Raw genomic sequence first — 69,925 nt, forward strand, 5'->3', positions numbered from 1 at the left:
ACTGGTCTGTCCCAGGCTGGCAGGAGCCCTTCTTGTGCCCACGGGAGCCCCCTGGTGCCAAGGGCACTACCAGAACCAGGCTCCAGATGGCCTCTCAGGCCCTGGGTGAGTACCCCACCCCTTAACCAGCAGGCCCCCCACGAAAGACAGCACTATTTAATTAGCCATCTCTGATTAACCAAACTTGGCATTCGGCTCCTCTTGCCCTCATCTTTCCCAGCTCCGAATCAATGGCTTTGATATGCTAATTAGGGAGTAATTTAATTTCAAAAGGCCGCAATTAACAAGGGTGTTGTGGACATGCTGTAGTTAAGCGGAGTAATCTAATTTGCATTAGTAACAAGCAGGGACTAATTAGAAGCTTAATTAGACACTTAGATGGCTCTTATGTTTACTTTCTTAATGCGATGGAGTGGGCTCTTTGGTTCTCTTTTTCTCTTTTTCTTGCTGTTAATTCTTTCTTTCGGTCATGGTACTCGGAAGAAGTGTTGAGGGAGGCCTGGTGGAAGCATTTTGGGGCTGGAGCCAGTGAAAGGTGCGCTGGGGCAGGGGCATGGTGTGGTGGTGAGGAAAGGTTCAGATTCCTCAGAAATTCCAGTGACCGCCCTCCGGGCTTTGCCACCTTGAGATGGAATTCCAGGGAAGAGCTCTGGTTTGGGAGCTGTAGGGTTTCAGTTTGGTTCAACTTCCTAGCAGCCAAGAAACCTTGAAACATCACTAAACTTCCTCAAAGAGTGGTTCCTTCATCTGTCATAGTGAGTGCCTGTGTGTGACAGGATATGGGAAAGAACTTTCAAGGACTCTGAGTGGAATAGTTGTTACTAAAATATATTCACAAATTGTGTGCCCAGGCTTCACTTACTGAAGACTCAGCTCAGAAGTCACCTCCTCCAGGAAACCTTCCCAGAGCATCCTACTCCCTCGAGGCATCCATGCCTCCCTGGAGGCGTCCATAGCCAGCCCCCTTCTCCAGTATCTGCTGAACATAACACGGGTACAGTTGTGTGTTGTGTAGTCGGTTCTCAACCCTGGTTGTACCGGAAATTTAGAATACTGTTAAAATTATCCATGCCTAGATCTGACTCCCCAGAGAATCCAATTAAATTGATCCCAGGTAGAGCCCAGGTGGGGGCTTCCCAGGTGGCACTAGTGGTTAAAGAACCCACCTGCCAATACAGGAGACGTAAGAGACACGCGGTCCATCCCTGGGTCAGGAAGATTCTTTGGAGGGCATGGCAACCCACTGCAGTATTCTTGTCTGGAGATTCCCATGGACAGTAGAGCCTGGTGGGCTACAGTCCATCGGCTGTCCATTGGGTTGCAAAGAGCTGGACACAACTGAAGCTACTTGGCGCACAGAGGACAGGTATGGATATTTTTTAATGCTTGTGTTTGCCTGTGTCTGTCTCTCTCCGCCCAACTATAACCCCCCTCCCCCCAGCAAGGGCTGTGTTTTATTCACTTCTGTGTGCCCAAATGCCAGTACCCTCTGTGCCCAGCATCATTCAGACAACTCTGTGACAACTAAAAACTGCTGATTAAAATATTTGATGTCATGTGGAAATGGTTATGATAGTAAGTGGTGAGTGGGAAAAAAAATTCAAACCATGTACAGATTATGAACCCAAGCTCACATTTTAGAAATTTATATGCCCAAAGAGAATGAAATGGACAAGACTGAAAGGGGTAGGGCCCCAAAGTTTAGCTCTCCAGCTGATAAACTTACAGGTACTATTCATTTATTTCCTCTTCACATGCTTCTACCAAGATGTCCTACTCTTATGATTAGAAGATAAAGTTATTTGAAACTTCGAGGAGAACCTAGAACAGAGAACCCCAGGATGGCGGCTCACCTTCCAAATCAGAGGCACGTCCTTATCCTGGCATGTGCATCAGCTCCTTGGGCTTGGAGGTTTTGTGCTAAGAAGAGGCCTCAAATGATCCCTGAAGTTGGACACCAGATAGTTCCCAGTGTGTCATTCAGGGAGACTCTTAGGCTGAAGTGAGTTAGCGGGGAGCCCAGGGTGCCAGACTCTGACCCACACAAGAGCATCCCACAGTCCAGGGAGGGCCCTGGAGAGGGACTGAGCTCTTTTTCTGGAGCTCCGATCGCCCCCTCTGCCTGAGGAGAGACACTGCCCAGGCTGATCAAAGCGCCAAGCAGTCATGGGGCTTGCATCACCCTGCCTTGCTTTGAGGACCCGATTGGGAGCTACAGAGACATTCCAACCCTTGGGTTCTGTCTCACTTTCCTCAAGTGCTGAAGAGAGTGAAAATGGACGAGCCTGGAATGGGTGGGGCCCCAGCGTCAGGGCCGGGATGAGGGGATGGCACCTGGACTTGCTGGGTCCCCACAACAGTAGTAAGTAGCCTTCTCTGCACACCTTCAGGCAGCGATACCGAGGCAGCCCTGTAAGGAAGGGTTACTGTATTAGCTTCACGTGACAAATAAAACCAAGGCTCAGATGGTGACCTCACTGCTCATGTTCTAATTACAGAGCTAATAAGAGACCAGAGCAGGGTCAGCAGGTAGGATGTGCAATGAGGGGCTGGGAGGAAAGGCCGAGGCCCCCAGGGCTCCTGCTGGAGCCCTCCTCTCACCTGGTGGCCCGAAGCCAGTGGGCCTTTGGGGCCTGAGCTGGATGGTCAAGGGAATCCCCGGGCCTTGGGATGACAGATTGGGAAGTATCCTTCAGGTGCTTGAAATGCCAGTGCTCATTGTTGTGAAGAGCCCTCTGCTTTACGTCCCTTGACACAAGTGGGATCTGATAGCGGGACAGCTAGAGAAGGAAGAGGAAAAGAAGAGAAGGAGGGAAATAAAAGGCAGCCCCATGCTCTGTTCCATATGATACCTGCTTATGTGTGGCTTTTTTTTTTTCTCTAAATTACACCTTATGAGAACCTATCTTTGAAAGTTTCCCCCCCCCCCCGATGTAGTACTATAAAGTCTTTTATTGAATTTATTAGAACATTGCTTCTGTTTTACGTTCTGATTGCCACGAGGCATGTGGGATCTTAGTTCCTCAACCAAGGATTGAACCCGGTCTCCCTGTTTTGGAAGGTGAAGTCTGAACCACTGGATTGCCAGGGACATCCCATGTCTTTTTATATAATCCAGAAATGCATCCATTTCAACGACTCTTTGCTCTGAAGGAAGTCTTCAAAAACCAGTGACTGCTCTTGTAGAATCAGGCCTTTTGCAGATGCTGTTCCCCTGCATTCAGTGTACACTTTGCCTGACCAATACCTGCTTATTCTTCATTTCTAAGTATAAATGCCAGTTCTTAAAAAGAAGCCTTCTTTGCCCCTCCATATAAATTGATTCTTTTATTTGTTCCCTGTACTCATATTTATAGAATTTATTTTATTTGAGCTTGTCTACATGTGTCTTTATTTATCGTCTGCCTCACCTTGTGGGGACATAGCTCCCGGAGTGCAAAGCCTACTCAGGTCTGCACACACACAGCCTGGCACGTGAGTAGGTGCTTAAATATTTGTTGAACGAATGAATGGATGAAGGGTCATTGCTGGTGAAATATTCTCCTGGGCAGCATCAGAAGAAAGAAAAGAATGAGTTTGTGAAATATTCTCCTGGGCAGCATCAGAAGAAAGAAAAGAATGAGTTTGTTTGTGGCCAAAACTTCACACTACTGGCTAAACTTTCAAAAAAACAAATGCCAGATTTACCCAGGAAAAAAGGGAGGTGAAATTGTACCTCCGTTATTACCAGTTGCCCTCAAAACACCCAGGACACCTACGCTGGCTTGTTTGAGTTTTGTAAGCCAGTTGGAGGCCAGGACCAAGTTTTAGTATCCTGTAGATAGGGCCTCACTCAGTGCTTGGCTTAACTGGCACAAAATCCACGTCGAATGAACGAATGGTCTTGGAGGTAGATCACCTCGTTTTGGCCACCAGGAAGCTCATAACTGCCTAATCAGCATCACCTAGGAACTTTTAAGAAATGAATTCTCAAGGCATTCCAGGCCTAAAATCAGAAGCTCCAGGCCAGGGGCCCAGTAATCTGTATTTTAACAAGCCTCCCAAGGCGATTCTGATGCACTGAAGTTTTGAGATCCTCTGGCTTAAGGTCTTGGCCCATTTATTCTCCCTTGTACTACCCCATGGTATTATATTTTAAGTAGCTTTGTCTGTCTTTTATTGCAGTCTGCTTCCCAGTCTTTCTTGGAAGGTGATAGGGGTATATACATTGTAAACAGATAGCTACATCTAGTCCAATTTCCCCCGTCATCCTACAGAGAAGAAAAGGGAAGAACTTGCCCCAAGTTAAACTGCAAATTGGTGACAGAGGTAGGGCTAGAAGCCAGCTTCGCAACTTCTAGTCTCAGGCTTTCAACTGCCCCCCTGACAAGATTCTAGGTTTCCCAAGGGCTGGACCCCGGTGTCTGCTATTTCAACTCAAATCACCACCACTGCTCTGGGTACAGGTTACCTGTGGTCACGCCCCCACCAGCCGGGCTTCCCCTGAGTGCTGGAGGTGCGCCCCTTCTCCGGCTGCGCGCATGCACGTGTGCGTCCTGCCGGACACGAGGCCCCTAGCGAGAGCGCGCTGGGGGCTGCCCCGGCCCTTGCCTCGCTCCCTCCCTCCCTTGCGGGTAAACTCCGGGCATCCATCAGTCTGTTAATTGCACTAATTAGAGATCGCGGAGGTGTTAATTGGAAAACCCTGGTATTGTGCCTGTTTGGGGAAGAAAACGTCAATAAAAATTAATTGATGAGTTGGCAGGGCGGGCGGTGCGGGTTCGCGGCGAGGCATAGGGTGTCATGGCAATCGCTCAGATTAAGCGATTGTTAATTAAAAAGCTACGGTAATTAATACTCCGTACACCATATGGGCCCGCGGAAAAGGCACAAAAGGTTTCTCCGCGTGTGGGGCTCCCTGTTCCTTTTCCCCTCCCCCCCCAGAAAGCACCCTAACCCTTGGGTCCTTCCTTTGGCCCCAAAGTGGGTGGAACTCGTCACTTCCGGCCAGGGAGGGGACAGAGGCGGACCCGGCGCGTTCCAAGCCGGTCTGTGCTTCGAACCCGCATCCTTCGAAGGGCCAGGAGCCTCGGGGGAGGTGGGAGAGCCCCCGGCGGCCCCGCAGACACCCCCAGAGCGGAAGAGGCGGTTGCGGCTTTGACCCTGCTTCCTTCCTTCCTTCCTTAACTGGCCAGAGGCTCTCAGGTGCCCTGGCGCCCCAGGGGAGCCCTGAGAGACCAGAAACCAGGACCTGCCCAAGGGTAGGACCAGCACCCCACGGAGAAATCCTGGCGCACAGGGGATGACTCCGCGCTGCCTCCAGCTTGCGGCAGGGGAGGGTTCAGGGAAGGCTGAGTTGGCCATGACCGAATCAATTTTAGGGAATCCTAGAAAGATCTTGTTCCCTCTCCTTACGTGTCCATTTGAAGAAAGAAAAAGCAACCAGTGACTGGCTCAAGGTCACCCAGGTGGCCCTTGAAACCAGATGGTCTCCTTCCCAGAGTGCTTCTCGGCTCCTGCAGGTGGTCAGTCAGCAGTTCTTTGCTGAGGACAGGGGTCCCCAGGGCTGGAGCTGGCTTGGCAGAGGGGGGAGTGTGTGGAAAGAGGCAGAGGGGTGGGAGTGAACGGAGGAGGGGGTTCTTGGAGGGGCCCCCTCAGTACCACCGCAGGCAGCCCAGGTCTCCACGGGGAGTTTTGAGGCCTGCATTTCCCCTTGGGAAAGGGACAGCTGTGATTCAAGTGGACCCTCCATGTCTCTCGGCCGCCTCTAGAACTTGGTGGTTTCCTATCCACACACTGACTGGGGAGTTATACTCCTGAAGCTTCCAAGTCCTAAGAGACCTTCAGGACCACCTCACCACGCAGAGACAGGAAAACGGAGGCCCAGGGGAGGAAGGGAAAGGATTCACAGCTGCTTGTGGCTGAGCTCTGGCGCCTTGACACTCAGCCCCCTGTCTCCCCCAGCCAGAGTCCAGGTTCCCACGGACACTGGCTTTCTCCCCTGTCCTTATGGGAACCAGGCACTGATATCAAGGCCTGCCTCCAGCACCCCACCCCAACCTGGCTGGGCCCCAGGCACCCAGAACCTGCTCACCCACAATGCAGGGAACACCCCAGTGTTGTTACATCACCCAGCGGAGAGACAGGCATGAGGCTGCCCTCTGCCCATGTGCTTCCCCTCGGGAGGGCAGGTGTCTCAGGGCAGAGGTGAGGGTGTGGAGATTTCCTGGGAGCACCCACCTGCAGGTTTTGGTGCCTGCTGGTGGGCGGGCAGGACCCTCGAAGGAGTTGAAGGCCCCAGGGAGGGGGCAGAGCAGAGCGCCACGTGGGAATTAATGCCATTCATACACCCTGCGGAAATGACTTTTCAAATGCATATAATCTCAAGCATGCAAATGAGAGGCTTGCTTCACCCTGTTTAATATGAATGATCGGCGCTTGAATAGCTATTATTACACGCCACATTGCAGCAATTATGTTGTTCACTGGGTGTCGCTCTATATCCTGCCCCCCCGATAAAAAAGAAAAGAAAAGGACACTTCTGTTTGCATCCTCCTTCCTTTTTTCTCCTTTTCTCCAAACTTGCTGTCTGATCAACTTTATGCTGTGTGTGGGAAGGGGGGCACTCCCTCTTACCCCAAGGAAGAAACTGCTGGATTCCCTCTCCTTTCTCCCGTGCACACACACACACACACACAGCCCTGAGGCTCTGGTCTTTGTCCCCAGGGGCCCAGGAGTTCTCAGATCTCAGGGCAGCTAGACTTGGAATCAGGGCCAGGGTCAGGCCGAGGGAGAGCAGAGGGGCCCTGCTGTCTTCCCCTCCCCCTCGGGTAGCGGGGAGCCCAGGCCTGAGTGCAGGAAGGTGCTCTGTAGGCTGCTGGGGGGGACTGGAGCCCTGTGCTCTGGTGGGTGGAGGATGGTGTCCATGCCATCCATCATTTGGCAGCCGCCGGCCCCCGGGCTGACACAGCCATTAAGGCCTGAGACCGAGTGCTCAATCTCTTCCAAACCGTCACCCCCAACCTTGCCCTTGCCCCTGGCCCAGCTCCTCTAGGAACCCAGGATTGGGAGCCGCGGCTAGGGGGAGAGGGGTGGTTGTAAAAAGTCCTTGGGAACACGGAGAGAAAAAGGGACACTCCAGCAGCACGGGGTCACCCAGGAGGCCGCACAGGTCATCACAAGAGCAAGTGTGACGTGGCACACGTGGACTCGTGGCCTCCCCATGGGCCCTCAGCAGTGCTCTGTATCCCCAGCTCCCCCCTCACCCTCACTGTCCTCCCCATGCTGCCGACACTGGGGACAAAAATAGCAAAGGGCTCAGTAGGGTGACGGGAGAGAATTCTTCCAGGGTGAAAGAGAATTTGGGAGCTGCCTCCTTGGAGAAGAAAGTAAGGCAATGAGTCTCTTCCAGCTGTTGGTCTACTAAGGCCCACTCGCACCCGTTTATTGGGTCAGGGACTCCATGTGTCTGTGGGGTCTGCAAAGGCCAAAAGGGAATCAAGAAGGGGAGGAGAGATCACCGACTGGCTTCCACCCCTTGATCGCTGTGTGATCTCGGCCAAGTCTTCGACTTCTCCGAGCCCAGGGCCTCCACCCTTACAAACAGAGAGAGAGCAGGTGAAGAAGGGACCGATCATCTGTTGGCCCTTAACTCTGCAGGTGATTTGTGTGTGCTGTTTTATTTACTCCTCACGGGACTCTGAGGCTGGGAGAAATTCCTTCTACAGACAAAGAAACTGAGAGAGATTTAGGGAGGTTAAGACTCCTGTCAGAGATCAGTAGTGGATACCAACTGTGTCTTGTTGGCTGAAATCAGTGTTCCTCTCAAGGGACTGTGGCTCTGGTGATAGCTGGAGACCCCAGCCTTTGAGAACAGCTCTGCCCACTGAAGCCCCCCATCTGCTTCGGTCTGTGTAACAGGTATCTGAGCTAGTGCACCGTCCATGAGATGCAGAAGGAACCGCAGGCCCCCTCCTCGCTGGCCTTGACCATCCCTGTCATACCCTCTTGTCCTGAGCATGTTTTTGCCATTGCTTGAGAGGCAGTTTGGGGACGTGGGGGAAGAAGACACTGGATTCAGGCCTTGGCTCAGCCTTGGGTAAATCTCCTGACCCTCTGGACCCTCGGTTTCCCATCTGTAAAATCAGGACGAAAGGAACGATCTCCCACAATTCTTGTGAGAAGGGGTCTGGGTGCCTGCGGAGACAGTGAACACTGAGAATCAGCTTTGGACCAGACGCTGGGCTGAGGGCCTTAGAAGGGAAGGTCAGGGATGTCGGACCACTGGCTGCCCCCCCTCCCGGAGCACAGCTCCAGGCCCAGCTGAGGGACTGGCATCCAGTAGTGGGTGCTGGGCAGACGGCAGCTGCCTGTGCTGCAGCAGGGAAAAGAGGCCCTGTCCTTGGGGAGCTCCGGGTCTGGGGGGAAATAAACACAACGGCCATCACAGGTGTTGAGGGGAGGCAATATGGTGGCTCCCAGTGAATACCTCAGCTGCTTTTCAGTCCTTGCAGACCCCTGCCCGTCCTGGCTCTGCCTTACACACTAGCCTGGAGGGAGAGGCCTGAACTGGTTTGAGGGCGGGGCATCGCCCCCTCGAGGAAATATGGGGCAATGGGGGCACCTCAGCTACAGTCTGGAGCTGCCCTCGCCTGGGCCTGGGGGGAGGGTGACATTAGGAGGGTCTGCACCCCAACAGGGGTCCCAGGGTCAGCCTCCAGGAAGTTGAGAGGGAGAAGCCGCCCCAGGGCTCGGTGGGGTTATGTAGTCTGGGGACGGGGGTTTTGGGGGGCATCCCTTGCTGGCCCTGCCTGGCAGACCTTCGTGCCTCAGCCCCTCCCCCACGTCTCTCCTCCCTCTCCAGGTCCCGCTAGAGCGACATGATGGTGGAATCCGCCTCGGAGACAATCAGGTCAGCTCCGTCTGGTCAGAACGGCGTGGGCAGCCTCTCTGGGCAGGCCGATGGCGGCGGCGGCGGCAGTAGCGGCGGCGGGGCTGCGGGCCCTGCCGCAGGCGGTGCGGGCAGGGACTCGGCCGTGGGCGCAGACAGCAATGGCGAGATGAGCCCCGCGGAGCTCCTGCACTTCCAGCAGCAACAGGTAGGAGCCGGCACGCCTCCCCAGCCACCTGGGAGGGATGCCGGACCCCTGCTCCTACATCCTGGCTCCCCCAGGGGCCTCCGCTCCCAGCCTAGCTGTCTTACTTTAACCTTCTTGAGAAGGTCCAACCAGCAGGGACAACGCCCCCTCCCTCTAGTGATCACTAAGGCCAAGGGGAGAGCAGCCCTTCAGAAAGGATGGTGTGGCTGGGGGCCCTGAGATCTCTGGGCTTAGGCTCAGAAATGCCCACAAGGGCAGACAGATGGCTGGGCAGCAGGCTCGAGGGGGGTGGATCTTGGGCAGGCAGGCACCTGGGCTCTACTCCTGCATTCTGGCCAAGTTAACAAACAGGGTTGGGGGAGAGAGACCCCGCTGGGTGTCTCCTCTTTGGCCTGGGGGGCTCTGCACACGTTGGGAGCTTTACTTTGTTTGTATTGTAATGCATTCCCCACCTGCACCTCTGCCTCGGGCCCCTGATCCAAGCTGTGAGTCAACTCACAGGCACCGGGGGTCAGCACACCTGGGAGGAGTTCCCGAGCTGCAGGCAGAGGCAGGCCTCTATGTTTAGTGCCTGGACTGGAAACCTCTGTCTGTATCCTCCTCCCTCTTCCCCCTTCATCATTCCCACCCTAAACTGCAGAGTTCAGGAGTCCAAGACCAGCCTCTCTGAGGATCAGGAGGCCTTAGGGTGGGGAGCCTGGTTGGGTTATGACAGAGCAGGGGCCCCAGTTCCCAGCCCCACCCGGGAAAAAGGGAAAATCATGCTTGACAAGTTCAGGAGAACCGGCCCAGCCAGGGCTGGCCTTGGGATGCGCCTTCTCTTATTTGACTTTGGTTCTCAAGTCACTGCTGGTGGCGCTACCCCTGGGGGGCGGTCCTGCACGTGCCTCCCTGCCCTGTGTGCACAGGTGTGTGCCCCCATCACCCTCTTGCTCTCCCCCAGGTTTGCCCTGAGGCTCCTTCTCCCACTTCATAGCCCCTAAGGGGTCCTTTCCCACCGCACTTGAAGCCAGAGGTCAGATTGGAAGCAGCACTGTCAGAAGGCCGACTCTAGAGCTGGTTAGCCAGGACTGACACAGGGAATGAACAAACCCAGGTTCCGTCTCCACCTCTCCTTCCCGGCAGTCCATCTGGGCCAGTCCTGGGTTTCCCTGAGCCTTGGCCTCTTGGCACCCGAAGCACAGGGACTGTTAGGATCAGATGCAATTTGGGTGTGAAATCCTTCCCCCCAGTGACTGATCCATACGGTTGTGAGCAGAATTGAGGACTTTAAAAATCCCTTCCTCTTGCAAACAGTGGGAACTTGAGCAGAAAAGGCCTGTCTCCTTTCTCCAGGGAGATGGTCCTTGGGAGTTCGTTGGCATCTCCCAAGCTTGCCTAAGCAGGTTCCCTGGGGAAGAGACCCACAGAGTCTGTACCATCTATGGGGGACAGAAGGTCAAAGGGCAGAACCCTACCCTTTATCAAAACAATAACAAAACACACCAGGCCAGAGATTTCCAAGGCCACCCATTTTGTGTGGGTGAAGACTTCTCCTATCGCACCTCTAGGCAGACAGAGCTATGAAAATTTGTGAAAGTGGAGGGAAGGCTAGGGGGAAAGTTTCTTTTAAGAAATTATTTAAAGAGAATACTGAGCGCCAGTGAGCAGCAGGATACGCGGGGAGTGGTGTGGGGTGGGGAGAGACGGGACTGTCTGTACTGATCAGGTTTCTGTGTTTCTGTTGCATTCAGGCCGGTGTTTTACCATCTATATTCCACGTTCCAGTTATCCCTGTTTGTTTTGGTGAATATCCCAAAGTCCTGGAAAATCCTATATCTGTTTCACAAATAAACTGGGGTGGAGATTTGGAGGCAGGCAGAGGGAGGGCTGGTTTATCCATTTGCACTCACTACGGGCGTAGTGCCTAGGGCCAAGGAAAATATTTGAGACTTAAAAAAGGTTTTCTTGGCTCCAAACTATGAAAAGAACCCTGCAAAATTAAAATTACAAAATTGTCAATTAAAAGGAAACAGTCTGTGGGCCATCCTTCTGCCTCCAATATATTAGTGAAGCTTTTGGGGGTGGGGCTTCAGGGTAACGATTTCTGGTTACCCCCTCCCCCCCAACAAATGTTTCTGACTCTTTGTTGGGAGAGTGAATGGAGGAAGAGGGCTGGGCCCAGCAAGTGCCTGCTCCCTCTCAACCCCAATCAGGAAGTCCTTGGAGGACAAACAAAAACCATGCCTCTGTTTGATGCTTTGGTTCTTTAATCCCCTTACCTTCTCGGGGAAGTTTGTGTTGTTCTTATTCCCACATCACAGATAAGGGGGCAGCCAGAGGCAGCATTGACTTGTCCAGGTGCCAGGGATGGTAGTTCTCGGTTCTCCTGGCTCCTAGTGTTTCCTCGTGCAGGGCTCAGCTCCTACCACACTTCGCAGTCCCTAAGGCAGCAAGGCCTGGTGCCTACTAGGTGCTAAATAAACCACTGTTGGTGAGTGAATGAGAGCTCTCCACTCTCAGGCTAAAAGCGCTCTTAAACCAACAAAAAGCAGCGCTGGCCGCCGGCTCTAAGTGGCCACTCCAGAGGTTGTGAGTGGGTCTGTGGGTGGCGCCCTGGTCCCTCCTCCTTGTGCCCCCGTGGCGCCTCTTCCTCTGTCCGTCTGTCCATCTGTCGGTTGGTCCCTGCCCCTCTGCTCTGGATAAACAAGCCCTGGAAATGCAGTCTTGGCCTTTGGGAGTAATGAGTTGACAAAGGAGAGAGAGAGATAAACAGGGCGAGTCAGAAGTCAGGCTGGTGACAGGACTTTAGGCTGAAACAAACAGTGCTGAAGAGGGCAGCCACGTCACTCTGGAACAAGAGGCGCCGGTTTCCATGCAACAGCAGGCCGAGAGCTTGTTTAAACAGAGGCGGCCAGGGGGTGGGGGTAGGGGGGCAGGGCTGGGCTGCCCGGCCCTGTCTGACTGGAGAGAGGGTCCCAGTCTGGTCTGGCTGCCTTGCCTCGGTCCAGCAGCCAAGGCCCCAGCTTCCTGCTCCCTCCTCCCAGCCCCTTTTTGGTGAGTGACAGAGCCACACTGCCTCCACTCTGTCCTTGGGGCTTTCACCTGGTCTCCAGTCTCCTGGCGAATCTCCCCTGAGGAGGAGGCAGGGGAGGACTGTGAGCCTTGGAGCGCGCATTCACTCAGCAAACATGCATGGAAGCTCATTTTGCACCCAGCACCCTGCTGGCCCGCTGGGGTTAGTGATCCTGTTAGAGATGCCTTGAACCCAACAGGCGTGCCAGCTGCCCATCAACCCCTGCCTTCCCTCATCAAGCCAAAGTCTTCCTTGGCCCATATTTCCCCTCTAGGGTGGCATTTTTTTCTTTGAAGGTTGCCCTTGCATTTTCTCCTAATCTGACTTCACCTGTATGAACACGTTCCCATTGTGTAGGGCTTTCCCCGGGGTCTCCACAAATATCCCTTGGGCTCTCCAATGAGGGCACAGCCAGGGCTGGGAGAAGTGTGTGGCAGCTCTGGGGAAGTGAGGTGGAGGGCCTGTGGAGGTTTCGGGGGCCAGGCGGGATGCTCGCTGGACTTGGGGCCAGGGGGACTGGGCCAGGCAGGCGGCGGGGTGGGGGGGCGGGCAGCGGGCAGAGCGGCTGGGCTGAAAGGAGTCGGGGCCTCCAGAGCTGCCACTCCTATTGTCCTCTGGTTGCGGGGGTGACAGGTCAGCAAGGGTCATGGGAGGGTTGCCTAGCGTCTGGGAACTCCCACTGCAGTTGCTGTGGCAACCAGGCCAAATCCCACCCTGTTCACATCCTGTGAGGAGATTCAGAATGGTTGGGGGGCTCTGCACATTAATGGGCTTTTACCTCAGCCCCTTCCATAGAGACGGGGCTGGGCAGTGTCAGGGAGTTGGGGGAAGGAAGAATGGAAGAGATTTTCCTTTCCCTCTCCGATCTGGCTCTCGTGGCCCCAGTTCCTGGGGGGATGGGGTGGAAAAGGGGGAGTCTTCGGAGGTGAATTAGCACAGACACCTCACGCGTGCAGTCAGCAGTTGCCTTTCGTCTGCAGGTCTGGGGCCCATTTCTTCAAGTCTTCGCTCCCGCCCCAGATCCCGTGCTTTCATCTCCGGTCCCACACCCTCCAGACTCCCCTTCTCTTTCTGTAGAAAGAATCCTTTCCCAGGAGGTGCTGGGGGCCCCCCCCCCCGAAGGGAGAGTCAGGGCCCACACTCCTCAGAGAGGAGACTTAGAAAATTCACGAGGGGGAGGTCCCAGACTTGCAGACAGCTGCAGGGAGTGTTAGAAACTCCCTGCGTCCCTCCTGCCTGGGAACAGGGGCCAAGTGGGAGGTGGGGCCAGGTAGTAAGGTGATGGGCAGGGTCCTGAGAGGGCCAAACTCCCCTTCTCATACCCCTCCTGGGTAACTAAGCCAAAGGCCCCCCTGTTTTGCATGTCTGCCTCCTGGTCCGACAGGAAAGGAAGTTTCCCTAAGAGGGGAGAGAAAGGTAGAGGAGGGGTGTCCCCAGGCCCCTGCTTCCTCGGGACTAGGAAGGAGACTGCCCACTGTACCCTCAGGTTTCCCTTCTGCTGTGGAATTCTGAGACCCCCTCCTCCCACCCTCCCACCCCCGCCTCTTTCATCTCCCTTTTATACCAGAGTTCTTGTCCTTACTGATAAGGAGTTTGGGGAGAATTGAGGGGGAAGAAGGTGAGTGTTTCCTCTTCTAAGGGTGAAGGACTGAAGCCAGGTGGGCACATCCCAGGACCCCCTCTCAGTGGGTCAGCTAGGTGTTCTCCTGAGGGAGCCCCAGTGGGAGTCGGTGGGAAGGGAACCGTATGCCCCGCGTAGCCCCCACTCCAAACCTCACTCTTAGGGCCCCTGCAGAGTGGCTAGCATGAGGGCAGTGGCTGGGTTCACAGTGGCCCTGAACCCAGACATGGGAGCAGACCCACTTCCAGAGAACTCATTACTGGGACACGTCTCGGAGGGGAAGCGCCACCACCCCGCAACCCTCAGCCCGCAGTGCTTCAGTTCCCTCCGGATGCCACTGTTGGACCTTCCTGGGGAGCTGGTTTTGGCCCCCCCCCCAGAGGCTGCACCCATGCCTCTGGGGCAAGAATGGAGGGGAGGGCCGGCCTCTAGGGAGGGCCTTGCCCTTCTGGGCCGTGGTGGGTTCTTTTGTTAATCATCTTCCTTGGAGGGGTCCCATTCTGAACACACTTGTTGGGGAAGGGGTCCTGAAACTGGGCTGTGTGTCTCCCACCCACGTGGGCCTGCCTGTATCTGCGTTGCTGGTTTTCATTTTAATGGTTCTAATTTGAGAATGTGCCGATGTCATTTTTACGAGGTTGGTGTAAAAAAAATTTACAGCCTTACCCAAAAAGCTTTTTTTTTTTTTTCCAAGGGAAAAAGGTGTAGAATCACTTCGGGGGTTTTATGGTCTCCTCTCCCCCATCCTCCATGCCCCTCCTTCTCTGCGTAATTTCATTTTTATGTCTCTTTGCTGGAGGACAAAGCCTGGCTGGTGGAGAGCCTGGATCTCCCCAGATCAGCACCCTTGGTGGTTGGGACCCCTGACTGCTGACCCTTCTCCCTGTCCCCTTTCCCTCCACACTCTGGTCCCAGAGGACTTGTATTTCAAGGAGTAGACAGAGGTTTCCTGTACCAGTCAACAAGTACTTATTAGGTACCTACTGTTTACTAGCAGTGGGTTAGGTATCTGCTCTCAAAGATTACAGCCGTTCTTGCTTAAAATTCTCCAGCAATTTTTCCTCGAATATAGAATGCAATAAAAAACCAGCATCCCTGTGATCTGGCTGCCACTCATTCCTGAGACTTCCTTGGAAGCTTGGCCACACTGGCCTTTTTGGTTCATAACGCTCCAGCCTTACACCTGCTTCTGGACTCTTGTACCAGCTCCTTCCAGTCGTATATCCGTCCCCTGAAAGAGTAGCCCCCTCCTCCTCAGTGTGTCCTCGGAGGGGTCCTCCCTGGCCGTACAACCTAAGTAACCATCCCACCGTCCTGCACAACATGGCCACCATCACAGCTCGCTTCATTGTGTTACAGCATCTGTCTCATTCTATTAGGATGTGAGCCCAGTTAAAGCAAACACACCATGTCCCCAGTGTCTAGGACAGTGTGGGTGTCCTGCGGGACTTCATAAATACCCCCTGAATTATGGATAAAGGAATCCAAAGTCATGTTCCAGGGGGACAGGTGATCAGGTGATAGGCCTTTCTGGGAGGGCTTTTCAGGTTTGGGGTGGGCTGGCCCCCTAAACACCCTTCTAGGGCCCCTTCCTCTAAATCTAGCCAGCTCTCAGTTGAAACTATCCAGACAGTTGAGATCCCAATTTTGCCAAAATTAGCTAGATCCAAACAAAAGTTTCAGTTTTGTTTATTTTGGCTGCCCTTGGCCACCATTGGAATTAAACCAGAGTTTTAATTCCCGGGGGTCCTCCATCCTGCCTGGCCACCTCCTGGCCGCACTTCCCCTGTTCAGAGCCCATGTCAGGCCCAGGGGATTCAGGTTCTGCTTCAGCTGCTGTGTGACTCTGGGCACTTCACTGCCTGTCTCTGAATTTCCATTTCCTTATCGATAAAGTGAACTACATCAGTGTTTTGCAGATATTTTTGCTGGAATCTGTTGTAAGAAATACCTTTTGTTTGGAGCAGCAGCGCAGTTTTATGAAACAATGCTTATGCTTATGTATTAACTCTGATATTTTCATGTGTGTGTGTATTTTTTCCTTGTTTTTGACCTTCTCAATTGATATTCTATGACCCACCATTAGATCATGGCCAGGCCAGCACTTTGGAAAACACCAGACTAGATAACCCTCTAACCCTCCAGCTCACCAGTTCTGTGATCTGTGTGATTCTGCTCTGCTCTCAAAGTTCAGTCCTTCAAGCTTGTCTTCCTGAGCACCACGTCCTCACACACACATGGACACGCACACGCACACGCACACGCACACAGCAAGGCTGGGACCCCAACGCAGACCTGGAATCCTCTAGCTTGGAGAAAGAACTGGTAAACATCCCTGCACCTGACCTCTGCACAGAGGTCACTAGTCCTTCCCTGAATTCTCCCAGACAGAAATGAGGGTGTGGTCTCATCCCGTAGATGAGAGACCCTTCTGCCCCAGGACTTGTTTTTCTTTTCCTAGCAGCTCCCTGTTGCCCTCCAAGCACTAGCTTCATTCCCCTCCATCCTCATGGCCCTCCCTGGGTGCCATCCGTTATAAACCATTTGTTCCTAATTGTGGAGATCCTGGTAATGACTTCTGAATGGGCAGTGGGGGGAGGAGAGTTTGGCTTCATTAGCGAGACTGAGTTCTTAGGCTTGAGGGGGGAGTGGGGGTGGGTGTAGATGGAAGAGGAGTTGGTTCACAAGTCCTTCTGGTGGCAGTGGGCAAATGATCAGAAGCTGCCTGGGAAGGTAAGAGATTAATAATCACCATCAGAGGAGTTAATGTCCATCCAGGACCTGCTGGGGTCGCACTGTGCTGAGTACTCCATGCACACTGTCTCATGTATTCTTCACAACAAACCTCTGAGCTGACTACAGGGTTATTCCCATTTTACAGAGGAAGAAACTGAGGCTCAGAGCAGGACTTAGCCAAGGTCATTCAGTAGATGGTAGAGCTAGGATTTAGATCCAGATCCCTTTGACCAGGGTTCAGGCACTGAAAGGACCAGTGCTGCCTCCTTGAGAGGAAAACTAGACCTCACTTCCCAAACCACAGAGCTGAGCATTTGGTTTTCAGTCTGAGGGGTGGAGGGAGACGGAAAATAAGCTTGAAAAGGCCAAATGGTTCCCAATTTCCTATTGCTCCCTGAGCCCTCCATGCCTTCTCCCTGGTGGGATTTTTTTTTTTTTTTTGGCTGTACCACGTGTCTTGTGAGATCTTAGTTCCCAGCCCCAGAATCAAACCCTTGCTCCCCTGCAGTGGAAACAGAGTCTTAACCATTGGACCTCCAGGGAATTTCCGACCCTGATGGGATCCTAAACGCCTCTTTCCACCAAAAGCTGTATCTGGGTATCTCTGGCCTGCAGGGAGGGGAAACTGAGCCCACTTTCCTCCTGGGGAGATTGTTTTTTTGGTCTTTTCCCCCCTTTCATCCAGCTGTACCTCCCCTTCACATCTAGACAGCTGCAAGCTCCCAAGACTTCGAGGAAGGCACATTTGTAGGCCTCACCAGACTGTGCATGAGATCACGATGATCTCTCCATGGGGTTGAGGGGGGCTGGGCAGTTGGAGGTGTCTGAACTCCACTTCCTAGCTATGGGACCCTAGGCCTCAATTTCCTTGTCTGTCAAATGAAGCCAGTGACACCTGCCCTGTCTAGCTCAAGGTTGGGAAGCTTCACCCAAATGTAGAAGTGCTTTGAAAACTGCCAGGCCCTGTTCACACGCTGGCTCCTGAGCTCTGTGTCATTCTGGGCCTGCCTTCCCTGTTCAGCCTAGACTCAAGTGCATTTCACAAGGGTGTCTGCCAGGTGCTGGTGACCGGGGCAGGAACCCACAGATCCATTTAACAATGTCTCTGTTTTCAAGGAGGCCAGGACCTGGTTGTCATCAGCGGAGAAGGTGGGGCTGCATTTGTCAAGGTTGGGGGTGGGGAGTGTCATTTCCCACGTGTCTCAGAGGTGGGCAGTCTGCAGTGATGTATCAGGCCCTAGCTGAGGCGGGCAGGATAGACTTACGCCTGTAGTGCCAGGGTGGTGACTGTGAGTCGGATGGGGCTTTAGGAAGTCTCAGACCTACCTGATCCCATGGATGACCACCCTGGGGGAGGACTTCCTGGGCCAAAGGGCCTCTCCTGGCCCGCCCTTCTTCTCCTGGAGCACCACCCCTGGCTAGGGGTCCAGATGGGGGTGAGGATGAAGCAGTATCACAGTGCACTAAGCATAAGTGACCAGGACATCTGGGGAGGGGAGCTTGGGCCTCAAACCCCTGTCCACCCATCATCACCCACTCCTGGGCAGCTGTAGGTGGAACCAGGTCCCTCACTGGGTCAGGTGTTGGGGCTGGGCTGTAAACAAAGTCCATGAAATGAGCATGTGCTGCCCACTGTGGCCTCCCCCATCTCCTCTGTCACCCCTCAATCTTCTCCAAGCCAGTAACGAGGCAAGGGGCCATGAAAGTGAACGAATGAGTAAAGGAGGAATGAATGAAGTGCCTGGAGGAACAAACCCCAAAGGCGCTCCAGCCTCTCTGCCTGCTTACCCCCAACACAGCTTGATTTTCTGTCCCTGGAAGTGGTTTCAAGGTCCTCAGACTTGCTGTCCATTTCTGTTGCCCATTGCGTGGGGGTCGCTATGCTTTCTCCCTTCTCCCTTCACCCTCCTGCTGAGTCCTGGTGAGCCTGCCCTTCCAGACTCCAGTCAGCGCTGCCACCACCCCTGGGCTCTGGCGCCCATCGCCGCTCTGGGACAGTCCATGTTCTGTTTCTCTTGTTTCCCCAGCACCTAGCACAGTCCCAGGCACACCGGAAACCAGAAGAAGGAGTGTGGGGAAAGCTGGGAGGTCAGAGGAGGTGACGCGCTGGCCAGGCCTAGAATCTCACCTGGCCAAACGGGAGGAAAGCTCAGAGTGGTAGGAGTAGGGGAAGTGGAGATGGGGGGGGGGGGGCGGTGTGGTGATGAGGGTCTGCCTCGGAGTTCTCACAGGAATGAGATTGTAAGGCCCTGTCATTTTTTTCCCTGTAAGTCTTGTAATTTCATGCTCCAGGGGCCCACAAAGTAGGAGAGTGGGGAGTGAATTCAACCCCCCCAGGCTACTCCCCCCCACCAGGAGACTGATCAGCGTGCCCCCCACAACTTCCCCTGGAAATCCTTCCCATGCGGCTCCTCTGTTCCTACTAGAGATCTGGGGTGCATCCTCCCCCGACCCTGACCAGCGTCCTCTCTGGGTCACCTGGGCTGCCAGCTCCTGACCCCTGACCTTTCTACCCCATATCTACCTTTGGAGGACATAGAGCATCTGTCTAGCTTGTCTCACTAGACCTGGGGGGTGGTCCCTAGAAATGAGGCACATAGAAGCAGAGACCCTTCCTGATGACAACTCGGCCACTTCCTTTCCTCTCCCCACCCCACACCTCCTCCCACAGCCTCTCGGAGCCCTTGACTCAGGTCAGATTTCTACTTTCTGATGTGTGTCTTGAAGAGAAGCACCCCTGGGCCACTTCTCCAGGCTGAGGTCTGCAGAAAGAAGGGCATGGGGGAGGTCTAGGATCTGAAGCGCTGCTGAGGGCCATGCTAATCTGGATCCCAGTTCTTCCCAGGGACACGTTCCCATAAACACCAGGGTGTGTTTAGATGCTGTCCTAAGGTGAACTAGATTTAAGCCTCCGGGAGGCTCAGCTGTTCAATGAAAGGGCTGCGAAGGGGGTGTGCCTTTACGCTTGGTACACAGTGGGCTCCCTGAGTGTTTGCAGTGGGGGCCAGGGAAGGTATGCATGCATCCATACCCTCTCTTTCAGAGCCGCCTTGGTGGGGCTCAGCTTGCAGTGGGCATGGGAGTGGAAGTCCACATGAGGGTAGACAAGGGTTTGTGTGGGCATATGTGCGAGGGGGCCACAGGTGGATTCATTTAGTAGGTGTGCTGGGGAGAGGCTGGAGGAGGTGACAAAGAGGAAGGTGGAGAGATTCAGAAGGGAAAGGAGCAGATCCTGAGAATGCCAGCTGTGTGCCAAGCACTGGTCCTTTAACACCCCCATCCCCCACGTGTTTCGGAGCTGGGTGGTGGCCCAGGTTTGTAGAGCAGAAGGTCTCGATGCAAGGAGAGGGGATGACTTGCCCATGATCACCCCCCGGGGGTGGTGGGGGCGGTGGCACAGCTGGACTTCACACTCAGGTCTGCCTGATGCCAGAGCCTGCTGTCCATGGCCTGGACACGACCACTCCAGGCCCCGAGAAGGTCCTCGAGGAACCTGGGGACAGACAGACTTTTTGCTTCTGGAATGTGGATTCAAAACTAGTCCTGTACCCCCAGCCTCTGTACCCACTACTGACCTGGAGTGGGAGGGGGTGTGGGTGACGGGCAGGGATGGAGGGCTTGGCAGACCTTACAGAGAACTTCCTGAGCCCTCCCTTCCTACCAGACCTCTCCTGCTCAACCTCCCGCTCACTGCCCATCTGCCCTCCTCCCCTACCCACTGACTGGCCAGAGATGCTCCTCCTGCAAACTATGCACTTCCCATTCCCATGATCGCATGATGCTACCACCTCAGAGTCCAGACTGAGCCACCTTGGCCTCACTGATAGTTCACACTCCCTTCAGGACTTAGTTCAATTCCCCAAGTGCCATGATGTCCTGGGCCCAGACCGCCCTGGACTCGTAAAGCCATGCAGTGCTCAGACCCTCATCCACCCAACTGTGTGCTCTGACTTCAAGTGGATGATATTCCCATGAGCCCTCAGACTGACCACCTAGTAAGACAGATGGCTTGGGAGCCAGGCTTCTTGGCCTCAAATCCTGGCTCCGATGCTTCTGAGTTATGTGATCTTGGGCATATTACTTAACTTCCTGGAGACTCAGTTTTCTTATCTGTAAAATGGGTCTGATAATCCCTACCTCACACCTTCCCAGGAGAGGATCAAATGAGATTGTCCCTGTAAAGTGCCTGACATGTATGTAGTAGATGCTCGACAAATAATCTCTGTTAGTGTTAATACTTTCTCCTGGATCATTGTTTGACCACCCACCCTTCCGTTTGCTCCCCCATTGACACGTGTGTTCTGTGCTCGGTCATGTCCAACTCTTTGGGACCCCATGGACTGCCCTCCAGGCCCTTCTGTCCATGGAATTTTCCGGCAATACTGGAAAATACTGGAGTGGGTTACCATTTCCTACTCCAGGGGGTCTTCACGACCTAGGGATTGAATCCACATTCCCTGCATTGGCAGGCAGATTCTGTACCACTGCCCTCATTGAGTCTCAACAGTTCCAGAGTGAGTCCCTACAGGCTCTGATCCCCAAAGCCTGGTAGCTTCTCTCAGTGACTCCTAGCTTTCTCCACAAGCCCAGGTGGACCCCGTGACCCTCTTGTTGTAGCCACGTGTTCTGGGAAACAAACTCATTCAGGACAATGCAGATAGTGGAGCGCAGTTTATTACACCGGCGGGCCCAAGGCAGAGTCTCCTCTTAGCCAAGGACCCCGACCAGCATTTGTGAAAATCTTTTATACCCCGTGTGTATGTGTCTGAACCCACCACTCCAAATTCCTTGAGACTTACATAAACCAAGGAAAATACAATCCCCAAAACCCCATCATTCACATGCTATGTGCTCATGTGCTCAAACAAACAATTAGCCAATAATCAATAAACCCGAGGTTACACTCCGATAGATACAGAAAAATGTATGGCCTGTCTGGAGGAAGGGGTGATCTAGTGTATGGTTTCTCTCAGGCGATGAGTAACCTAGTTACGCTCTTCAAGGTTCCCCTGTCTGGAGGGGGCCTTATCCTTCTGTTGTTGTTTTCATAGGCTCTAAACAAAGAGTTCAGAGTCCATTGGAAAGGTGGCCGAGCATGATCAGCATGAACAGGCCTAAGATGGAGTCAGGCCCTATGAATTCCTTCTTCACTTTCATTCCCACGACCTTCCACGTGAACCTGACCTCCTCCCCTTCATTCTCTCCAAATGTCCCCTAGAGCTGCTGGAACACTGATGCACCCCTGTCTTGCAGGCTCTCCAGGTGGCCCGGCAGTTCCTGCTGCAGCAGGCCTCGGGCCTCAGCTCCCCAGGGAACAACGACAGCAAACAGTCGGCCTCTGCTGTGCAGGTGAGGAGGACACCGACCGGACTGGGCTGGGCTGGTCGGGGTAGACCGGACACCGAGGGAGGGGAGGACCCGCTGGAGAAGTGCTCTGGCCCATCCCCAGTGCCAGAGAGTGGGCAACTTCCCAGTGGGAGCCACAGTCACTGCCGGGTGGGTGGAGAAACGCTGCCCTCCCATCTGCACCTGACCTTCCCCCCCAAGCCAGTCGGCTCAGAGTCAGTCTGATTCAGCCCTCCTCTTCTGCATCTCTCTGCCCACCGCCTCTGGTCTCTCCCCAGCACTTCTGGGTCACTCAGCCTGTCCCTCCTCTCCCCAGCTCTCTCACTCGCTGAGGCCACCACACCCAGCCCTCCCCCTACCTCGTCTCTCACCCACCAACCCTCTGTCTCCCCACGTTTCCTGTCTCTTGATGTCTCTCTGTCTCTTTTGTTTTCCTTTGCACAATCTGCCCTTTTTTCCCCCTCTCCCTTCCCCCCAGTGTGCTGGCCCATCTGGCCGGCTGGGGGAGGGGAGATGGGGTGGGGGGCGGGGGTAAGCCAGGCCTTCTGTTTACCTTTTGTGTCACAAAGAACTTGGGAGAATTGCAGTCTGAGTCGGGGTGGGTCACAGCTCCGTGGGCAGCCCACCCCCCTCCCCATCGCCGGCCCAGCCACCAAGCTTCCTCGCTCTCCCCACCCCTCTTTGCTGGGAGGGGAGGGCACTCCGAATTGGGGAGAGGATTAAGCGGGGCTTTGAAAGGAAGTTTATCTAAGGGAGGAAGGGTGAGCAAAGCTGGAGCCTTGGGGGGTGGGGTGCTGAGGGAAGGAAGGGGGGACAAGAAGGGCAGGGCAGGGATGGGGTACTGGGTGCCTGGACAAGGACCCAGGCCTAGGTTTTGTCCTGGGGCTCTGAACGCAGATCTGTGTTTTATGTAAGTGCAGTCAAGAAGTTAAAGGTGCCAGACAGTGGCCCTCTTCTAAAAGCCTCCAATCCAATGAGACATCTCTCAGGGGGAGGAGCCGGGCACAGAGGGGTAGTGGCCTCGGCGGGGGAGGGGAGGACAGAATCCGGAGAGCTAATGGGAATGAAGTATAAGGGTCTCCTGTCTCCTGTAGTGTCAAAACTGGGTCTGTTTAAACTAGGGAATGCACCCCCCCCCCCCCGCCACCACCATCCCCCCCCCCACCCCCCCCACCCCCCCCCGGCCATCTGCCTGCAACGCAAGAGACCTGGGTTCAATCCCCGGGTCAAGAAGATCCCCTGGAGAAGGGAATGGCTACCCACTCCAGTATTCTTGCCTGGAGAATCACACGGACAGAGAAGCCTCATGGGCTCTAATCCATGGGATTGCAAAGAGTTGGACACAACTAAGTGACTAACACTTTCATTCTCCACCCCCCCTCCCGCCCCCATATACTCCTTGGGTCTGAAGTAGCCCTCAGGCTACTGTACTGAGTCTGTTCTGAGTTTTCTCCCCTAGGCCCAGCCTACTGCTTTTAGAATAGCTTGCATGCTCAGTCATGTCCGACTCTTTGCTACCCCATGGACTGTAGCCCGCCAGGCTCCTCTCTCCAAGGGATTTTTCAAGCAAGAATACTGGAGTGGGTTGCCGTTTCCTCCTCCAGGGGATCTTCCCAACTTAGAGATCTGAACCCAGGTCCCCTGTGGCTCCTGCATTTGCAAGTGGAGTCTTTACGCTGTGCCACCTGGGAAGCCCCTGGTCCAGCCAATACCACCTTCTAAAATCAGGGAGGAGTCAGCTGGGGAACGGTTGGAATGTTCCCCAATCCAGAGAGGGTCTGTTGACCCAGTAAGAGGAAGGAGCTGGATGGTAGTTGGAAGGACCGAGAAAAGAAGGGACGCTGTGGAATCCTCCTTAGGAAACCACCCCCACCGCCAACAGTGAGAGAGGTCATTCAACAAACACTCAGTACTTCCTAAACTGACAACATTTACACGGTGCTTACCATGGGGCAGACACAGGTAGTTTACAAATATCATCCCATTTTATCTTCACCATCCTAGGAGACAGATGCTGTTATTAGCTCCGTTTTGCAGATGAAGCCACTCAGGCCCAGAGAGGTTAAGAAACATGGTCAAAGACACACAGCTAACAAGGGGCCAAGCCAGGATTTGAAGCCAAACAACTAGCTCCAGAACACACACTTTCCTGCCTGCATTGTGATGTTGTCACGTGCTTAGCACAGTAGTGAACCAGAGTCCCCGGTACAGAGGCGTGGCCTGATGGTTCTCTGGGAGATGGGGGTTCTTAGGGTCATGTCTGAACTTCTCCAGGAGCCTGGGGTCCCAGCCAATGATCCTCCTCCTCCAAACCTGGACACCCTCCTTGCCTCTCCTCCTCATGCTCAGGTTCAGTTTTCAAGGAAGTGGGGCTTCTGACCCCAAGTGAGGTCCAGGGCCTGGAAACAGCTTTTCTGTGATCTCACGGCTGGTGGGAGGACCCGGGAGAGTGCATTATGTCAATCTGGAGTTTGAATAAGGTGAGTCAGGTAGCTCAGTGGCAGCCGCTTTCCCAGTAGTCCCCAACTCAAGGCAGGATCAACTGCCCGCTCACCCCCAAGCTGTGTTCACCACCCCTCTCTCAGAGCCAGCTTCACAAGAGTTTCTAATGCCAGGTTAGGTCTCCAGCTGCAGCCTAGAGATTGCTTGGTTTGGGTCTGGGCCCCAGGCAGGGAGAGTCACTCACAGAAGGCAGTACAGGTAGCTAGGAGTTTCTTCAGAAGGGTGGTTGGGGCAGCCCCTTAGCTAAGCCAGCCACTGTCTCATCTTCTCAGCCCCCTTGCTATTCCTTGAAGTTCTTCTTGGTGTCTCACCACCATCTTTCTTGCTGCAGCTCCAGCCAGGAATGAGAACTACTCTCTGGTTATTCTCAAGGGTTATTTGCAACCTTGGCCTAGTCTCCCCACTCACCCATTTAAAAGAGGTTGAGTTTGGGTCCTTGATTCTGGCACCAAATTGTATCCATTTCAGCCTCCAAATGAGCTTCTTCTGTGTCAGGTGCCATCTCTGCCCCTCCCAGCCCAGCATACCACATCCATGGTGGTTGGAGGGCCCCGAGCCTAAGCAGGGTCGCTGAGGGCGGGGCTGGAGGCAGCTGGCGGCATTTTGCCCGGGGCTCACACTGCCAGGGCTTTTGTAAGCATTTAGCTGCCCTGGCCGCCCTCCAGATGGTGACTCACTGGCCTTGCCGAGCTGACTCGCTGACGATGCCCATCCTGACACATCCCAGCCTGGTGAGGGGGGTCACTGGGGACACCAGGGGAGCTCCAGTTCAGTTCTCAGAACCCCCAAGGGGCGGGAAGGGAAGGGATGGGTTCAGGCAGTCTAGGAGATCGGCAAGCAGCAGCCACCTCACTGACCTTTCTTGACCCTGCTGGGCCACCTTAGAGATGAGTACACACAAGGTAATCCGTCCAGATTGCTGCAGCCACCTCTCCAGCCAGCTGCTCGGCCAGTTGGCGGGAACAGCAGAGGCTGGGGAGGCCTTCCAAGGTCATCTCTTCCATTCCCCTGCCTCCAAGTAGGAAAGCCCCAAGGAAGGAAATGCCGCATCCTTTCCTGCAGGCCACTTGCAGTGACTCACAGTCCTGGTGCCTGGAAAGACCTCCCGGGTGTCTGGGCTCAGTGTTCCTGGCCGGAGCCGTGGCCATCTGCTCTAGGTCAGTCCCCACAGCCACGAGCATGGGAGGGCCAGAACTCTGGTCTCAAGTGACCCTTACTGTGTAATGCTCCTGGGGCCCAAGTGCTGGGGTGCACTCGTGGAGGAGTCGGGGGACAGAGGGAAAATGGACAAGCCAGAGGGTTTTCAAAAGTAATTGTCTTTATGTTTGTGTAGAGTTTCATGACACACAAATAACTTCCACTTACCCCTTTTCCCATTGTCCCTCTAGGCCTCAGTTTTCTCATCTATAAAATGATGACCGTGATGGTGCCCTCTTCCCAGGGTGGCTATGAAAATTCGGGGAGATGATGCACATACAGGGCTTAGCCTGGTACATTATCAGTTGCCAACAACTTCCTCTTGAATAGTCCTGTGAAGCAGGGAAGGCAGGCCTGCCCGACCCCAGTTAGCGGATGCAGAAAAGGAAGCTTAAGGGATTTCAAAGGACAGTCAGTGTCAGGGACAAGAACCTGGGTCACCTGACTCAGAAATCCATGACTCTGAGCTCATCACTACCTTTTTGGGGTCACCCAGCAAAGGATACAGGCTGGCTCTGCAAGGCGGGGTGGGTCTGTGCTGTGGTCTGCCCCCCCACTGCAGGCCCCTCCATGGGTGGGGACCAGAACAGCTCTGCAGCCTGACTTTTCCCTCTCTTCCCCAGTGACAGCTATAAAGAGGGAGGTTGGGCATTGGAATCTCCAACCTTTTTGACCCCTTCAGCTCTCTGGATGGTTCCATTTCTGCTCATTCTCCCAGCCCTTCTCAAGAGCTGCTTGGATGGGGCAGGCAGTGCAGGACCTGGGCACAACGGGAACTATGGAGCACACAGACCTGGGCATGAATTCCAACCCTGCACTTGGGGCACCCTCATTCACCCGGTGTGACCATGGCTAAAAAGCAAGGTGCCCCTTCCAGGGATGTTTGCACAGAGATGACTTAGGTAGAGGAGGGGAGCCCCAGGGCTGTGGCTTGGCCACTGGCTATGGGGTGGGAGTGGTGAGACTTGCTGGTGTCCCTCAGTCCCCTGCATGTCCCCCGTCTGCCTGGGGATAACCTCACTGGTGGCTTCAGGCTGAGCCCGGCCCCTGCCAGGGATCCTGAGTGGAACCACCTCCTCCTCTTCTGCCGTACTCATGAGCCTGGGGAAAGGTAAAGGGGCCCAGGAGTCCTCTGGGGACATAACCTGTCCTGTCCTGACCAGGACAAGTCTCTGCAGGACGCTCCTCCTGGACTGGGCCGCCAGCTCCCCTCCCTCCCTGCCCCAAAGTTGATCTGCAGGGGATGGTAACTCAGCTCAGGGAAGCATAAACTTACACTGAGTGCCTGTGGTGTGCCACCTCTGCTGGGGCTGTGCTGGGGCTGGGGAGAGAGGCAGGAGACCAGAGTCTTGACCACGTAGGCCTTGAAGACTGATGTGGGTGGCCGATGGGCTGGTCAGGACACCTCTCCTGCTAAAGCAGGGCAACAAGACAGTGTTGCCGCTTGGACTACCCTGGATATGAATGCCCAGCTTGGGGATTTCAGGGGAGGTGGGAAATGGGGGAAAGAATAATGGTACTGCTTTTCCCTGAATCTTCTGCCTGGAGCTGGATTCTCTGGGCCTCCTAGAGAGGCCTCACCCAGGGCGGGGGACAGAAAGCTGCCCTGTTTTGAAAACCATGCATGTTCCAGCAGGATGGAGGCATCTCTTGCAGTCCGATCCCTGTTTTATGGGAGATTCTGGAGACGGCCAGTGACTTGCCAAGAGGTCACATGGCAAGTTCAGTGCCCAGCAAGGAGCAGTGGCCTGCCTCCCTGTGCCCCCGCCTGGTATTTCCACCCCACTTGGACCTCTGGATTTCCATCCACTCACCCAGGATGGCACTACCATGCTCCCTGGGCATCAGCTCCAGGCCATCTAGGCAGATGGGCTGGAGTACATGACATGGATGTGAGCTGGGCCAAAGTCCAGATCCTAGTGCCATGTGGGCATTTTGAAACCTTCCTGTGGCTGCAGGCTGCCCTCCTAGCCAGGCCCACCTTGTGGGTCCTGTTGTCAGAACACACTGAGTAGGAGTTGGCAGTGGCTACATACTGCCCCTCCCCATCACTTGGTGGTCGTGGGGGAAATCCTGCAAAGCATGGGTTCTACTGACCAGTGTCACTAGGTTCTAATCTTCTCACACCAAGAACTGCATATAAGAGCTTCCATGTGGTGGTTCAGATGGTAAAGAATTCACCTGCAATGCGGGAGACCTGGGTTCAGTCCTTGGGTTGGAAAGATCCCCTGGAGGAGGGGCATGGCAACCCACTCCAGTATTATTGCCTGGAGAATCCCCATGGACAGAGGACCCTGGCGGGCTACAGTCCATGAGGTTGCAAAGAGTTGGACACAACTGAGCGACTAAGCACAGCACATCTGCAGGCTTTGTTCTAAGTATTAGGTCCTTAGCCCCTGTGATAACTTTAAGAGGCAGCCACTGTCGCTACTTCCAAGACTGTCGCTATTTCAGAGACAAGAAAACCAAGAATAGGGACTTCACTGGTGGTTCAGTGATTAAGACTCCGCAGTTCCACGCAGGGGTCACGGGTTCTATCCTTGGTTGGGGAACTAAGATCCCACAGGTTCTATGGCCAAAAAATGTTTGTTTTCTAAGAAAGAAAATCAAGAATGAAGGAGGTGAGTCACTTGTCCGGAGACACGGCTAGCAGGTGGCAGAGCCAGAATGTGAACCCAAGGCTGCTCACTCTGCAGCCACTCTGCCCTGCTAGGGGCGGGGCCCTGGGTGGGGGCCTCCGTGGGGCGGGGGTGGAGGTGAGGGTCTGACTCGGCCCATCCCGCAGGTGCCCGTGTCAGTGGCCATGATGTCGTCCCAGATGCTCACCCCCCAGCAGATGCAGCAGATCCTGTCGCCCCCCCAGCTGCAGGCCTTGCTCCAGCAGCAGCAAGCACTCATGATCCAGCAGGTGAGTCTGCCCCCAGGCTGAGGGAAGGGCAGGGTGTTCTGGCCTCCCCACTCCCACCCTGTTTACTAGCAACATCACCAAGGGCCACAGCAGTGTCGGAAACCAGAGAGACTGCTCAGGCCAGACTGACCTGCCTTCCTCCAGGACAGCTGGGGAGAGGTCAGAGGTCAGGCCTCTCCCACAGCAAACCCCCCACCCCCTACACCCTCACAGCCTGCTGGCCCCACCTGTATCTCCAAGCCCGAAGGGAGGGACAGAGAACATCCCCCACCTTTTCCTGACCTAAGGGAGAGGGAGGGCATGGAGTGTGGGGGAGGCTCCCCTTGCCCCTCTCAGTCCTGGCTCTACTCAGGGAAGCTCTCTCCATGCAGACCGCAGACCGGGGAGGGCAGGGCAGCCCTCCCTGCTGGGCCATCTGTCTCTCAGCAGCCCAGTCCTGAGAGGGCTGGTACTGCCTTGGGGTCAGCAGTCCCACCAGCGCTAACCCCCTCCCGCCCTGCTATCCATTCCCAGCTGCAGGAATATTACAAGAAGCAGCAAGAGCAGCTCCACCTCCAACTCCTCACCCAACAGCAGGCCGGGAAGCAGCAACCCAAAGAGGTGAGGGGCTTGGGCAGGGCAGGACATGCCCTTCAAAGGGTGCCTGCCCTTCACCCGCCACTTTAACCCCGTCCTGGCCGGAGGCTGGGCATCCCAGAGTGGTTGGGAGAGAATTGCTTGGTGGGAACAGTAGAAAAATCAGGAGAGGCTGGGGAGGGGGTTGCGGTCGGGGGCGGGGGGTGGAGGCACATTCCTCCATCTCCCCTCAACCCCGTTCAGTCCTCATCTCCTTGCTTCGTGTTGTGGGATGAGGAGAGCAGATGCGCTGAGCCCTGGGTTATCTGAGCACGCATGTGTCGATGTGTGAGTGTCCTCGTTCAGGACAGGCCGCCTAGTGGTCCTGCCCTCTTCCTGCCTCCTCATCTCAGTGACCCAGCACCTCAGCCCTCCAGGCCTGGTCCTGAGAATCTTTCAGTCTCTTTAGCTCTATTCCAACTCCTGTCACATCCTGTAGCATCCTGTGCTGCCTCTCCAGGGGACCCCTCAGCCCACATCACTCTCCCTCTCTGTGCCACAGTGCCTCCTAAGGTTCCACACCAGGCCCTGTACCACCCCCAACCCCCTGCCCCTGCCCCACGCCCCGTTCCTGCCACCCACACACAGCCATGTTCTGAGTTGCCTCTTCCCAGGAGCTGCCTTGCTGTCGCCCAGTCATTCCCTCCCAGCCTCAGCCTCCCCTCAGAGGTGTTGTATTTGTTACATTCTCTGCATTGTCTCTAGAGTGGGTTTACTGAGAAGCAACCCCCCCTCATCCTCCCACCTCCAGGGCGGGTGGGCCCAGCCATCCCTGCCTCCTAAGCACCCAGGACTTGCTTGGCTCCTGGGCCTTTAGAAAAGACTTACTGACAGACTGACTCGCTAGTGCTTGCGTGAAGTACTGAATCGGGGGGCGGGGGGGCTGGTAGGGAGATCAGGGGCCAGGGCAGGGAAGAGAGAGCCAGCAAGAGCAGAACAAGCAAGTGTGGGCGGCTGGCGGGCACCTGGGCAGCAGCAATGTGTCTGTTCCCCTGTCTGGTGACCTGTCGATGCTGATCTGTTAAAGTCCCATCAGACTCCTGGATTCTCTGTATCTAAGAAGCAAGAGAGGAGAGGAGCTGGAGGGGAGAAGGCCCCCTCCTCAGAGCAGAAGGGGGGCACCCCGGGCATGTGGGAAGGGTGCCCGCCAAGCAGGAGTGGCCCCCCGAGTCTGACAGGCTCATCCATCATTGTGATGAGAGCCCCCCGCCCCCCCAAGGCGAGCACAGCTGTGGTGCGGGAGCTGAAGCCGTGGAAGGAGGGAGGCGGGAGCAGGGAGGGCGTCGTGCTGCGTGTCTGGGTCTGGCTGTGTGTGTGTGTGTTTGCGCGCCTGCGTGCGTGCGTGCAGGCGTGTTTACCGCGAGGCGGCATGCAGCCCTATGGAAGCTGGGCTGGGAGCAGGGAGGCTGCAGCGGCGGACGCCACCACGACAGCTCCGGGGGCCGACAGGCCCTGGGAGGGGGTGGCTGCGGGATGGGGGCCAGACGGCACGCCCGAGGCTGAGGGGACCCCTCTCTGCCCGCCCCCGCGGGCCCCCCACCAGGCCCTGGGGAACAAGCAGCTGGCCTTCCAGCAGCAGCTCCTGCAGATGCAACAGTTGCAGCAGCAGCACCTGCTCAACCTGCAGAGACAGGGGCTGGTCAGCCTGCAGCCCAGCCAAGCCTCAGGGCCCCTGCAGACCCTCCCGCAAGGTGAGTACCCAGCCCCCACCCAGCCCCAGCCCCAGCCCCACCGCCCTGGCTTGCCCCCAAGGGCTCCCAGGAGCCAGCTACAGCAGGGGGCCTCCTGTGTTCCTCCCCTTTCTGCCCCGCAGCAGCTGTGTGCCCCACGGACCTGCCCCAGCTGTGGAAGGGCGAGGGTGCCCCCGGGCAGCCCGCCGAGGACAGCGTCAAGCAGGAGGGGCTGGACCTCACCGGCACGGCCACTACCGCTACCTCGTTCGCCGCCCCCCCCAAAGTCTCACCTCCCCTCTCCCACCACACCCTGCCCAACGGACAGCCCACTGTGCTCACACCTCGGAGAGACAGGTATGGACTGCACACCTGCCTGGGGACTGGCATTGACCCCGAGGGCTGCCATAGTTGGGGGCTTCTCCCGGGGCACACAAAACTGTGCTCGACCTCTGGGGAACCTGTATTAGGGACTGAAACCTCATCTGTAGGGAAGCTGGGGCTGTGCAGGACCCAGGCTGCTGGTGTGTTCAGGGTCCCTGACCCCCGTCTCCTCCCTGTCCTTGCAGCTCCTCCCACGAGGAGACGCCTGGCTCCCACCCCCTGTACGGACATGGAGAGTGCAAGTGGCCAGGCTGTGAGACCCTGTGTGAAGACCTGGGCCAGTTTATCAAGTAGGTGTCACCACCCCTCTCCTTTGTCCCCCAGCCTGCCACCCAACTTGCCCAAGTGTCCTGTGTCCTCACCCCAGGGGGCGGGGCCTCGTTCCTTCTCTGCACCATCAATTCCCTCATCGCACCTACCCACCCCCCCGCCCAATCTGTGTTCCTGGTCCAGCAGCCTCCCCACCCTGTCCCCTGTCCCCAGTTCCCAGTCGCCAGGCAGCTGAAGCCCAGTAGGGTGGGGGTGTGAGGAGGAGAGACCTCCTCCCACCGCCCTCCCCAGCTTCCCCCAGGCCCATCCCCAAGTGACGGCCTAGAGACGGCCTCTGGGCCTGGCGGACAGGCGGCTGGCAGCAGGCGGCCAGCTGCCACAGCCGTGCCAGGCTCTGTCACTGACTGATTAACTCCACTGTCTCCCAGACCCTTGCAGCATCAGGGTCAAACAAATTGTTTTCACGCTTCGTCAGAGGTTTACTTAATTAGTTCATTTGCAATTAGATCTCTCTGTAGCTGGGATTTTAGCAAAGACATCAAAGGAGGCTGATGAGAAGGCGGGCTTCCTCCGTGGCCCTGTTTTTTTTTTTTTTGTCTGGTTCCCTTCTTTGTATGTCATGGTCTGTCTGCTCTCCAGGCCGTGGGCGGGATTAGAGGAGGGGAGGGGAGGGTGGTGACAGCTAGATGACCAGGGCCAACTTTCTCTTGTCCGCCCCCTCCTCCCCACCGGAAGACACCTCAACACAGAGCACGCCCTGGACGACCGGAGCACGGCCCAGTGCCGTGTGCAGATGCAGGTGGTGCAGCAGCTGGAGATCCAGGTGTGGCCCCAAGCTGTGGGGGCAGGGCGCAGGGGGGCTCCTGGAAGGGTCATCTTAGGTTCTCAAGGTCTGTGAACACAGCTGGATTCTGAGGGGGGAGCCAGGGTTGGGGGCCACTCTGCTAGGAGGTCCCAAAGAGATGCATACTGATAAAAACAACAAAAATAAACAGGAATAGCTAACATATTGAGTACCTGTTTGTGCTACGCTAAACACCTAGGTGACTCAAGGGATTCTCTGAATGATCTTACATGGTGGGTCCTATTATTATGCCTGTTTTGTGTGTGCGCAGTCGTGACCAACTCTCTGCCGCCAGAGTGAGTCCTAGCCCATGGAATTTTCCAGGCAAGAATTGGAGTGGGTAGCCATTTCCTACGCCAGGGCATCTTCTTGACTCAGGGATCGAACCTGTGTCCCTTTGTGTTTTTTGCGTTGGCAGGCAGATTCTTTACCAGTGCGCCACCTGGGAAGATGCTATGCCCACTTTACAGCCATAAACAGGCACACAGAGGTGCAGTAACTTGCCTCTGGTCACTTAGCCAGTCGGTAGCAGAGCTGGGATTAGAACCAGAGCAGTCTGGCTCCAGAGTCCACACTCTACAGCCTGGAATACTTTGGAGGCTACTCGGGACAGTCCCTGAGGCAGCCAACCAATGTTTACCCACTGCCTTCCAGTACCCAGCAGAGCACCTTGGCGTGAGAGGGTGGTTGTGAAAGATCCGTTGAATTTATGAATAGGGGTGAATGAATCATCCGTCCATTCCTGTATCCCCATTCAGTGTGTGAGGGCACCCTCACACACAAGTGCCACTGAACTTCAGCCACAGCCTCTGCCCGTGATGGGGAGAAAAGGCGTGTGCTGTTGGGGAGAAGTGGGCACTGACGGGCAGCGGCTGTGCTGGGCTCCAGGCCGGGGACACAGTCCGGATAAGTGCAGAGGGTTTCACGGAGCAGGAGACGGAGGGAGACACCAGGGGGCAGGGATGAGAGGTGCTGGGGATGGAGGTTTGGGATGTGGAAGGGGAAGAGGGCCCAGCTGCCCCTAGCACAGGCCCCTGCTCACCGCCCACCTCTCCACAGCTCGCCAAGGAGAGCGAGCGGCTGCAGGCCATGATGACCCATCTGCACATGCGGCCCTCGGAGCCCAAGCCCTTCAGCCAGCCAGTGAGTGACTCTCCCCTTCCTGCGGCTCTCAGAACCGCGCGCCCCCCCGCCCCTCACTGGGGGCCCCCCGGCTCAGCACCCTGCCCTGTTGCTCACAGCTGAACCCAGTCCCCGGCTCCTCATTCTCCAAGGTGACGGTCTCCGCAGCCGACTCGTTCCCAGATGGCCTCGCGCACCCCCCGACCTCGGCCGCCGCCCCCGTCACCCCGCTGAGGCCCCCCGGCCTGGGCTCCGCCTCCCTGCACAGCGGGGGGCCCGCCCGGCGGAGGAGCAACGACAAGTTCTGCTCCCCCATCTCCTCAGGTAAGGGCCGCCGCGGGGAGGGGCGTCTTCCGCCGCAGCCGGAACCCCGCTTCCGGTTACCTCCTCATGCCCTGACTGTCTGCCCCCAGAGCTGGCCCAGAACCATGAGTTCTACAAGAACGCCGACGTCCGGCCGCCCTTCACCTACGCCTCCCTGATCCGCCAGGTGAGCCAGCCGTGGGGAGGCAGAGGGAGTGGGTTGGGGGCGGCACACTGGCTGCGCACCTCCCTCAGCGTCCCGGCCCCCAGGGGATCCTGGGAGCAGAGAGCATCATGGGAGTCCTGTCCCGCTCGCACCCGAGTTTCCTCCTCAGCCAATGGCCTGTCCTATGGGACCTCGGCTGATCCCAGCCTGCTGGTCAGGTGGACCTTGTCTCTGAGAGCACACTCGCTGTTTTTTGCTGCTCATACCCACGGTGTCGTCCATTCTCTCTTTTCCACATGCAGGTTACCCCGTGAGACTACTTTTTATTAGACTTAGCGTCACTCGTAGCTGTCTCCTTTTCTCTGTCTCTCTCACGCACACACACACACTCCATCTCATGCTTGGGGTGCCCTTTGCCAAAACCAGGATAAATTCCAACTGGCCTGCTCTACTTTCTCTCAAGAATGCTGCTTTCCTTCCCAGTTGAGGGCAGGGGCTGTTTGAGCCATGTTCCCTCCAGCAGAAATTCACACGCTCCTCCAACAAGTGCATGGCCCTTGAGACTTACGTTCCCTTTAGCCTCTGGTTGGGCTGCAACCAGCCTGCCCCTCTCAGAGGACCAGAGAGCACCCCCAGGCTTGTCCACGTGCTTCCTCCGTGGGTCTCTCCTGTCCTCAGATGAGTTAAGGACCCTAGAGGAGAGCTAGGGAGAGCACACAGGCCTGTGACCCTTGGAGGCCCAGACTGAGGGTCCCTGTACTTCTTCCTTGTCCACAGGCCATCCTGGAAACCCCCGACAGGCAGCTGACCCTGAATGAGATCTATAACTGGTTCACCAGGATGTTCGCCTATTTCCGCAGGAACACGGCCACCTGGAAGGTAAGGCATGCCCCTTCGTCCTCACCAGGGCCCTGGGCAACCTTGCACATCCCTTTGAAACCAAAGCTGGCTAACAGACCCGTTGGAGAGGCAGTTCTATACAAATGACTCAGCAGGCCCCAGGCTGGGCCCTGGGCCCTGGGCCCCTCCACCCCCACCTCCACTTCTCTAGAGGGGACCCACCTTGGCCCCAAAGACCCCAGCCCCCTGAAGTAGGGCCTCCAGGAGTCAGTAGTGCCTGAACCTGGTAGTGATGCCTGGGTCCCATTCACAGGAGTCCTTGAAGGTCCAGACTCCTTGCCAGAGTGCACACTCTGAAGCCTAGAATGGATGGGGGGGGTGGGGGGGGGGTGGCAGGATGGGTGATTGCAGGCCTGGACGTGTGTGTAGACCGAAATCCTGGACTGTACTGTGGGGCACAAACACAGACACTCATACTCTCCCCAGCTCCGCCCATCAGTGGCAGGAAGATAATTGTCTTCATCCAATTAGTCATTTGAACACCTTCAGCTGTAGAGTTTTCCTGGGGGACCAGAAAGAGGCAAGGGAGGGACGCTAGAAAAATGGGGTGCAGAGATGTGAGCTGGGACACTAAGCTGTTTATTTTTCTAGAGCCAGCATGGGGGGGGTGTGCTGTCTGTCTTTCTGTCTGATGGGTGAAAGTATTACATTCCGTGCAGCAGGGTGGGAGCGGCTGAGGGGAAAGAAGGAAGTGTCCGCGCCCTGTGGGAAAGGATGGCTACCAGGGCCCGGTGTCGCAGGACCTGAATCAGATCCCTGGCTCTTGAGTCCCTCTGCTGGCCAGAGCAGAAGCTGCAGTTAAGCAGCCTACCTCCCCTGGCCCACCAGGTTTCCACAAGTGTCACAGGGACCCCCCTCCCCACCAGTGATCAGGACAGGTAGGGTCTGTACAGAGCTCAGCCTTCTCTTCCTTGAAAGTGCTAAGTTCAGCAGGAGAGACTGCTTCCTGACCTTCTGTATCCCCATGCCCAATTCCCAATGCTTGCCAAAGATGCAGCGAGGCTGGGGCAGCTGCTCTGATTGGCTGTGAGTGATGTCATTTCCTGCCAACCACAGTCCTGTCCTCTCTCTGAGCCAGCAGGGCCTTCTGGGGGCCACCTGGTTCAGTCTCCAACCTGCAAGCTGGTTTGGATACCAGGTTTCATAAAGGACAGAGTCCTATACAAATGTCGGGATCATTACAGTTGTTATGTAACATTTGCTTTACTATATTAATCCTCTACCTTTAGGCGAATCAGTGTGGAGCCTCACTGCTACAGACAGCCGCCTCCTTGGGGGCCAAGTGCCTCTCACCCACCGATCCTCCTTTGCTGTCCTCTCTTATCACCTCTACAATCCCTCTTGAGGTCAGGAGGAGCTGGTTTAGGTGACTCCTTAAACCCTTCGATGACCGTCAGGAAGCCACCCCTCCCGTAGCTCAACCCCCTGGGCCTTCATACCAACCACCTTGGACTGGTGGCCCAGCCTTGGTCGTCTCAGCAGTGTGTCTCCTTCCGTGGTGGTCTTCACCCCCACCTCCCCTCGCCTCGTTTAGGTCCCAGCAAGAAGCTCACTCAGTGAGTGACCGTCCCATTGAGCTGTGCTCTGCTGGTGCTTCTGCCACGTGTAGGGCACCACCTGTGCCCTCCCTGTGGCACAGCAGAAACCATCTCAGCTTGTGGTCCACTCTGACTTTCAGGATTTTTGCCGTCAAGCTGCCACTCATGTCACTTGGGAAATGCACCTTGGGTACACACCCGACTCATCTGTTTCCTTTCCGTCCGTTTGTCTGCTCCTGAGGTCCCTCCTCTTCTCAACTATTTCAGCTTCCTCTCCTCCCTCCTCCTTTCCTTCCTCGGGCCCTTCAGCCTGGGATGCTGTCCGCTTCAGACCAGGGCAGAAGGGTCGGGAGCCAGCGTGGGCCAGGCCAGCTGCCGTTCAGCCGGGGACAGAGCGGCCATCTGCCAAGCTGACGGTCCTTGCCGGCCCTCCCCCTGTGTCTGTCCCCTCCCAGGGCCCGTGTTGTGGGCCGGTCCTTTTGTTTACGCAGCCCCCGCCAGACCCCTTAAATTGCCGTTAATGTTTCAGCGTAACGAATTAGTCTCTCATCACGAATCAGGCTTCGAAATGAGGGAAAAAAGCCCCGGTGAGGCCATCCTCGGAAATTGGGGTCATTCTCATTTGCAAAGCGGAGGATCGGAGCCCCGTAATGCGGGCAAATTTATTCCGAGGCAGGAGCCCCGGCGTGATTAGGCCCTTTGTAATTATCGCTCCAAGAGATTCCACTCCAGCCGCCCGCCTCCCTCGTGGATTAGCAAGCGAGTTGGAAAAATACACAGGATTTAATTAGAGGCAAATTAAAATTGGTAATGAAATCGGGCCAGTTGCAAGTGGCAAGAGTTGGAAGGGAGAGAGGGAGAGGGGATCTCCAGGGGCACGGGCTGCCTGCCCAGGCTGCTTTCCTCCCCGTTTAGAAATGTAAAGAGGAGACAAGGATGGAGATGAGGTGGGGGGAGGCTGGAGGGGACAGGTAACAGGGGCAGGGACGGCTGGGGGTGTGAAGCTGAAAGAGGAGAGCGGGGGACAGGAGTGAGGAACATGGGGGGCGGTGGGGGATGGATTAGGGCCCTAGCCCAGGCTCCCAGGGGGCGATATGGGCCAAGCACCCTGCCCCCACCCAAGTGTCCTACAAACCAGATGACCTCAATTCCTGAAGTTATCCTTCTGGGAGGAGGTGGGACTGCCAAGGTGACTTTTCTTCTTTTCCCTCCTCTTCCTGCTGTACAGCCACTAAACTCACACACTCCTTTCTCCCAGCTTCCTTATGTTAACAAGCATGCAGTAGGCCCCTACTGTATACTTCGTGCTCTCAATAAGCTATGTTTTCTGAGCCAGAGGGCTTCCCTGGTGCCCCAGTGGTAAAGAATCCACCTGCCAATGCAGGAGAACGCATGTTCGATCTCTGGGTGGGGAAGATCCCCTGGAAAGGGAAATGGCAGCCCACTCCAGTATTCTTGACTGGAAAATCCCATGAACAGAGGAGCCTGGCAGGCAACAGTCCATGGGGTCACACGACTGAGCGGCTAAACAGTAACAGTCTAAGCCACAACCCAGAGTCAAGGCTCCCATGCTCCAAGGGGATAGAGGAAGTTGCAGCAAGGCTTCCTGAGTTATTCCCAAGACTTTTGAGGCTTAATGGAGGCTGTGTGTGCCTGAGCTACGGCGTCCCAGGCTCACTGAGGGGCCAGGGCCTGAATGGGGTCTCGTGCTCTTCAGAAGCCCCAACGACTGCATGTGTCTCCCTGATGATGGTGGGAAAATGGGCTATTGCTAACGAGGTGCCAGTCACCTGGTGGACAGAGTTTTCTAAAATGTGGGGGGAGCAGACGATACAGCGGGCTGGCGGTGGCGAGGGGTCCCGGGGACCCTCGGCTCCAAGGGCGGAGAGGGGCCTTGCCTCCGCTCCAGCCGCGTCGTCTGCTGCCCACCCGCTGCCGCTTGTCACTGGGCCGGGGAAGGTGGGACCAGGTGGGACCTGAGAACTCTCCTGCCTGTGCTCCCCTGCATGGAGGAGGGGCCCCCTCTGAGCATCTGCTTCCTGTCCCCGTACCCCCAGAATGCGGTGCGACACAACCTCAGCCTGCACAAGTGCTTCGTGCGTGTGGAGAACGTCAAGGGTGCCGTGTGGACTGTGGACGAGCGGGAGTACCAGAAGCGAAGACCGCCAAAGATGACAGGGTGCGTGGCCCACCCCCCCATACCTCCCCAGGGCGCCTCCGTGCACCAGAGCCTTCCCACCGTGGGGGAGGGCGGGGAGAAAGGAGGCCACAGGGGCCCAGGAGGGCCCAGAGTCTGGAAGTGACTGGTGATTCAGGGAGAGGACATTTCAGTCTTCTGCTTCTGACCGAGGGAGGAGCTGAGAGGAACCGGGCATCAGGGCGTGGGCAGGTGGCAGCCAGCGTGGCCATTGACGAAGGGGCTGCCATCCCCAGAGCCACTCTCCCCCGTCTTGTCACAGGATGAGCCAAACCTGTGAGATCCCTGGGCCCCACTTCATTTTTCACTGGGAGAGGAGGCCCAGAGAGGGAAAGGGGCTGGGAGGCAGTCGCCCAGCAGATCCCTGGCAGAGCTGGGTCTCTGACCTCTCCTACTTAGTGCTCTGAGTGGAGACTGAGGGGCCTGGGAGAGGGTCAGAGCCTCCTCTTTCAGCTTCCCTTCCAGCTCCGCCACCTTCCACCCCAGACATCTCACGTGGGCCTGCCTGTGCTTCTTGGGCCAGAGGCCTATGAGGACACAGAGGTGTGAAGCAAGTTAGATTATGTCTGTGGGTGCCTGTACCCCTCAAAGATTCCTTCTCCCAGACAGCCTCCTTACCTTCAGGCGGCAGTGGGGGCTTGGGCAGGGTTGGGACTCAAAAAGGAACCACACCCCTTCTGAGTGCCCTCACATGGCAGTCCCAACACTTGAAGTCTTCATGTCCCGTTTTCACACTGTAATCAGAAGATCTAGGCTCTAATTATACCTCTATTTCTCCTCAGCTCTGTGACACTGGGCCAGTTTCTTAACCTCTCTGAGACACTCTCTAAACCGGGGGTAGTCACTGTGGAAGGATGGCCTTAAGCCATTGCTTTTCCTGACCCAAATTCTGGAGCACTTTTCTGTATAGAAAAGCCTGTGGTGTAGAGCATGTGGGGACAGGCTGAGCACATGGCATTCTAGATGTCCCAAAATTCAGGATGGCAGGAAAGTGGATTTTACAGAAAGGGGACTGTGGAGGCTATCACTCAGACCTTGTCGGACAGCGGGAAATCTAAACTGAAGAGAAAAGCTCCTGGGCTGCCTGGTGTGCAGAAAGACACAGGGAGGAATCTCTGTCCCACTCATCAGCTCGGAGACTCTGGGCATGTTCCAGCGTCCCTAGGAGCCTGGGCAGCTCTCCTGTGAAGGCGGCTCTTGCTTCCTGCTGTTTCAGGTCAGCAGGAGGGCTGAACAAGATGGGCACGGCTGACTATGACCTCCAGGATAGTGAACAGGACCTCCCCTGGCACAAAGCAGGCCCTCAGTTAGGGTCAAGGCCTGAGTGAGGAGTAAGCCAGTGAATGAAGCAGACATGCCTTCTCTCTCCTCCAGGAGCCCCACCTTGGTAAAGAACATGATCTCGGGCCTCAGTTACGGAGCACTTAACGCCAGCTACCAGGTAGTGGACTGGTCCCCGACCAGCGCCTTCCAGCCCCGTCACCTTCCCTCCAGCTCGCTGGCCTCAGAAGACAGCCTCCACCCTCTCCGGCAGAGACACGGGGCACAGGGCAGGGAGGTTGGCATAGATAGGCAATGGAGTCCCCTGCCCTGGCTTGTTCATGTGTGGGAGGGGTCCTCTGTCTCCCTGGAGGGGAATAAGTCAAGCCCATGTTCTCAGCAAAGCTGAGAGGCAGGTCAGGGTCAGAGGCAGGAGCACCGGAGATCTGCCAGGGCACAGACACGCAGCACAGGAGGCTCCTGAGGGCTGGGGAAGGGACATCACCCGACCAGGTGGAGCCCACTGACGGGCCTCCACTTCTGTACCCTCCAGGCTGCCCTGGCCGAGAGCAGCTTCCCCCTCCTCAACAGCCCCGGCATGCTGAACCCTGGCTCCGCCAGCAGCCTCCTGCCCCTCGGCCACGACGATGCGGGTGCCCCCGTGGAGCCGCTGCCCAGCAATGGCAGCAGCAGCCCGCCTCGCCTCTCCCCACCCCAGTACAGGTGAGGCTGTGGCGCGGACCCCAGCCCACCCCAGTGCCCCCCACACACCTTGGGAAGGTGGGATCTTGTCCCCCTGCAGCTGGGATCCCCATCTTGTCGCCTCCGGTCCAGCTCTCTTCCCAGGACCAGTGGCCCCACGCTCTCCTCATGGCTCCCCACCTCCATCCTTTATTTTTATTTCCTTCCCTCCTCCACCCTTTCTCATCTCCCTTCCTCTTTCCTTCTCAACCAAGGACCATCTCTGTCCATCCCGACACCTCCTTTCCTTTGAAGAGAGCCCCGGGGAAGACCAGACTGATGTCAGCCCTCAGTCCCTCAGAAATGAGGGGCTCCTGGGGAGACACCCCCATGCCCCCAGATTCTGGATGTGTTTGGGGTGGGAGCGGGCAGGGGGAGGCCCCCTGGGTGTCCACATCACCCCTCCCATCACAGCCACCAGGTACAGGTGAAAGAGGAGCCGGCTGAGGCCGAGGAGGACAGGCGGCCGGGGCCCCCCCTGGGGCCCCCCAACCCCAGCACCGCGGGCCCTCCAGAAGACAGGGAGCTGGAGGAGGAGCTGCCGGGAGAAGAGCTGTCCTAAGGGTCCTAAGGGCCTCCGGGGGCAGGGGTGAGACCCCGCCCTCGGGAGCAGGCCCCACTTACCCCCACACCCCGCCCCGCCCAACCTCAAGGCACTTCCAGGACTCAGATGGGGGGGCTGGGCCAGCAACTCCCAAGGTGACCTGACTGACCTACGACACTCGGGGGCAGGGACGGTCCGCCCCCCACCCCGAGGGGACACAGAATCCCTGGTCTGGGACCGGCAGAGGACACGGAGGGCCCAGACCCCTCCTCAGACCCCCCCCCCCAACATCTGAATTCCACGCCCCTTGTCCCCAACCACCAGCAGCAGCAGGGCCCTCCTCCCCCACCAGCTCGCCCCTACAGGGCCCCTCAGCGCCTTGGAGACCCGCAGGCGGGCTAAGCCACCCTCTCAAACCCAGGGCACCGCACCCCTGGCTCTGGCCGTGTGGTCTGGCCAGAGGCCCCCACCTCCTCCGTCTGTGCTCCCTCCCACCATCTTGTCCGTACTGTGAAGAAAAAGCTCCACCCTGACTCCTTCCCCTGCCCTGGCCTGGGTCAGGGCAGCTGAATCTCAGAGCAGCCCCAGGAGAAACCAGCCCCCTCAGCTCTGCCTGTTCAGAGGCCACAGCTAGTGCGGGGCGGGGAGCAGGGGGGACAAGTCCCGGGGTTGTGGGGAGAGAACCCGGATTGAGGGCGGGGTCCGTGGAAGCAAGGCGTCTGGCTCCAGGCTGAAGCAGGCCTCCACCCCTGTTTGCTGGCCGCTGCCCCCCACGCCAGGAAGCACAGGAAGAGGCCTGTGCCCGGTGGACTCGTGGAGGTGGAGCCGAGCTACCCTTGAGGCTGGAGTCGGGCCGAGGTGGTGCTGGGGCTGCAGGAAAGCGTCTGCCTCTGTCCGGGGAAAGCCCAGGCTGAAAGCGGGCGGGATGAATATGGTGGCTGCTGTGACCCAGCCGGTCACTGCCACCCCAGCCTTCAGGTCCCCCGTTGGAGTCTCCCCTCACCCACCCCAACCCTGCACCCTCAGTTACTCGGATGACCAAAGACCTTCCTTATGCCGGAAGCAAAAACCAAAACTTTTCGCTGGCTTTTTCCTTTGTCGCCTCCCACATCCCCTGCTCCTCTTGCCCACCCCAGCCCCAGGCTGGAAGCCCTCCCCGACTTAAGTTATTGTTTTAAACCAAAGTTTACAGTGTCTGTTGGTGGCCAAGACCCCCTCTCTCCACCCCAACCCTGAGGACCCTGGGACTCAGTAGAAGCTGGGGGCCCTGCTCACCTCCCCTCTGCTCTGGCCCAGCCTGGGGGAAGGAGCACGGGCAGAGGGGAGGAGACTGCTGCCCTCAGCTCCCCCTGCAGGGTTCTCGTCCCCTTGGGCCATGGGCACGGGGAGCCCTCCTCCCAACCCTGGGCTGCTTCCTGGGGGCTCTCCAGACCCCCCCTCTCCAGGACCAAGTTCCCCATCACACTGGGAGTGTGGATTCCAGCGAAGGAGCTGGAAAAAAAGTGAGACTCTCTCCACAGACCCCCTATGGGGGACCCCAACTTAAGGCCAAGGACTGGGTGTGTTTGATGCTTACACAACACCCCAGGCCAGGCCCCTTTGCTGAGAAGACTCCTTGGACTATTTCCCAAGAAACCCCCACATATACCCCTTCACAAGCCACCCCTCCCAAGAGGCAGGGGGCCCTCTGCCCCCTCCCCTATGTACTCCCCACCTGTGTTCTGTTTGACCAGCACAGAAATATTAAACGTCCTCTCTTCACCGGGCCCTGCGTGTGTCAGCAAGGGAGGGGAGGACGCTCTGGGCAGCGGGGGTCTCCTGGAGGGGTGCTTGCTGCAAGTGCGGAAGTGGACCGAGCCCCAGCACCAGCGTCTCCGCCTCCATGATCATTCACAGCGTTGTTCCAGCTCCTCTCCGCTCCACCTGGCTCCCTTTTCCACTCATCATCCAGGGAATTTTCTCTCAAACCAGGTCTCCATCATTCTGCTTTCTCCCAAAGTCACAACTCCTGGGCCTGGCTCCTTCATGGGTTTGAAATCCAAGTTTTCCTGCCTGGACATTTTCACTGGGCAGTAGATTTCCTCCTGGGATCCAGAAGCACATGCCCGGGAAGCCCTCTGGGCCCATCACCCATGGGTGGAGGCTACCTGGATAGGTGTGCGTAGGGGAGGGAGTGGCATTGAGATGCTTGTCCTCCACTGTGCAGTGTAAGCGCTTGTAAGTGTAGACTTGAGTCAAAAAAAGGGTTATTGCAGCCCATGGAGAGGGGACCCCGGACAGGTGGGGGAGGTAAGGAAGAGGTTCAGGCTGTTAAGGGCAGAGCAGGGTAGGGAGCACCACCACACTGGACCACACCAAATCCTGACTCCCCATCCACTACCCATCCGCAGTAGGGGAGCGCCCCCTTCAGACTCCAGCTCCCTTCCAGTACCATGGGCACTTCTTCACAGCAGGGCTCGGGAAGGAGTGTGTGCGCTTAGGGGAAGTGTGGCCAGGGGAGGGAAGGTGCTGAGAAAGCGGACCGGCATCAGTAACCCCACAAAGCATCAAAATGCTGGAACTTTCCAAAAGCCAAGCTTGAGGGAAGTGGGGGGCGCGGGTAGAGCCAGCAGGATCTGGAGGTTGAGTCTCCACTGACTTCCCATCTCAGGCCTTTCCTACTCTTTTCAACCATCATCTGTGTCCTCCCCAACCTGTCCAGCCCCGTCTACCCCGCCTCCTTCCCGTGCCCTAATCCTCTGGATTCTGGTGCAGAGCCCGGGGTGAATCCCCTGTCCCTGCCTAGGGAGGGCATCTCAGGACGGGCAGGCCAGGGGAGCTCTGCCCACCAGGCGCTATGAAGTAGCACTGCTCAAATCGTAATCTGCCCCCATCACCCTCCATGAAGGCTGCCAGGCTTCTGCACTAGCTGCATGTACTCTGTGTGGACAACAGGCATTCTCGACAGTGCAGCAAAGCAGTTACCCGCAATTTCACTGTGGCCGCTTCCCTTTCCCCCTGCTTTCCCGTGGAACCCATTAGCCTTCCAGAGAATCCAGAGGTGTTAGCTGCTACCTGCGAGCTCCCAACTCCACCCACAGGAGAAGGTTTGTTCCCTGGCCCTAGGAGCATTCTTCCCAGATGGGAGACTAAAGGGACAAGACGACACCTAGCCTCAGTGTCAGGACAGCCCTTCCAGTGGTCCAACTTCAGTTTCTCCTGCTTCAAACTAGTCTTTTTTATTCCTTCCCCCGGGGAAATGGCAAATGTCTGGTCAGTACATTTGGATGTGGGGTGAGACCTCTCCCAGGTGTTGGCAGAGAGGAAGGTCTTAAAATGTCGGGAACAGGAGGCTGCCGTGGACCTCCGTCTCCTGAGTTAGACTCAGGCATTAATATCCTTACTGTTCTGACAGATCCCACGTGGGACAGCACCCCCCACCCCCATCATTTGGTGTTCAGATGCTGTTGTGTCCAACTTTTTGCCACCCCATGGACTGTAGCCCACCAGGCTGGTTCCTCTGTCCATGGGATTTCATTACCTCCTAAATAAGAACCACCTCATCCCCAGTCTTGTTTTGCTGTCAGGAAGTTCTGCATGCTGTCTAGCTTCTCTCCTTCCTACTGTTATCGGGAGCAGGTTGTTAGCTCTGGCTGGCTGCTTGTCCAGGTCTGAATATTTCTGCATTTACTGGGTTAAGCTGTCTTTGGAAGAAGCTGTTCTCAGGCTGGCAACCAAAAAAAAAGAGGGATAGTCCAAGCCAGACATTTTGAGGGTGAGAAGGTAACACAGTGGCTTCCGAGGTGGCGCAGGGGTGAAGAATCCGCCTGCCGATGCAGGAGACACCGGTTTGGTCCCTGGGTTGGGAAGATCCCCTGGAATAGGAAATGGCAACCCGCTCCAGTATTCTTGCCTGGACAGTTCCACAGACAGAGGAGTCTGGTGGGCGGCAGTCTGTGCGGTCGCAGGGTCGGACACGACTGAGCATGCACACCGGTGCCTATGGACTCTGCACTGGGCAGACGTTCCCTTCCCCTCACACTCAGGAGGCTCCTTTCCCCCTACTCGCCGCCCTCGACCAAGGCCTTGCCAGTGGCCAGCAGAGGGCGCTTTAGACAAAGCTGAGCTGCTGCTCCTTTTCGGGCAAACTTGCCCTCCAGGGAAGGACGGAAGGTGGAGTGTGGGAGGGAATGCTCAACCTCTTGTGAGAACTACAGCCCTGTGACCCCGTGTCCCAGAGAGCGGTCTCTAGCCCAGGGCAGAAAAGTGTTCCTTCTGCTGTTTGGGGGCTTCTAGACCCATCCAACTTTGACCTATGAAGCACCTTGAACAGAAACGGAAGAAGTAAGAGAGATGAGAGCGATCTGGAGAGAAGACGCCTCTGGAGCCTAGTACACTGGGCACGGTAAAGGGGTCAGTAAAGATTTTTAATGGTAACAGTAATTACTAACATTTAACGAGCTCTTATCACATACCACATCCTATTATAGAAGCCTTTTATTTTGTCTAATCTTCGCAACTCTGTTCGTTGTTGTTCAGTCGCTAAATCGTGTCTGATTCTTTGAGACCCCATGGACTGCAGCACGCCAGGCTTCCCTATCCGCCACCGTCTCCAGACGTTGCTCAAACTCATGTCCATTAAGTGATGCCACCTAACTCTGAGTTAGATACTAGTATTATCCCCATTTCACAGATGAGGAAACTGAGACTCAGGGAATCAGAGACTAACAGGTGAAGCATTAAAAGAATGAGGAATCTGGTTGAATCTGGGGGAAGAGAAGAGAGCAAGTTGTCCCCCCCCCTTCTCCTTGGAGACTGAGCTAGGAATCAGGCTCTGGCTTCAGAGTACTCTAGGCAGAATCAGGTAAGTTGAGGCTTGAAATGTCACTGAGGGACAAAGAGAGCCTGAGAAAGAAGGCTGAAATGCCCTATAAAAATAATCACACAGGGAGGAGGAGGTAGTTGGGGGGAGGGCTTCTGCTGGAATAGAATCTGAGCTGTGAGGGCAGAGAGGCCGCTGGGCAGAGGAGAGAGGTGGAGAGGATTCACAAGGACCACACACACACAGGCACACACCTGAGCACATGCACAGACACATGGGCACACACGTGATGCTCATCAGCTACATTTACACCAAGAGGTCCCTTCCATGTTGAAAGCCTGCAATTATCCTGTGGCCACCCCGGGCAAGGACACAAACCACACGGTAGTGACTGTGACATCCCATCACACAGGCCCAGGTCGCCCGCACACCTGCAGTCTGTCTCCACCTCAGGTTCAAAAGTTTAGAAAAACAACCTCTCCCAAGAAAGTGGTCATGGTGGCAGCCAAGGCTGAAAGGCCCTCTGTCCTACCCAAGAGGGGCTAGGAAGGGGGCATTGGTGACCTTTGAAAGATGGGTTGAATTAACAGGAGTGGTACGGGGTGGAGTGGTCCTGGTCCTGTGTAGAAACCTTTCTCCCCCTCTAAGGGTCAGGGCCCCTCCTGCTCTCAGACTGGAACTCCGACTGTCTCCATCGGCCGCTGCCTGGGGTCAAGAGCAGCCAAGCACAGTAATGAGTGGGTGGACAGCAGAGAAGCCCCAGACTCAGCTCTCAGCTGGTTCTCTGGCTGGGAAACTGACGGCAGTCAGGGCCAAGGACTGCAGGGGAGAAAACTCAGGCTCTGCAGGGGTTCAAATCCTGCCTCTGCTACTTGCTAGCTCTGTGGTCTTGGGAAAACTTCCTGACCTCTCTGGGCTTTGATTTCCTCATCTGTAAATTGGGATAGGGTGATCATGACTGGCTTGTTGAAAAGATTAATGAGACACATATAAAAATGTGTCATGCATATTAGGTGCACATTAGGTCCACAGCCCATAATAGCTGTTAATAAAATGTAATCTTGGCTGCCAATTACCATAGGGCTCAGGGGCCCCCTGTGCTCCTGAAGGACTGCCTGGAAGAGAGGCCACAGCTGGGAAGGGGAAACTGACAGGTAGGGAACAGGGAGAGAAATAAACCTTCTAGACTTGTAGAGGGGCCTAGAGGGAGCTTCAGGAAGGTTCATGTGGCAGAAAACCGGTCTGTGTGGAGAGGCAGATGTGAGGAAGACTGGGGTGACAGAAGCCTGGCCCACCACTGTCATTGCTGAACGATATTTACATCTTCAGGCACAGGCTGGGCCTCGAGGAAGGGACTTTCGGAGCAGTCTCCTTATCTGTATATATATTTTTTTCCTTGTCTATACAAATTCCTTATCTGTGAAGTGATGATAAGAATTCCTGACTCTGGGATTTCCTGGTGGTCCAGTGGCTAAGACTTCACCTTCTAATCCAGGGGTATGGGTTTGATCCCTAGTCAGGGAGCTAAAATCCCACATGCCTCATGGCCAAAAAAACAAAAACAGAAGCAATATTGTAACACATTCAATGAAAACTTAAAAAATGGTCCACATCCCCGCCTCCAAATCTTTACAGAGAAAAAAGAATCCCTGACTCCTCAGATCGAGGGGAGAATTAAATGAACTCGTGAAGCCAGCACATGGGGCCCATACTGACTGGTACCCCATCAGCAGCAATGCTGCTGGTACTGCTGATGAGATGCAGAGTTGTGACCCATGTCACTGAGTTTGCATCAGAAGGGGACAGTCTGATTCTTCAGGTGAGCTTTATTGTGATCATTGTTCAGTCACCAAGTCGTGTCCAACTCTCTGCGACCCCATGGACTGTAGCCTCGAGTGAGCTTGTCAGGGGCTAAATCTGGTTCCATCACCCTGGGCTGTGGCCTCCAGAGGTGTTCAGAGCAGGCTTCTCAGAGAAGATGTGGTACTGGAGGAGCCTCAAGGGGAAGCTAAGACTCAGCAGGAGAGCTTGGTAAGTGGAGCAATAGCAGAGAGAAGGCAGGATTGGGGCAGGTTAGAACATTTAAAGCTCTGGCTGCAGTGGTGGGAGGTGATACGGGAAATGAGGGAGTCAGGCTGTGGAGAGTTCAAGGGCCAGCTGGGGGGTCCCAGCTGGGGGTGGGGAGCAGCGCCCAGGAGAGGGTTTAGAGCAGAGGCTACCCAACCGATATCAGCTGTGGGGAAAAAGTAGCTGTGGGGTGAGTGGGCTAAGCTGGGGCTGTGGGGGCCAGTTAGGTGGCTACTGGGGCTATCTGGGTGACAGGTAATGGAGTCCTAAAAAGGGAGATTGCTTTGGGAAATGATATCAGGAAGCTTTTTGAACAGAATAGAAGCTGGGACCAGGTAGCTGCACAAGAGAAGAAAGGTCCAAAACGACCTCAGCTGGTGTATCTGAAATGCCTATTTATGAGAGAGTGAGGAGATCAAGTGTGGCACATTGTCACAGTGGAATATTAGACTGTGGAGAAAAGGAATCCGCAGCGCAACTTGTCAGTAGCAGGATACATCTGAGGGGCGAAAATGGAAGAAAGATACACAGAGTGTTGCTGGTTACACAATGCTTTGAAGCCATGTGTGTGTAAGCCACATATACATGTCATGAACATTTAAAGGTTTTGTAGGAGTGATAAATAACAAATCCAGGATGGCGGTTGCCTCTCTGGGGAAGGGAAGATGCCACGAGAAGGGGTACTCAAGGGGCTTCAAGTATATCAATAATGTTAATTCTTGAGCCAGCTGCTAGGAACATGGGTTCATCCCATTATTCCTGATACCTTTGTGTGGCTGGAATATTTCATTTAAAAACAAAAGAAGAAAGATTCCAAGGTTTGGGTCCTGGGCCAAAGGAAGAAATCTCACTCCTTCAGCCCCTCTGGGCTCAAGACAGAGCCAAGGAAGAGGTCTGTTATTCAGCTGGGCCTGCAGGGAGGGCCAGGACAAGCAAGCTGGCCCTGCCCAGAGGGGTTGGAGAGATGAACCTTGCTGAAATGCTGATACATCTGGGCCCACATCTGGTTGTGGACCAAGAAACATGGCTGTGAAGGAAGGCAGAGATGGAGAAAGCAATCAGGGAGGAGAGCCAGGTGAGAGGGCAGCCTGAGGCCAAGGCAGGGGTTCTGCAGGGCAGGGCTGAGGCGCTCAGGGAGGACAAAGCCTGGAAGAACCACCCCTCCTCAACCACTACCATCGCCACTGTGGACTTGGCAGCAGAAGCCCCTGGCACCCTAGGATGGCATCTACTCTGAAAGAAGGGGGTCGTGTTAAGCGGTCCGTGTATGGAGCAGAAAGGGAGGCAGAGGCGTAAGCTCTCTCTCACTAGTTTAGCAGCAGAGGGGGAGAGCAAGTAAGGACCCCAGAGCGGGAGGGGAAGGGAATACCCTGTCAAGAAGAGGTTTTACTATCCGTATTTTTGACTGTATTGATGTTGTGGGTTTTGATACATGTTTAAGCGGGGGTAGGAGAGGGCAGCAAGATTCAGCGTGATACTCCCATGAGGACCCGCCCTTGTCCATCAAACTAGGCGCCTCTCATACCCTCTTCCTTGTTATCTCCCCAAGGGCTCGGGCTCAGCTGCTCAGGAAGAGGGGTGGGGTCCGCTCTGGGAGGGGGTGTCTGGACACAGTCATGGGACTCTCGAATGCCCGGGGGGAGGGAGGGAGGCGGGATGCCATCCGGGAGCAGAGGCCTCAGCCTGGACGGGGTGATGCTGATCCAAGGGAGGGGAGACCCAGCCTAGTGAGGGTGAAGGTGAAGTTGGCTGTGACACCCAAAGTGGAGGTGAAAGAGAAGTAGGGAAGTGGAGGTGGGGCAGGGGGCTGGTCAGGCCCTGACCCCCTGAGGCCTTGACCCTGGAGGCCTGCCCACCCTCTTCGTCCCTGCCCCACTGTGCTGGCCACCCTCACCCTGCCGCCACTCTGTCCACACACATTCCTCTCCTCCAACTACCCTCGTCCTCATTCTGCGCTTCTCCCTGCCTCCCAAAGAACGCTTGGCTGTGATGGGCTGTTCCCAGATGCCTTCTCCCACGATCCACACTGGTCCTCACCATCACCCTCCCCGCAGGCCTGACCCAAGCCCAGCTTGGCTACCTGATTTTGCTTCCACACCAGAAAGTCAGTCACCCCAGACCAGCCCTCTTATCCTCCCTGCACCTTGGAGCACATGGGAGTCCATCTACAAATCTTTACGGAGCCCTTGCTCTCTGCCCAGGCTGGTGCCGAGTGCCATGAGGAATGCTGGCAGGAATAGCTAAGCACAGACCCTGCTCTTGAGGGGCAGACAGAACAGTTAGGGAAGAAAGACAGATACGTGAAGGAGTGAAATAATAAATCAAGTTAAGGCAGCATGCAAAAGAACATGCTCTTTTCTGTTTTGCTGTGAGCAATCTTTGGTACAAAGAAGGTCCTTCTAATGACACTTTCAAGGAGTTTAATTATTTAAACGATCTTCCTATCAAAGTGTTATTAATATGGTGACAATGAAGGCAGCAGCATAGAAAAGAATAGACAGACAAATAATGAAATATAACTATAAAGTCAATCACTCACACATTTATCGAGGACTTTATGCATACGAGATACCGAGCTAAGCCCTGAATGTACAGGATGGATAAGACCCAGTCCCTCCCCTCAGACAACCCCGAAGAAGGACAGATATGTTAGCCAAACATGGCAACATGACTTTTGATTCAAGGTTAGAAACCTAGAAGAGGCTGTGGGCAATTTCTGGGGTAACTCGGGGAGCTCGGTGTCAGAGGCAGCATTTACAATGAGTTTTGGGAGGTGTGCAGGCAGAGGGATCAGGGTCCGGACGGGACCAGTGTGCTCAGAGTGGCTATGACCAGGCCCAGTGGTCTTAGCAGGAGAAGCAGGCTGGGACAGGCAGATACAGTAGTCATATTGTGGAAACTCACCTGCCTACTCAGAAACTGGGACTTTTTGCTCTAGACAAAATATTTGGGGGCCATAAATGACATGACTATGGCAAGTTTATTTGTTTGAAGACATTTCATAGGTTAGATGTGAAGGGAAAATACTCGAAGGTTACTAACAGGCTGTTCATCCGGCCTGGGTATGAGAGGCCGGATCTTGCTGCGAACAGAGGAGGGGAAACGGGAGGGACCCCAGAGGAAGAGAGAAGGGGAGAGTGTCCACAGACAGGAGGCAAAGGACACAAAGGTGCAGAGAGGACCCTGTGGTGTCAAAGCGTAGGTAACAGAGCAGCAGGAGCCACGGGCAGAAACCGGGACCCACAGAGAATCAGAACCTTATTTTGCAGAAGATGGGGGAGTGGTCTGGGTCAAGTTGAACTTGAGGTGACCACAGAGGTTTCACCTGGAGCACCTCTAATTAGAGGTGGCAAGTTGAGCTCATGCGTTTTCCTCCTGAAGCCCTGCTTAACTACACAGCGGGCCTTGTTCTTAAGGTGTAGATTCATAGAAACCAGAACAAGGGAGGAGACAACAGCAACAAGTTTTGGAAGCTGGAGAGAGGATGGCAGAGAAAGCTGAGTCCTGCCAGAGATGAGGGCAGCTGAGAAGCAGCCCCACTCCCCAACTCAGGGCCCGGGGCTCCGGGCTAGATTGGCATGGGTTACTCCTAGAAGCAGGGATAAGGGTGAATTTTAAAAGGTAAAACGAAAGTAGTTGGCAGGGGTTGGGAGGAGGGAGGAATGAATAGATGGAGCACAGGATTTTTAGGGCAGTGAAAATAATGTGAAACTATATGGTGAGTATGTGCATTTATACATTTGTCCAAACCCATAGAATGTTCAACACCAAGGGTGGACACTCATGTAAACTGTGGACTTTGGGGACAATGGTGTGTCCATGTAGGTTAATCCACTGTAACGAATGTCCCCTGGGGTGAGAATGTTGATGGTAAGGGAGGCTGTGCATGTGTGGGCAGGAGAGCAGGGGGTGTACGGGAACTCACTAGACTTTCTACTCAACTTTTCTGTGAACCTAAAACTTCTCTGGAAGGAAAGGTATGACCAACCTAGATAGCATATTCAAAAGCAGAGATATTACTTTGCCAACAAAGGTCCATCTAGTCAAGGCTCTGATTTTTCCAGTGATCATGTATGGATGTGAGAGTTGGACTGTGAAGAAAGGTGAGTGCCAAAGAATTGATGCTTTTGAACTGTGGTGTTGAAGAAGACTCTTGAGAGTCCCTTGGACTGCAAGGAGATCCAACCAGTCCATTCTAAGGGAGATCAGTCCTGGGTGTTCATTTGAAGGACTGATGCTAAAGCTGAAACTCCAATACTTTGGCCACCTCATGCAAAGATTTGACTCATTGGGAAAGACCCTGATGCTGGGAGGGATTGGGGGCAGGAGGAAAAGGGGACAACAGAGGATGAGATGGCTGGATGGCATCATTGACTCGATGGGCAGGAGTCTGAGTGAACTCCGGGAGTTGGTGATGGACAGGGAGGCCTGGCGTGCTACAATTCATGGGATCACAAAGAGTCGGACACGACTGAGCGACTGAACTGAACTGAACTGAAAACTTCTCTAAAAAGAAATTAAGCCTATGGACTTCACTGGCAGTCCGGTGGTTTAAGACTTCGCCTTTCAGTGCAGGGAGTGTGGGTTCAGTCCCTGGTCAGGGAACTAAGATCCCACATGCTTCCTGGCCCAAAGGCCAAAAACCATAAAACGGAAGCAATAGTGTAACAAATTCAATGAAGACTTTAAAAATGGTCCCCATCAAAAAAAATCTTAAAAAAATAAAAAAGCCTGTTTAAAAAAGAAAACAAACTAAAAGTCAATTTAAGGAGCAGTTAGTTCTCCAAATCCCCTCTCTTACTCTGTGCAGGTCAGTTCCTTTCCCCCTCTGTACCATTGCAGATGATGGGAGATGCATATTCTAGAGTGAGTAAGACGGAGAGTCTTTGGGCTGGGGAACACAGATGTAAGAGAAGCAGGGTCACTGCAGGCGGACTGGGTGAGAGACTCTGACATCAAGAGAGACTTTTTTTTAGTATTTTCTAAAATGTATTTATTTATCTATTTAGTTCTGGTTGCCCTGGGTCTTCTTTGCAACTCGAGGACTTTTCTCTAGTTGCAGCAAGTAGGGGCTACTCTCCGTTGCAGTGCACGGGCTTGCCATCGCGGTGGCTTCTCTTGTGGAGCACAGGCTCTAGGCACATAGGCCTTAGTAGTTGTGGCCCAGAGACTTTGTTGCCCCACAGCATGTGGGATCTTCCCAGACCAGGGTTGAAGCCATGTCCCTTGCATTGGCAGGCGATGCTGAACCACTGTACCACCAAGGAAGTCCTCAAGGGCTTCTAAAGGGTAGAGGCAGCAAAGGCCCGCCCATAGTTGCAAAGCTTTTAGAGTTCCATTCTTCAGCAGGAACCCAAAGGTTCACAGACACATGAGGAAAGCATCTAATATGAAAAACAGAGATCAAAACAAACAGATGAAAGCAATTTGGAGGATACTGTTGTGCAGACAGAAGGAAACTTTTTAAAAAATTATTTATTCTCAGAGAAATATGATATTGCAACCATGAGATCAGAATAAGATGCTATAAAAATGAACATTCAGGGAACAAAATAAGGTCTCAGAGATTTAAAATACAACAGGAATGACAATTAAACAGAAAGACTGGAAGTTAAAGATATCCTCCCAAACTGTAGCAAACAAAGAAACAAAATCAAAGAAACAAAAAAAAAACAGAAAAGAGGAAAATCCCTTAAAAATTATTTCAAGAGCTCTTTCCCTTCGGCAGGCCACAGACAATCCACCCTGCCTGGTGTTATCGGTATTGTAAGAACAAGCCATACCCAAAATCTCCCTTCTGCTTATGCCGAGATGTCCCTGATGCTAAGATTAGAATCACTGACCTGGGACAGAAGAAGGCAAAAGTGATGAGTTCCTACTCTGTGGCCACATGGTATCGGATGAATATCAGCAGTTCTCCTCTAAAGCCCTGGAGGCTGCCCGTATTTGTGCCAGCAAGTACATGGTGAAAAGCTGTGGCAAAGTTGGTTTTCACATCCGAGTGTAGCTCCACCCCTTCTGTGTCACCTACATCTATAAGATGTTGTCCTGTGCTAGAGTGATAGACTCCAGACAGGTATGCAAGATGCCTTTGGAGAGCCCCAGGGCACAGTGGCCAGGGTCCACACTGGCCAGGTCATGATGTCCATCCTCACCAAGCTGCAGAACAGGAAGCATGTGACTGAGGTCCTCTGCAGAGCCAAGTGAAAGTTTCCTGGACACCTGACGATCCACATCTCCAAGAAGCAGGAATTTACTAAGTTTAACGCAGATGAATTTGAAAACACGGTGGCAGAAAAGCAGTTCATCCCAGATGGGTGTGGGGTCAAATATATCCCCAGTCGTGGCCCTCAGAACAAATGGTGGCCCTTGCGCTCATGAGAGCCAGGGCACTGTCCCCTGCTTACTTACACCCACCAATAAATCCTACTTTCCTATCAAAACAAAAAAATTACTTCTAGAGCATTTCCCAGAATTGATGGACATGAGTTTCCAAACTGAATAGGCCAAAGTAAAAAGTAAAGTAAATGTCGCTCAGTCGTGTCCGTCTCTTTGCGACCCCAGGGACTGTAGCCTACCAGGTTCCTCCGTCCGTGGGATTTTCCAGGCAAGAATACTGAAGTGGGTTGCCATTTCCTTCTCCAGGAGATCTTCCCAACCCAGGAACCAAACTCAGGTCTCCTGCATTGTAGGCAGACGCTTTACCATCTGAGCCACTGGGGAAGTGACCTAAAATAGGCCAAAGAGTATATGAAAATGCCCCTTCACCAAAGCACAACGTCACAGAATTTCAGAACACTGGTGACAAAGAGAAGATGCTACAAACTTCTAGAGAAAAACTGAATCACGTGAAAGGATCAGGACTCAAAACAGCATTGGTTGTTTCAGAGAACTGTCACAGAATGTGAGGGAGCATTGCCTTCAAAGTTCTAAGGGAAGATTTTTTCCAACCTAAAGTTCCATACTCTGCCAAACTATTAAGTATAAAACAAAAACATGCTGAGACATGCAAATTCTCCCCAAATTACAACTTCCATTGACCATTTCTACAGTGGGAGGGTGGAGGTGTGTTCCCTCCTGCAAACACAAGACAAAGACATCAGAAAATCCACAGGAGAGAGAGATTAGGATCAGTGCCTGAAATAGAGAGCCAGTAGGTCCTCCTGCAGAAGTGAAAGGGCTCTGGGAACAATTTATTCAAGAAGATGAAATGCATAGAATGCCTAAAATTTGGACTTATTGAGATGAGATCTACACTACCGGGAAAGATTTGGGGACCGAATCACTAACATGGATAAGGAAAGCAAAGCAAATTTTTAAAAGGGCAGCTCACTCCATAGAGAACAAATGTTGAAATAATATTAAGAATCTACTACATGGTTTAGCTATAAATAACAATTAGTCATAAAAATGAAGACGTTGATGGGACTTCCCTGGTGGCCCAGTGGTTAAGACTCTGAGCTTCTGCTGCAGGGGGCCTAGGTTCAGTTCCCCCGAATGGGGAGTTAAGATCCCACAGGCTGTGAGGTGTGGCCAAAAAAAATTTAATTTAATTTAAAAAAGTGAAGACATTGAGTTTCTGTCTAACCAAGAGGATGATATAACCATATTGGGAGAATGGGGAGACAGGCAGGAGTTCTAGGTGAAGGTTCTAATGGGGAGGATGGATAAAAGAAAATTTAATCTACATCTTATAAAGTGAGAACTTAGGGACTTCCCTGCAGTCCGGGGTGCAGGTTCGATCCTTGGTCAGGGAGCTAAGATCTAGCATGCCTCCCAGCCAAAAAGCTAAAACATAAACCGGAAGCAAGATTGTAACAAATTCAATAAAAACTTAAAGATCCACATTGAAAAAAAAATCTTTAAAAAAAATTAAGTGAGAACTTAACTGGGACCTAATACTGATAAGTCCAAAAATAGTGATGCAAGTCTCTTCCACAGAAATGTGCACTGCTGAAACTCAAAGGAATCATCTAAAAGAATTGACGGTGCCTGTACCTGAGGAGTGGGGGATGGGCTGAGGGGGTGGCAGTGGGGGCCAGAGAGCCAGGTCATTGCTGCTTTCTTCACAAGACTGATAGAGCTCAATCTTTTCAACCACGGTGCAGCATGTAGTCCTCTCTGGTCTAATTCCATGCTTATTCACCTTCCTGTCTCCTAGAAAGCGAGCTTTACAAAAACCAGCACCCAGCCCAGTACCTGTCAGACAGCAGACCACATGCTTGAGGACTGAATCATTGTAGGTTCAAGCTGGGAGGAAACTTTCATTTCAACCTGATCATTTTACAGGTTAGAAAACTGAAGGCCCCAAAAGAAAGGGGATGTTCCCCAGGGCCCACGTGGTGAGTGACAGCTCCCAGGCTACACTGTCAACCTCTGGATTCTCTGTCCATCCTCCCGCAGGCCCAGGGGCTCCCCTCAAACCTGCAGAATCAGTGACAGTTTGAAAACTAAACAGCTCTTGTGGGGAGAGGATTTAAAGAGGGAGGAGAGGCAACAGGAAGAGAGAAGACAAGCGCCCAGGCAGATAAAAGTGGCTCCTACCGGAATGCCGTGGCCTAGCCAAGCCGGCAGCCTCTCCCAGAAGTGGAGATGACCACCTGGGACCCACCAGGGGTCCCACTGACACTCAGAGTTCCAGATCATACCTCATGGCTTGCCATCCAGGGATCGGCATGACGCTACTGCTGCTGCCAAGTTACAGAATGGCCCCTGGGAGGCTGCAGCAGAAAAATGGCATATCTCCTCCATGCTTTCCGTGAGCAAATGCAGCCCCAAAGGGCACTCTCTGCTGCTTCCAAATACTACCCAGTGCATCCACGTTGGGATCCCCAGGTGGCTCTAGTGGTAAATAACCCGCCTGCCAGTGCAGGTAGATGTAAGAGACACAGGTTCAATCCCTGGGTGGGGAAGATCCCTTAGAGAAGGTCACAGCAACCCACTCCAGTGTTCTTGCTTGGAGAATCCCACGGACAGAGGAACCTGGCAAGCTGCAGTCCATAGGGTTGCACAGAGTCAAACATGACAGAAGAGACTTGGCACGCACGCACATCCACGTTAGGAGGAAATCGACTTTCACCCAGATCCCTGTCATCAGCAAGGTCTGCGGCATCTGGCTTTCAGCTCCATGACTTCTGCAGAGAAGGGTGGCCCCGGGGCTGAGAGTGATGCTCCACGGTGCCCTCTGGTGATCCCTCGGCATCCCTCTCACCTCTCCCTCCGTCCCAGGCTGCCGCACCACGAGTGTCCCTTCTCTTCCCAGGGCTCCAGTGAATGCCTGTCTGTTAGTAAATTCACACAAACTGATGCCTGAAGGGTCCCCTGGCTACCCAGCTCTGAATCCTGGTGTGGGCTCTACAGGCCCGAGGAGATACTAATCTTGTCAATCTAAGTATCTAAGCATCGAGGATCAAGAGAGGAGGGAAACTTCAGGTTTAGCTTGTGGCTCAGGAAGACTATTCAGCAGGATGCTGGGAGACAGCCAGGAGGGAGTCTTGTGCCAGGGAAATGCCCACTGTGGGCAGCCCCGTATCCATCACAGAGCCGGCACTGGATATCAGGAGGCTGGCCACATGGGTCCCCAGGTTAGCAAGCTAGACAAGCTAGATGACCTTTTTCAGAGATCAGATCCAGTTGGGATCACGTGAAGTCTAGTGGCGGCCCAGGCAGGGTAGGGGGCTGGGAATCTGTCTGGGTCAAAGAGCTGGTGGCTCAGGACTTCTCTGGTGGTCCGATGGCTAAGACTCCAAACTCTCAGTGCAGGAGGCCCAGTTCCATCCCTGGTCAAGGACGTAAATCCCACATGCCACAGCTAGCAGCTTGCATGCCACAGCAAAGACCTGAGGCAGGGCATCCCTGGTGGCTCAGTGGTAACAGAATCTGCCTGCCCCTGCAGTGGACATGGGTCTGATCCCTGATCCAGGAAGATCCCACATGCCTCGGAGCAGCTAAGCCTGAGCACCGTAACTATTGAGCCTGTGCTCTAGAGCCCGGGAAGCACGACTCCTGAGCCCACGTGCAGCAACTCCTGACGCCCATGTGCCCTAGAATCCATGTTCCACGACAAGAGAAGCCACTGCTATGAGAAACCTGTGCACTGCAATGAAGAGCAGCCCCTGCTCTCCACAACTAGAAAAAGGCCGTGCAGCAACAAAGACCCAGCACGGCCAAGACACATACATATATATATAAACACAATTATATATAAGACCCGGCTCAGCCAAATTAATAAAAAAAATTTTTTTAATTTGGTGGCCATGGAGCTCCTTTCTCCCAGCATGAGCTCTCAGTGCAGAACCTGGCCTCCTGTTCCATCTTGCACTGACCTCCTCAGCCTGCTGCACTCTGGCTGGGGGACCAGGAGGGTCCTGGACTGCAGCAAGTTGGACAGCATCTCTCTCTCCCCACTGGCATGGGAATGCGGGATCCCTGCTGGTCTCCCCACCATCCCCTTGCCTCACCCATCTTGGAATCAGACACACTAGGTCCAGTCTACACTCCAGTACTTTTCTATTAATAGCTATGAAACCATGGGCACGGTGACATCACCTTTCTTAGCCTGCTTTCTCCCATCTGTAAAATGGAGTGAAAGGTACCATTCTCCCACGAACGTTGTGAGGATTAAACAAATAACACGTGTAAGGCTGTTGGTGGTGCTTGGCACACAATCAGGTGCCTGTTGCTGTGTAAAAACTGCTCCAGAATATGGTGACTTAAGGCAGCAGCTATTTGCTATCTCTCACGTTGCTGGGGGCTCAGCTGGGGTGACCTGTGTGCCTCACGGTGGTAGTGGGCTCACTCATTTGGCTGCATTCAGCTGGCAGTTTCGCTGGGGCAGCTGGACCTCCTTCTCCAGTTGGGTGGTGTTCTCACCTGGCAGTCCAGAGCTCCAAGGAGTCCCGGCAGAAGGGATCAGTTAACGCTCAGGCTGAAAGGGGCACATCTTCGCTTCTGGTGCATGCTATTGGTCAAGGCGAGTTCCCAAGGCCAGCCCAGACCCACAGAGAGGGGAGATGGCCTCCGTCTCCTGGTAGGAGGAGGGACATGGCACAGGGATGGGGGAGCTTGTTGGGGGCTGTCTTTGGAGACAGGGTACCAGCACATAACTGTCAGTAGCAGGTGGGGGAAGTTCGGTTTGACCACTCGATTAGCACTGTCTGGAGTCTAGCCCAGAGCAATGCTTCACAGACAATGGGGGCTGTATCACTGGTGTCCCAGAGATGACTCGATGGCAAAAAGTAATTGCATTTTGAGTCCTTTTTAACCCTTTTGATACCATCAAAGAGAAAGATGTCAGCTTAGTGCTAGCCTGTGTCTAATACTATCTCTATCAAACTAGCTATCTCTGGCCCGGCATTAGCAATATCTGGCAGGCACAATATCTCGACAGAACGTAGTATGTTGCTTCGTTTCCTCTTGCATTTATTTTTACAATTGCCAAGTAGGCTGGCTTTCCACTTCTGAAGGTAATAGGGCATTGGCTGAAGTAAAGAGAGTCTTCTCAATGGAGAGATCAGAGCCCAACAGCTTCCCAGCTCAGGCTACGATTTCTCACCTGATAACCCTACCTGATAACCCTACTACTCTGAAAAGGCAATGGCAGCCCACTCCAGTACTCTTGCCTGGAAAATCCCATGGACGGAGGAGCCTGGTAGGCTGGAGTCCATGGGGTTGCTAAGAGTCGGACACGACTGAACGATTTCACTTCCACTTTTCACTTTCATGCATTGGAGAACGAAATGGCAACCCACTCCAGTGTTCTTGCCTGCAGAATCCCAGACATGGGGGAGTCTGATGGGCTGCCGTCTGTGGGGTCGCACAGAGTCGGACACGACTGAAGTGACTTAGCAGCAGCAGCAGCAGCAACCCTACTACTGGTGAGTCTGTTGTCCACCGCCACCCCAAAAGAAAAGCCCCCAGCACCCTCATCACTCTCCTTCACCCCTCAAGCTTTCCTCCTTAACATTAAATTCCACTCCCACAGACGTTCCTTTTCATCTTAACTGGCCTCTTCCAGAAACTCCTCTGTGCTTTATTCTTTTATCCCTATTGAAATATGGTAGGAGTCACTTTATTTTTTTTGATACAGTATTTTGTTTATTTTTTAAAATTAATTTTTGCTGGAGCTTAGTTGCTTTACAATGTTGTGCTGGTTTCTGCTGCACAGCAGAGTGACCCAGCTATACATATACAAATACGCACTCTTTTTTTAGATTCTTTTCCCACGTAGGTCATTCTGGAGGATGGAGTAGAGCTCCCTGTGCTATGGAGTTAGGCTTTACTCTTCCCCAACACCCTCCCCATTCTCTGCAAGCAGGCAGTGTGGGGCAGTGGGGAGCACTTGGGTTCTGGGGCCAGACCACTTTGGTGAGATCTGGGGTCTATCCTGTACCAGACACAGCCCTACCCTTCATGTGTGCAGCCAGAGCAATAGTGCAAAGGAGACCCCCTCCCACTTCCATATCCTGATAGTTAAAAGCTGCAAATAAAGCCAACAATCCATTATGTAAAATAAGTTCCAGTTTCCTAGGCTGACAAAATATATCTTACTTAAAACCAAAAGCAAGTCTGTGTGTGTACGCTGAGCTATGCTTTTTCTACGATGACAGAAAAATATAAAAATCACTGAATTTTGTGTCATTTTATAATGTCTTTAAAAATATATTTATTTATTTACTTGTCTGTTGTTTCTAGTTTTCATCAAATTTGAGAAGAAAGCTATAATTATTTCTCCAAATGTATATATTTTTATTTCCCTGTCCCAATCTGAGTCTTCAATTTCTCACATGTTAGATGACTTGACAGTATTCAAATGTCGCTGATGTTCTACTTATGTTTTTTCACCTCTTATTTTTCCTCTGAGCGGCAGTTTAGATTTTTTTTAACTGGTATATCTGAATATTCACTGATAATTTCTTCTACAATGTCTAAACTGTTCTCAGTCACATTCAGTGTATTTTTTTAATTTAAGATACTATATTTTTCATTTAAAATGATGAAGCACAAGCTGGAATCAAGATTGCTGGGAGAAATATCAATAACCTCAGATATGCAGATGACACCACCATTATGGCAGAAATTGAAGAAGAACTAAAGAGACTCTTGATGAAAGTGAAAGAGGAGAGTGAAAAAGTTGGCTTAAAACTCAACATTCAGAAAACTAAGATCATGGCATCTGGTCCAATCACTTCATGGCAAATAGATGGGGAAACAATGGAGAGACTTCATTTTGGGGGGCTCCAAAATCATTGCAGATGGTGACTGCAGCCATGAAATTAAAAGATGGTTCTCCTTGGAAGAAAAGCTATGACCAACTTAGACAAGCATATTAAAAAGCAGAGACATTACTTTGCCAACAAAGGTCTGTCTAGTCAAAGCTATGGTTTTTCTAGTAGTCATGTATGGATGTGAGAGTTGGACTATAAAAAACCTGAACGCCAAAGAATTGATGCTTTGAACTGTGGTGTTGGAGAAGACTCTTGAGAGTCCCTTGGACTGCAAGTAAATCCAACCAGTCCATCCTAAAGGAAATCAGTCCTGAGTATTTATTAGAAGGACTGATTTTGAAGCTGAAACTCCAATACTTTGGCCACCTGATGAGAAGAACTGACTGATCGGAAAAGACCCTGATGCTGAAGGCAGGAGGAGAAGGGGACGACAGAGGACGAGATGATTGGATGACAGCACCGACTCGATGGACATGAATTTGAGCAAGCTCCGGGAGCTGGTGAGGGACAGCGAAGCCTGGCGTGCTACAGTCCATGGGGTCACAAAGAGTCAAACACAACTGAGTGACTGAACCGAACTGATTTTTCATTTTGGGACATGACAGTTGGATTTTTTTAAAACCTCTGTTTCTCTCTTGTTTGGGTTTGTATGTTTCTCTACCTTCTTGAATACATGAGGCATATGAGTGAAGCACATTTATATTGTCTCTTCAGTGTCTTCCTCTGCTAGTTATTTCATCTCTTCATTTCTGAGTCTTTCTACTGATTGATTTTTCTCCTGATTGTGGGTCATATTTTTCTACTTTGCATGCCTTTTGTTGTTGTTTGTTCCTAGATTTTTTCTGGCCGTACTGCTCAAGGCTTACAGGATCTTCATTCTCCAAAAACTTCACTGGTGGCTTAGAGGGTAAAGCATCCACCTGCAATGCAGGAGACCTGGGTTTGATCCCTGGGTCAGGAAGATCCCCTGCAGAAGGAAATGGCAACCCACTCCAGTATTCTTGCCTGGAAAATCCCATGGACAGAGGAGCCTGATGGGCTACAGTCTATGGGGCCACAAAGAGTCAGACATGACTGAGCAACTTCACTTCACTTTAATTCTCCAACAAGGGATTGAACACAGGCCCAGGGCAGTGAAAGCAATGAGTCCTAACCATTAGACAACCAAGGAATTCCCTGTTTCTGTTTCTAGACGTTCTTCATCAGACAGAGGAACTTTCCTTCTATTCCTAATTTTCTGAAAGTTTTTAAAATCAGGAATGGATGTTGGATTTTGTCAAACAGTTTTTCTACATCTATTAAAATGATCCTATGGTTTCCTCTTTTTTCGTATGTTAATATGGCGAATTCAATTGATTGGTTTTCAAACATTAAACCAACTTTGCATTCCTGAGATAAATTCCACTTGATCATAATATATTATCCTTTTTATATATTGTTGAATTTGATTTGCTAAAACTTTGCTTAAATTTTTGCCTCTGTGTTCAGGAGGGACATCTGCCTGTACTTTGATTAGAAGCTGGGCATTGTGAATTTTCCATTGTTTGGTGTAGGAGTTTGTTGCATTCTTTAAGTAATGTTGGACTTTGTTCTGGCACATAGCTAACATACTTGGAGTAAGATGTATACTTGTGAGGCTTGCTTTTAAGATTCTTAGGACACATACAGAGTAGCTGTTAGTCCAAGGTTAATGTAGCCCTCTGCTAAGGCCTTATCCTTCTGAGGACTGTACTCAATACCCCATGTAATATGAGGTCTTTCTACTCTGTCTGATGGGAGCACAAACTAATTCCTGCCCCATGTGAGCTCCAGACATTGCTAGGCATTGCTTTGCCTTCAGCGTCTCTTTCCCCAGCCTTTTCTTTCATGTACGTGCAAATCAGCGCTCAGCCAGATTCAAGGAGACACCTCTGCGGATCTTGGATGTGTGTTCAGCTTCCCCCCGCTGGGACTCTGGCCTGTGAATTTCTAGCACCTTTCTAAATCTGTCTTCTCAATCAGCAAGACATTCAAGCTCTGTTTGGATTCCCTCCTCCCGACACTGAAGTCTGGAAACAGCCTGGGGCGGGGAGCTGGGGTAATTACAGGGCTCACCTTCTTCCCAGGGATCAGTCCCAGGCTGCCTTTGTCCAAAGTCTGAAAATCATGGTTTCAGCTGTTTTGTCTGGAGTCCTGGTTTTTTTAAGGCAGGAGAGTAAACTAGCCCCTGTCACTTCATTATGGCTAGAAGCTGAAGTCTCATCCTGTTAGTAAATTTCTTTTCGCATGTGGTGTGACACGCCGAGGATTCTAAACAGTGGATACCTGGTGAGAGGCCACTTTGCCTGGTCTAAGACACAGGTCACTAACAGATGTGCCAGTTTCGGCCAGTTAATATTCCTTCTGGTGCCTCCATTTTCTTTTTTCCTTTTTAATTGTGTGTGTGTGTGTGTGTGTGTGTGTGTGTGTGTGTTTGTGCATGCGCTTGCACGCACGATATGGACCATTTTTAAAGTCTTTATTGCATTTGTTACAATCTTGCTTCTGTTTTACATTTTTTGGCTGCGAGGCATGTGGCATCTTAGTTCCCCAACCAGATATTGAACCTGCACCCCCGTACTGGTGAAGTTTTAACCACTGCACCCCAGGGAAGTCCCTGGTGCCTCCATTTTCATTTCTGTCAGATGGAGGGGACAAGAATAGTATCGACCCTAAGGACTGTTGTGAGACACAGGTAAGATTTTGCATTCTTCTTGCCTAAAACTATGCCTGACACATAGTGAGTGGGTGCTCGATAAATGTGGATTATTTCAGGGACAATCCAGACCACCCAACCAGGGCTCCTGCAATCTCTCAATCTCCTCCCACCTTCTTGGCTTGTAGAAAGAGAAATCCTTCTATTCTTTTTTTTTTTTTTTTCTTTTAAGGCCATCATATCCCCCTGGCTGATGAGTTTAAAAGATCCTTTCTGGACATGTTTTCTCATCATTCCTTTTTCCCCCTGATTTCTCAGCCTCTCTCTCTTTCCACAGACTCTTTTCCCTCAGACCAGAACATACTCCTGTCTACTGCCTTCTAAACACAAACATTCCCTCTCGCCTCCCTCCCGCTTACACGCCCTTCCTTGGGCTTTATTTCCTTTCTCTGCCAAGTTTCTTGAAAGAGGGCTCTGTATTCTCTGCCTCCCATCCCTCACCTCAGGTTCACCCCGAATCTCTGCACAGCCTGCCCTGTGCAGACTCTGCTCTCACCAAGCCCGGGGTCACTTTCTGGGGCAGCGGCCTCTCCTTAATCCTGTTTCACTCAATCTCCCTGGAGAAGGTGACATCGGATGAAACCTGCTCTTAGGGCTTCCACTCTTGTTCAGCTGCTAAGTCATGTCTGACTCTTTGCAACCCCATGGGACTGTATGTACACACCAGGCTTACCCGTCCTTCACCATCTCTCAGAGTTTGCTCAAACTAGTGCCCATTGAATAGATGATGCCATTCAACCAACTCATCCTCTGTTGCCCCCTTCTCCTCCTGCTTCCATAATTATCCCCAAAATGACCTTCAGACCCAGACAACCAGAGTCCAAGACAGAACAAGGAGTTCACAAGACCAAAGAACATGCCCCCCTACCCCAGCATGTGACCTGTCTTCTAGGCCATACTCCAGGTACCCAATATTTGAGCATCTTTGCCCAAACAGTCCTAGGCCCCCTTCCAGAGCCTACAAACCCAGGCTTCCACCCTTGGTTTGTCCTCTTGAGGGTGAAGCAGATCCAGAGTGTGTGTGCCCTGGATCTGAGGGGCAATCAGGGGGCAGCTGTTTGAAGGTGGGGGCACGGATAGAGCTGGGGTGTATGGTTGGAATGTATGTGCATTCCATTAATAGGAGACCTGGTGGTCCAGTGGCTAAGACTCTGCCCCCAGTGCAGGGGCCCAGGTTCCATCCCCGGTTAAGGGACTAGATCCCACATGCAGCAACTGAGCATCCAGCATGCCCTCGCTAGGAGATCCCTTCTCCAGATGGAAGATCCTGCAAGCCTCAACTAAGACCCAGCACAGGTAAAGAGATAAATAAAAATAAGTTGTAAAAAAAGGAGACTCTCACTCTGCAGGACAAGCTGAAAACGTGAAAAGAAAAGGGGAGGGGCGGGCTAGGAGCTGGGAGCCATTGCATTTCTCAGGCCTTGCAAATGTCAGGGATGGGCTTGATCTTGCCCCCTTGGTTCTCCTGCTAATTCTCTGACCTCTTTGCCCGGTCTCCTTCGCTGACTTTGCTCTATGTAGACCCACTCTCCTGGAAAAGGCTTCCCAGGAACCAGCCTTTGGCCTCCACACACTCACTCCTCTTCCTGCCTCTAGGGGGCGCGCATGGTGCAGTGAGGGAATTCAGCATCTACAGCTCTGCCACCTCCTCGACACAGAGTTCCCAGAGTCCCTTGAGTTTCAGGGGCACAGAGCTGGCACCCAGTGGGCGCTCCGTCCATGTTTGTTTAATGACGAAGGGAATGGAAACATGAAGTTCACTCGTTCAAGACCCAACTTAAATGTGCCATCTCCTTGCTGTCTTCCTAGATTCCCACATCCTGGTGCCTCGATCCCAGTTAAACACCCATGACATGCTTCCTGAAGGTCACAGTCCTACTCTACCAGGTTATGGTTATGCCTGTCCAAGCCCTACTCTTCCCTGATAGGGTTGGAGCTTCTTGAGAACAGGGATCAATTGTTAGTACTTAATAGATGCTTAATGAATGAATGAATGTTTGCAGGGTATTCCAAATGCTCTGGCAAGGTCTGATAAATCTGCAAAGACTATTTTTTAGGCTGCCTTGAACTAAGGCCTGTAAGATAGCAAAAACCTCCTCAAACTGACCCTTTGTTTTGTTTATATATATTTATTAGGCTCTTCTGGGTGTTAGTTGTGGCATGTGGGATCTAGTTCCCTGACCAGGGATGGAAACCAGGTCCCCAAAGTTGAAAGCGTGGAGTCTTAGCCATTGGACCACCAGGCAAGTCTCTGACTCTTTGGATTTAAAGGGACTTTGGCTTTCTAAAGAGCAACTTCCAACTTGCAGAGAGTTAATTATCAGCAGGGAGCTGACCCAGGAGGGAAGAAGGGCAGAAGATCCTCCCCTCTGTCTGTTCTGTGAAATCGGAAAGAGTGTGGTGTGGTGTGAAGATGTTCTGAAAGCCCCCGCCGAGTGCCTGGGGTGAAACTGGCCCCCAAGAATGACAGCATCAGCACCAATCTTTTTTGATTGTTGTTATTGTTGGGAAGAATTGAGTTTGCAGGGCAAGAGGGTTGGCCAGCTGATTCATCTGCAGTTAGTACGTAGCAATTTCTGCTTGAGGACTGCATTTCCACTTCAGCTCCATGCTTGTCAGCACACGTATTAGTTTCCCATTGCTGCCTTAACCAACGCCAGAGGCTTTTAACACTGCAGATGTATCACCTCATGGTTCTGTAGATAAGATATCCAACACAGGTCTCATGGGGCTGAACTCCAGGGTTGGCAGGGCCGTGTGGCTTCCTGGGGCCCGGAGGCCCTTTCCCCGTCTGCAAAGCTGGCTTATGTGCGTCAAGTGCTAATGCTGCCGTCTCTCTGACCCTTTGTCATGGGTGATGAAAGTCGTGGACACTGTGTGCCTTCTCTCCACACTTTCAGCCAGGAAAGCGTCTCCAGTTTTAAGAATTTCTGTGATTACATTAGGGTTTCTCTGGTGGCTCAGACGGTAAAGAATCTGCCTGCAATGCTGGAGACCTGGGTTTGATCCGTGGGTCACGAAGATCCCCTGGAGAAGGGAATCATGCCAGTATTCTTGCCTGGCGAACAGAGGAGCCTGACGATTGGCACCCCTGTACAATCTAGGGTAATCTCCCCATCTCAAGATCCACACCCTTTATCACATCTGGAAAGTCCTTTCTGCCACATAAGGCAAAGTATTCATAAATCCCTGGGACATCTCTGGTAGAGTGAGGGATGTCTTTATTCTGCCTAACACAGCATACTGTCTTACAAGTTGTCTTGGTTATGTTTCTGTGTAGAGAATGTCCAATCTCATCTTCAGAGGGTCTCCCCATTGTCATCATAATAGCAAATCATTCAGAAGAGTTACCACATGCCAGGCACTGTTCTAAGGAGAATATATTGGCTTGGCCAAAAAGTTCGTTCGAGTTTTTCCATAGTTCAGTAGGTCAGTTGTATCCGACTCTTTGCGACCGCATGAACTGCAGCACGCCAGGCCTCCCTGTCCATCACCAACTCCCGGAGTCCACCCAAACCCATGTCCATAGAGTCGGTGATGACACCCAGCCATCTCATCCTCTGTCATCCCCTTCTCCTCCTGCCCTCAATCTTTCCCAGCATCAGGGTCTTTTCCAATGAGTCATAAGATCACACCAAAAAAACCCAAATGAACTTTCTGGCTAACACTACATTTCTGCATTTATTCAGTCTTCACCAATTCATTATGAGGCTCCCCACTGGTGAAGCATGGGCTGTGTACAACCACTTTCTTCCCAAGAGCACGGCCAAGAGAGGTGGGGGGGATCAGTCCACAGCACAGAAACCTGACAAACACCATCTCAGCCAGGTCATCTAGGTCAACATCCACAGTTGGAAGTCACACTGATAGGATATACTATCGAGACAAGATGGTGAGAAGTGTGCTTTACCCCTGTGACTTCTCCCCTCCCCAAATCTATAATCCCAGTCTAATTCTAAGAAAAAACAAGACAAATTTCAGTAAAGGGGGCCTTCTATGGTGGTCCAGTGGTAAAGAATCCGCCTGCCAATGCAGGGTACACAGGTCTGATCCCTGATCCAGGAAGACTCCACATGCCTCAGAGCAACTAAGCCTGTGCACTGCAACTACTGAGCCTGCGCTCTGGAGCCCAGGAGCCTTAGCTACCAAGCCCACGAGCCACAGCTGCTGAAACCTGCACACCCTAGAGCCGGTGCTCAGCAGCAGGAGAAGCCATCACAATGAGAAACCCGCACCCTACAACCAGAGAAAACCTGGCACACAGCAGCAAAGACCCAGCACAGCCAAAACAAACAAGTGAATGAATTCCTAAAAAATTATATACAAATTCCAATAAAGGCACACCTTGACACCTTGCAGGACTAGCCTTTGACTGTGCCTGCGTGCCAAGGCGCTTCAGTGGTGTCCAACTCTTTGCAGCAGGTTGTAGCCCACCAGGCTCCTCTGTCCATGGGATTCTCCAAGCAAGAATATTGGAGTGGGTTACCACCCCCTCCTCCAGGGGATCCTCCTGACTCAGGGATCAATCCCACATCTCTTATGTCTTTTGCATTGGTAGGTGGGTTCTTTACCACTAGCAAAACCTGGGAAGACAGTACCCGATTAATACTCATCAAAACTATCAAGGTCGTCAAAGACAAGAAAAGTCTGAAAAGCTGTCACAGCCAAGAGGAGCCTAAGGAACCAAGTAAATGTGATGAGAAGTGCTGAATGGGATCCTGGAACAGAATAAAGACCTTTAGGGAAAAGCTAAGGAAGTCTGAATAAACCATGGGCTTTAGTTAATAATAATGTATCAGCATTGCGTCATTACTTATAACAAACATTAATAACAGAGAAAACTGGGAACTCTGCACTAGCTTCTCAACTTTTCCAGAAATCTAAAAGTTTCAAAAAATAAAATTTGTCATCATAATTAACTTAATAGAACTCTACAAGATAGGTAGTACCAACATTATCCCCATCTTACAGATAAGGTAACTAAGGCACAAAGAGGTAACTTGTTGTATAAATGGTAAAGCCAGGGTTTTAATTCTGTATTCTGGCTCCAAGTTTCAATGTTCTTTTTTTTTTTTTTTTTTAAGATTTTTGATGTGAACCATTTTAAAAGTCTTTATTGAATTTGTTATAATATTGCTTTCTATTCATGTTTTGGTTTTTTGGCTGTGAGGCATAAAAAAACTCCCTTAGCTCCCCAACTAGGGACTTAATCCACACCTCCTGCATTGGAAAGTGAAGTCTTAACCACTGCACCACCATGAAAGTCCCCAAAGTTCAATGCTCTTGCCACCACGTTTTCCAGTTTATCCAGGGGCTGTCCAATCTTCCCTATTAGTCCAGAAGTTCCCCAAGGTCACGATCTCTCTTCCCTCAGACTAGGGCTAGGATTGTTCATCTCTCCTTGAGGGGCAGGACTATATTTCCACTAGACTGGGCACCATCTCCTGCCCACTAGGCATATTTAATGTAGAGATACATCCTGAGTTACAGGGATATACCAGTGCTGTTATCTGGAGTGCTTCCCTCTATCTTGCCCCAGGGACACTTGGCAATGTCTGGAGACATTTTCAGTTGTCACAACTTGGGGGTGCAACTGGCCTCTAGTGGGTAGAGGTCAGGGATGCTGGGAAACATCCTACAATGCCCAGAACAGCCCCACAACAAAGGAATCACCTAGTCCCAAAACTTTTGTCACGAGTGCGAAGATCAAGAAACCCTGAGATAGACCCTATTTCGAACAACGTCTCCCTTTGTGCTCATAAGGAAATTCACACGTGTCTAACCATGTGTACCATGACATTAGTTTGGGAAATATAGTCACCATTTTTAGCATCTTAGTAAAATATGTCAGTGTATCAGAGTCTCTGTGATGAAGCGCTGCACCCTGGCGGACAGAGGAGAGAGGAGCCGGTGCAGGGTCCCCCCTGCCTCTTCTAGCTCCTGCCCCCATTGACTAGACTCCCTGACCTCCAGCACGCCCTGTTTCCTGGGGCAGGAGGAAGTTCTCAGCCCTGAGGCGGTCACGGCTGAGTCAGCGCTTCTTGGCCCCAGCTCCTAGAGCACATGCAGACAAGAAAGAGCTGCATCCACATCTCGGCTCA

General features: G+C 53.4%; 1 protein-coding gene and 1 pseudogene across 6 annotated transcripts; both read left to right on the forward strand.

Annotated features, from left to right (window-relative positions):
• Positions 1-8,858: 8,858 nt before the first annotated feature.
• On the forward strand, positions 8,859-42,693 carry FOXP4 (forkhead box P4). 6 transcript variants are annotated; one of them, XM_068960985.1, is made up of 16 exons: positions 8,859-9,077; positions 21,743-21,838; positions 28,320-28,442; positions 28,956-29,042; positions 30,601-30,748; positions 30,871-31,084; positions 31,297-31,401; positions 32,117-32,204; positions 33,285-33,368; positions 33,467-33,671; positions 33,761-33,837; positions 34,594-34,695; positions 38,312-38,433; positions 39,826-39,892; positions 40,265-40,434; positions 40,867-42,693. In XM_068960985.1, exons 1-16 carry the CDS (start codon positions 8,859-8,861, stop codon positions 41,012-41,014), a joined length of 2,055 nt encoding a protein of 684 aa, XP_068817086.1. In that variant the 3' UTR covers positions 41,015-42,693. The 6 variants fall into 6 exon arrangements, with proteins under 6 accessions (XP_068817086.1, XP_068817089.1, XP_068817090.1 ...); XM_068960988.1 differs by having other exon boundaries at positions 33,500-33,671; XM_068960989.1 differs by having other exon boundaries at positions 30,874-31,084; positions 33,500-33,671.
• Positions 42,694-50,531: 7,838 nt separating this feature from the next.
• LOC138097910 (large ribosomal subunit protein uL16-like) lies at positions 50,532-54,245 on the forward strand (annotated as a pseudogene).
• The last annotated feature ends 15,680 nt before the right edge of the window (positions 54,246-69,925 follow it).

This window comes from Capricornis sumatraensis, chromosome 22 (genome assembly GCF_032405125.1).
Source record: "Capricornis sumatraensis isolate serow.1 chromosome 22, serow.2, whole genome shotgun sequence".
Classification (NCBI taxonomy): Eukaryota; Metazoa; Chordata; class Mammalia; order Artiodactyla; family Bovidae; genus Capricornis; species Capricornis sumatraensis.

What these genes read in the sequence shown, in the direction of transcription:
- FOXP4 (XM_068960985.1), top strand. Translation starts at nt 8,859, where the DNA reads ATGATGGTGGAATCCGCCTCGGAGACAATCAGGTCAGCTCCGTCTGGT. An exon ending in GACCTGGGCCAGTTTATCAA is followed by an intron (nt 31,402 to 32,116) that starts GTAGGTGTCACC and finishes CCCCACCGGAAG; the next exon opens with ACACCTCAACACAGAGCACG. An exon ending in CACTTAACGCCAGCTACCAG is followed by an intron (nt 39,893 to 40,264) that starts GTAGTGGACTGG and finishes TGTACCCTCCAG; the next exon opens with GCTGCCCTGGCCGAGAGCAG.